At 34.8% G+C, this 72,089-nt stretch overlaps 2 protein-coding genes across 2 annotated transcripts in view; one reads left to right on the top strand and one right to left on the bottom strand.

Annotated features, from left to right (window-relative positions):
* Window positions 1-2,562, bottom strand: part of CEP44 (centrosomal protein 44) — a gene marked incomplete at both ends in the record, with an annotated part of 14,287 nt that extends 11,725 nt beyond the window's left edge. The window contains 4 exons of the mRNA XM_080709870.1: window positions 1-112; window positions 473-619; window positions 2,085-2,232; window positions 2,474-2,562. The exon at window positions 1-112 is cut by the window's left edge and continues 11 nt beyond it. Coding sequence (XP_080565996.1) covers window positions 1-112; window positions 473-619; window positions 2,085-2,232; window positions 2,474-2,562 — 496 coding nt within the window. The remainder of the gene's footprint in view (window positions 113-472; window positions 620-2,084; window positions 2,233-2,473) is intronic.
* A 30,353-nt stretch (window positions 2,563-32,915) lies between these two features.
* On the top strand, window positions 32,916-54,894 carry FBXO8 (F-box protein 8; the record flags this gene model as incomplete). Its single annotated transcript, XM_080710794.1, has 5 exons — window positions 32,916-33,247; window positions 35,420-35,546; window positions 52,026-52,144; window positions 53,949-54,145; window positions 54,707-54,894. The coding sequence occupies exons 1-5, from the start codon at window positions 32,919-32,921 to the stop codon at window positions 54,892-54,894; spliced, it is 960 nt and encodes a 319-aa protein (XP_080566920.1). The 5' UTR covers window positions 32,916-32,918.
* Between the last annotated feature and the right edge of the window lie 17,195 nt (window positions 54,895-72,089).

Here is a 72,089-nt window from a genome sequence, read left to right as displayed (position 1 = left end):
TCAAAAATCTGCCAGTGATGTCAATGCCAACAGGTTCTGCAGATGCTTTCTCATTGCTTGAACAAGGTTCTGACTTACCAGAAATAATTTTCTTTCTTGGTAATGATGGAGTCTAAAGAAAAAGTATTAGATATAATAACAAATTTTACTTGAAATCATGATATATATTTAACTCATCTAAATATCCATATATGACATATAACTAACAATAAGGTTCTAATGTAAATACATGAAAATTAAAAAGTGATAAAAAGGCATTTTCTTTGAACTGTTAGTTTAGGACTAGTAGTTTCAAATCACAGATGTATAAAACCATGTGACTGCAAACATCAAGCATTAGAAGGTTATTCAGATCTGTGATTAATAAAGTAATTGTACTACTCAATAATTTGCTATCTAGGGTAGTGCTTTTATACATTAAATACTGAGCCATTTAGCATGAATTAGCATTAAAATCTATTCACAAAATTACCTTGTCAAGACCACTTAATTCCTTGTGCTTTTTCATCACACAGTTCAAAATATCACAAATAATTTGGATTTTCCATTCTGCAAACCCACATTGTATAAATTGCTTTTTTGTCAAAATTGGTTTATAATTGAATTGATCACGAAGAAGCTGCAAAGATAAAAGAGACTCATGCAGTAATTAGGAAAAATTATTTTTCATAATCCAAAATGATAAATGGCCACCTGGTCAGGAGATTAATAGCTACCTTTGAGAAGACAAGGAGGATCAAGCCATTAACTAATGGTACTAAAGAGATTTACAGAGCTGGTGTAAGTCATGATTATAGAGGAGAGATGTATCCAAGTAGAAAACAGGTAGCTAGGGTTGTGCCAGAAAGATGGCTGTCCAGAGAGATGGAAAAATACAGTCAATCATCAAGAAGTTCAAATATCCTCATAGGTACTAGAAGAACTCCTTAGTCCATTAGAATATCATACCAGATGTCAGAAAACCATAGTTCTATTTGTTTATAATCCTACCAATGCTTGCAGAGAAGTCAGTGGGTTTCTTAATCTCATGTTCTTATTTGTATATCATAGACCAGTAGTTCGTATGGTTCTACTGTGTGGAACCTGGATTTGTAAGTGACACTTAGGCTTCTAGGGAGGCTTTCTGGGATTAGAGGCAAAGACAGGAATATCGAACAGACTCTACATATAATAAAAGCTCCCATTTCATAAAAATCAATTCCACTTCTTTTTTTAGATATTGGGCTTAAAAGTAGGCATTACCATAAAAAAGTTTAAAAAAGCATTACTTGAGCAAAAATTAATGATGAGAACTTTTTAAAAGTCAAACACGAGTAAATTCAACACACATATAGAAATGCAGATATAACAGAAGCGCGCAGGCCTTAAAGAACAATTATATCCGTTTCAGTCCTTCTAACAGCTCTTAATTCTATGAACTACAACTTTTACTAAATATAGTTACATTTTTAAGTTCTTCTAATATACCAAATTTTCCTAAAATTGACTAAAAAAGAACAAATAAAAACCAATTACAAAGGTTTGTCAGTGGTCATAATTTGTTACAAAAGGAAATAATCACAAATCGAACATGAATTTCATCTTAATTTTAATAAGGCCTGCATTTTAACAAGATAAATGCATATGAAAATATCCTCTCAACTATATATGTTGTACATACAATCATGTGCTGCATAACATTTTGGTCTCTGATGTACCATACTTATGACAGTGGTCCCAGAAGATTAGAATGGAAGCAATAAAGGCCTATTGCCTAAATTTTTACCATGCCTTTTTTATGCTTAGGTTATGGTTATATATACAACTACTTATGTTGTAAAAATAATTGCCTACAATATAGTAATGTGTCATATATATTTATAGCCTAGGAACTAGGCTATATGTATGTAGCCTAGATAAGTAGTAGGCTATGCCATCTGGGTTTGAGTAAGTATACTCTATGATGCTTACACAATGACTAAATCACCTAATGACACATTCGTTAGGTAACATGTGACAGTACTTAGGGAGTTATGACAACAATACTAATTTTTAAAAATCATCCAATAACTTCTAAAATAATTAGTTTCATAAACACATACTACCTTATAGACAGTATCTATAAAGCGCAAATCATTCTTTGCTATTAGCTCTACATTGGATTCCATCAGAAGCTCTGCTACAAAAGGTGAGTATGAAGTAAGAGAATAGCTGATGATGGGCAAAGATGCTGCCGTATCTCCCTTTATCAAACTGTCAGGAGAAAAAGAAAAAGACTTTTAATGAGGATAATTCCAAAAGTTGGATAACCAAGAAAGAAATGCTGTCAATAACTTATTACTTAACACTATAGCCATATAAATTAGGTGATTCATGACCCTCCAGATCCCTACTTTAAACCACTCTAGACAAAATAAACTTACATAGCTCTCTAGTACCAGCAGTCTACTTACTACAGAAAAAGAATAAAAATAAACTTTCTATTATAGCTTACCCTACACAATCCACATCTTTAGGATAATTTAGCAAGCGAAGCACTTGTTCTAGGTTCCGTAAACTTCTTTTTAAATCACCTGTTGCCATTATTTAACGTTAGATTCAGCTCCAACTCTTAAAATAATGCAATTTTTCACCTAAGAATAGAAATCCAAGAAATACTGGTTAAGTCTTTGTATGTTTTGAAGCTTCTCTATTATCCTATGTACACATCTCTTAAGGGCACTTGCCATTTACTTTATCCTAGCTCTGTAAGTTCTTCTAACTTATCTTCCCTACCAGTTTAGTACTTACTGCCTTGTATTTAATATATATTCTTGAATAGAAGATGAGCTTCTTCCCTACTACCCAATATTTTTTTCTTGTGAAAATTTGCTTTGCATTCATGTTTTATTTTTATGTGTATCATATTGAAAATTGCATACATTCAGACTGTGCTTGGTGTCCTCTCTCACCTCCTACTTCCCTCACCAACAATGAGTGTCCAGGTTGACCATGCTACATTCATACTTTTACACATATTCAAATGTAGCACCTCCATTAATCAACCTCAGCCTTCTTCCTCTCCTACCCTTCCATTATAGCATTGCTGAGGTTTCCCCTCCATTATCTGGAGTCCCTCTGGTATCCCTAATACTCCATAGTTTGGGCATATTAGAGAAAACATATGTCCCTTCTCTTTCTGTGCTTGACTAATCTCACTTAACATAATATTCTCCACCTTGTACACAGTCAACTCAGAATTGATCAAAGATCTAAGTATAAAGCCAGAAACTTCAAGAACAGAAAAAAAAAAAGGAAGAAATAGGGGCAAAACTTCAACATATAGGTAAAGGCAACAACTTTCTGAATAAGACTCCAACAGTCAAGAGATAAAAGCAAGAATCAAAAAATGGAACTGTATCAAATTAAAAACTGTATAGCAAGGAAAAAGTTAGCATGAAGAGACAGCCTACAGAATGGGAGAAAATCTTTGCCAGAAACTCTTCCAACAGAGGATTAATATCCAGAATATATTAAAAATTTTAAAAAACTCAACATAAAAAGTGCAATGAAGAGACAAATGAACTGAACATATATTTCTCAAAGGAAATAGAAATGGCCAACAATTATATGAAAATTAAAGATTTACATCAAGAAAATCTTTAACCATCAAGTAAATATAAATCAAAACTACATTAGGGACTGGGCTGTAGCTCAGTGGTAGAGCATTTGCCTAGCATGTGCCAGGCTCTGGGTTTGATACCCATACCAAAAAAAAAAAAAAAAAAACAAACAAACAAACAAACAAAATAAAAGGATAGACTGCAAAAAAAAAAAAAAAGACAATTCCCTGAAAAAAAAAAAAAAAGACTACTGTAAGAGTCCATCTCACTCTAATCAGAAAAAAAAATGTACTACCACACGATCCCAATATATGACTCCTTGGTATTTATCCCCCCATATTAAAATCAACACAATAGAGAAATATATGCATACCCATGTTTAGAGAGCACATTTCATAATAGCCAAACTATGGAATCAGCCTAGCTATCACCAGATGAATAGAAAAAGATAATATAGTATCAGAATTAACTTGTATCTGTGTGTGTGTGTGTGTGTGTGTGTGTGTATGTGTGTGTGTGTGTGTATTTATACAGTGGAGTGTTATTGAGCCATAAAGAAGAATGAAATTATATTATTTGTAGGAAAATGGATGGAACTGGAGATCACTGTGTTAAGGAAAACAAGCCAGATACAGAAAAACAAACAAAAGGGTAAGAAGTATGAAGGGGTAGTATTGACCAAATTATGTTATATGCACATAGCATATACCTCAATGAAAACCTGTGTTAGGTGTAATTAACATGCACCAATAAAATTTTAAAATAATTATATAATATAAAAATGTTAAGCATAACATGTCATTAGGTAACTGCAAATTAAAAAGAAAAACAGAAAACAATGTGCTACTACTACACACCTATTAAAACTGCTAGAATCTCCCCCCCAAAAAACCTCAACATGATACTAAATGTTCATAAGGATATCAAGAAACAGAAACTCCTTTGTATTTCTGGTAAGACTGCAAAATGGTACAGCCATTTTGGAAGACAATTTGGCAGTTTCTTCTACAACTAAATATAGTCTTACCATACAATCATCGGTTGTACTCTTAATGATTTTCATTAATTTATGAAAATTTATGAAACTTATGTTCACATAAAATCCTGCATAATGAATATTTATAGCAGCTTTATTTATTAGTACCTCAAATTAGAAGCAACCAAGATATTCTCAGGTACATGGATTTAAAAGTATTATTGTACAATATATCCATCTCTAGATGTACAAGCTACAAACGGATATGGTAGACTTAAAACATATTGCTAAATGAAAGAAGCAAGTCTAAAAAGGCTACAAACTACTATTTCAATGAGATAACATTCTGCAAAAGGCAAAACTTCAGGCATAATTCAAAAAAGCACCTAGAAATCAGTGACTGTCAGAGATTCGGAGAGATGGAACAATCAGTATGATACCGTATTGGTGGAAAAATGATAAGCTTTTGTCAAACTCCATAAAACTGTACTGCACAAAGAGTGAACGTTAATGTATATAAACTTTTTAAAAAATCATTTAGGAAGCTGTTAAATCCCAGGAAGAACTACAGACTGACTAGAGAATCTAATTAAATTACCAACATATGAAACGACCTCATTGAAGGAGATGGATAGAAATGAATAGTTTTTGAGACTAAAGGCAAAAAACCACTGTACATACACACAGTACTCTGATTCATAAGTTTTTCCACATGCATATGAGATAATTTCTATATGAAGTACATACAAACTGTAATTAAACAATTATATAAATTAATGGCTACTAAGGAAGAGCCAGGGTTTTTACTGCAGGAGTGGAAATTTACAGATAACCAAGTGAAGAATGTTAGAATAAGACCTCTACCCTAACCCTGATTACAGTTAGAGTATCAGGATGAAAAGGTTTTGTTTACTATCAATATAGATGATTTTAAATGGAAATATACATATTTTAGCAACCCTAAACCCAATACCTGAAATCTAAAATGCTCCAAGATCTAAAACCTTTCAGCGTCATGTTCATACTCAAAAAGTTTCAGCCACTCTCCAAAAGTCAAGAGTCCTGTTTTCTCACATGTGAGAGCTAGAAAGAAACAGAAAACACAAGAGATTTTGGATAATTGAGAAGAAGAGAGACCAGCTGACCAGTGAAAAGGAATCAGGGAGAGAAGAGGGGAGGGGAAAAAGGAGACTTGATGAAGGAAACAGTCCAAATAATGTTATGTTTATATATGAAGGTATCACTACCAATCCCACTAAATTGTACTGGAGGTGGAGAGGAGGAGGGAGTAGAATGAGATTTGGAGGAAAACACATCAAGTGCTGGGTTCATGTATGTTTGTATCACTTTGAACCTCACTAGGCTGTATAATTATAATATACCAATAAAATATATATAAATGTTTCAGACTCTGAGCATTTCAGATTCCAAATTCTTAGATTAGGGATGTTTGGCCAGGAATATATGCAAATACCTCAAAATATAAAAAATTGCAAAATATGAAACACTTGTTCTCAAGCATTTCAGGTAAGAGATACCCAACCTTTATAGAGCTCAGTACATACACATATATTTTGTTTCTTTGTCAGGTGAAAGGAACTAAAAGTAACAGCAGCATATAGTAGTATAGTAGCATGCAGATCTTGGTGTCTAAAGCAAAAGGAATCAAGGCTCCTGGGAGAAATGGTCCATTCTAAAACTAGGGCAAGAAACAGACAAGATGAATGCAAACCATTACATAGTTTCCAGAAAACAAGAAAGCATTCAACAAGAAACAAACATGTGGAAGGGTTTATGTCAAAGGGATGAAGGAACCAACTGAAAGTCTCCCAATGATTATAGCTGAAACAAAATTAATAACAATTTCAGATTATAACCCATGCATAAAACAAAACAAAATCCATCAATATGATTCAATACATTAAAGAAATAAAGAAAATCTTATTATTTCAATATGATAAAAACAGGCATATGATAAAATCCAACATTCATTCATGATATAATTCTTACAACATCAGCAATAGAGGAAAGCTACCTGCATCTGATGAAGGATATCTACAAAAAAAAAAAAAAAAAACTACTACAGCCGGACATGGTGGCGCACGCTTATGATCCCAGCATTCTTGAGGCTGAGACCAGTGGATCGCGGTTTGCAGACAGCCTCAGCTACTTAGTGAGGCCCTCTGCAACTCAGTGAGACCCAATTTCAAAATAAAGAACAAAAAATAGGGCAGGGGCTGTAGCTTGGAGGTCGAATGCCCTTGGGTTCCATCCCCAGACCTGAAAATAAAAAAAAAATTTACTGCAAACACCTTACTCAATGATGAAATATTAAAAGTTTTCTGAGATAGGGTATAAAGTAAGTATATCTCCTACAGCATTTTCTTTTGAACATGTTACTGGAACTCTGAAGCAATACAAAAAAAGGTAAAGAGTAAATATTAAAAAGGAAGAAATGCAAATGCCTTTATTGTACAATATCACAATGTATGACTGCATATAGCAAAATCCAAAAGAAATACTTAAATTTAACAAAGTTGCTGAATACATGGCCAATCTACAAAAATAAGTTGTATTTTTCTGTATCTCCCTAAATAACTAGAAAATATATTTTTTTAATAACATAACTATGTGGCGAGGGAAGTGAGGGGAGGAGGCTGATGTATGCATGAATGTTTTTAATACACAGAACCTCACTGTGATGTATAATTGTGATGCACCAATAAAATTATTTTTTAGAAATAAGATAAATAATTCCCTATAGTCAACAAATATTGTAAACATATGAATAAATCTAGAAAATATTTTAGACCTCAAAACATCAAAGTATAAAAGTTTATTAAGATACATTAAAGAAGAAGCATACACCTTCTTCCAGAATAATTGAATGGAAGATGATATTGGCCAAATATACATACATATATATATATATATATATATATATATATATATATCCAACAAAAATGTTCATATGCAGAATATGTAAAGAGCCTCCTACAAAGCAATAAGAAAAAGAAAAATGCAAAAAAAAATGGGCAAGAAACCTCACTAAGAACTAAAAGAGTTAACATGCAAACAGATACTCAATCTCATTAGTCTTTAGGAAATCACCATCAGGCTAAAATGTGAGGGTGTAGTGCATGTAAGATTCTCATATACTGCAGGGCAAAGGTAAACTGGTACAATTACTTTATAAAATTTATTGATACCCACTAAAGCTGACATGTAGAGTCTATTAAAGAGAAGTGACTCTGAGGGGGCCCGGGTCGCAGGACTCTGGGCCCCAGGCTGGACCTCACCGAGCACACCAGACCCCTGGAGAAACCGGGGCCCAGTCGTAAGACCCTGGGCCCTTGGGCAGGGGTCAGGCGGAGCACACTGGATCCCCTGAGAAACCGGGGCCGGGTCGCAGGACCCTGGGCCCTGGGCAGGATCTCGCAGAGCACACCAGACCCCTGGAGAAACCAGGGCCCAGTCGCAAGGCCCTGGGCCCTGGGTGGGGCACGCCGGACCCCTGGAAGAGCCAGGGCTCATGTCGCAGGACCCTGGGCCCCAGGCTGAGTCGTGCGGAACACGCTGGTCCCCTGGGGAAACTAGGCCCAGGTCACAGTGCTACTGAGTGTCTGACCCCACAACCTCCTCAAATCACACATACTGTCTTCTCTAATTAAAAAAAAAAAAGAAAAAGAAAAAGATAAAAGAAAAATATCAGAGAGGGGTCAAGAAGGCCGTGGCGGATGCTAGGATACTGGAGATGCAGACAAAACTTATCCAAATGAACTGGAACTTTTGGAAAAATTCCCCACGAAGGAGGACTGCTTCTTCTCTACATTATTAAGAATCCTGGACATCACCTGTAAGGAGAGAATTTAGCGGAGACCTAGGAGAAAGGTGGTGGTGAAAGCAGTCTCCGCCATGGCGGTGGAGACTTGTATTCAGGAGAAGCAGAAATCAGATCCTACCAATCTTATTTTTTGGAGAAATTACACCAAATGTTGAATGCTACCATATGCTTAGGAACACTGGACAACATTCAGAGTGGAAAAAGAGCTTGGGAAAGATTTGAAATGGTGGAAGCAGTGGCAATGGCAGTGGCCAGTACTCGAGGAGGCAGAGATCTGATGCATTACACCTGGAACCTTTGAAATAATAACCCCAGAGGCAGAATGCTACCACCACACACCAGCAAGAACGTGGGACAAATGGCTGGGCGAAGAGGATGCTAGGATTGGAGTCTGCCGAGGGGTGAGGCCAGCGTCGGACACAGAAAAGCTGGGATTGGAGCCTGCTGTGAGGTTAGGCCGGTGCCGGGGCCAGTGAGTCCAGGATCAGAGCCTGTTGTGAGGCAAGGCCGGTGCTGGGGCCTCTGAGGCCAGGATTGGAGCCTGCCGAGGGGTTAGGCTGGTGCCGGGGCCAGCAGCCGGAATCGGAGCCTGCCTTGAGGCTAGGCCGGTGCTGGGGCCTCCGAGGCCGGGATCGGAGCCAGCCGAGGGCTTAGGCTGGTGTTGGGGCCAGCGAGACCAGAATCGGGGCCTCCCATGAGGCAAGGCCGCTGCTTGAGCCAGCGAGGTCTGGATCAGTCCACCGGGTAGCCAGGCCACTACTGGGGCCGTCAAGAGTGGGATTGGTACTTGTAACACAGCATACACAGAGAAATATCGCAGAAAATAAAAACCAGATGCTTCCCCTAATCAGCAATAACTAGGAGGGAAGGGGCAACAGGAAGAAGTCGAGCTATAGAAAGGGCCCTATAGTGAAGCAATTAAGGTGACCAATCAGAGGGTATGGAATAGGGGAGGATGGAGCCTCTTTAAAACACAGGAGGTACATAAACAAATGTATCAAAGTTAATCACCAAACATGGGATTGAGGGAGGGGGAGGGAATGGGATGGGGACTGGATGAGGGCTAATTGAATGATGTGTGCTTGTATATCCTCTCAAGTCTTGTATTCCAATGTGATATATGATTACAATGCACCAATAGAAATAAATTTAAAAAAATTTTTTTTAAATAATAATAAAGAGAGGTGACTCTGAAAAATGTATAAAACAGGAACACCCTCAAACCAAAACACATGGTATTTTTAAATAAAATGTTCATTTTTTGGAAAATCCTCCTTAAGAAAATACCATGAATTTATTTCTAAATTGTTGATTTTACTGTGTGGCATATAATTTTTCAAAGAAAGTTATTTCCAAAGGAAGTTCATAGAAAGATAGTCAACCTTTGCTAGGAGATAAGTGGATTTGGAACTCTAAGTTTAGTCAATTAATAAGGCAAAACTCATTAACACACTTAAAACTATCTACTGCAACCATTCACAGACACTTCATAGAAGGAAAATACTGTATAATACCTTGAGTAATGAATCCTCAAAGGATGGAGTTTCTTTAAAATGAAGTCACTGACATTAAAAACAAAATAAAATAGAATTAACAAACAAATCAATCACCAAGCCAAGCATGGGAAGGAGGGAGGAGGAGGTAATGGGGTGGAAAATGGATAAGGACTAATTGGGTGATGTATGCATGTATGTCTCTACCAACTTTTATCCCATTAAGATGCATGACTGCAATGTACCAATAAAAATAAATAAATAAAATCAGGTGAAGTAGTTGATGTGATCCCCCCACCATCTGCATTTCAGCAGCTATCCAGGACACAAATCATCCCCTCTCATACCTCTGTCAATCTATACTTAACAAGAAATAATAAAAATAGCAAATTACAAAACCCTCAAATTAGTAAGCATACTATGTTAAGTCCCTTGCTACCATTTCTGTAGCGGCCATTTCCTCAGGGTAGGGCAACTGCCGTGAGGCAAGGCCACTACTGAAGCCTCCGAGGCCGGGATAGGAGCCTGCCTTGAGGCTAGTTTGATTTAGGAACGCTGCCCATCTGTTCCTAGGCTGCTCTTCATTATCAATGTGGTAAGGAGCAAGTCGTTGAATATATTTGTATATACTCCTGCATGGCATTTAGTCATTATTTTTCAGCCAATCAGTTGTACCACCTACAGTTTACATTTTTAGGCAGAGGGAAAATGGAATCTGAGATCAAGTTATAGGAAATATTGGTCAAGGGGGTAAGCTTTAACATTTTTGAAGAGGAGTAGTGGTACATGGACACATAGAAGCAGTAAAAGAGATTTCCCAAGACCAGCCTTTACTTTCCTTGGAAAGAGGAAATAGAGACTAATCTGGCCATAACTGCAAAGAATCTATTCCTGGGTTTTACCATTAGCCAATATTATACGTCTGAACTGGTTTTCAAGTTCCAGTCAAAATAACACAAGTCTTCTTGGCTGCCTTCTTCCCAAAAGGCATTCCATAATTTTAATGTAAAGTATCTCTTCCCACAGACTTCCTTTAGTCCTTCCAGATATATATTTCATCTTCCCAGTATATGCAGTTTTGTGGTATCTTTCCTTTTTCTGATGTCCTGGAACACACTGCAGTATCTCTTACATTATTTCTACCTCTGGTAATGGAATTTCTGAAAACAAAGTATATCCCTGGAACACATCCTCTGCATCACCAGTAGAATAAGTATTCTGAAGTGAGATACAAGTAGCTTGGATCTGTAGGTGAAGGAGATAAGTCATAAGACAGGACAGAAAAAAAAAAAAAAGAGATAAAATTTGAATTTTCACGAAGGGCTTTACTAGAAAAAATTGAAAGACACTAAATGAAGATATTAAAAGAAGTCAATCTATTACTTAGGCATATATATTTTTCTTTTTTTATGGTACTGAGGATTGAACCCAAGGTATTCTACTTTTGATCTACATCCTCAGACTTTTTATTTTGTTTTAAAACGGGACTTGCTAGGTTACTGAACATCTCACTCACTGTAATGCTGAGGCTGTCCTTGAACTTGGGATCCTCCAGTCTCAGCCTCACAAATATTCGTATTGCAGGTTTGCACCTCCCCTCCTGGCTCCCTTAGGCATATTTTAAACATAGTACTTTTGGAGATGAAAAATAACGTTATTTAAAAATTATGAACATTTTACTTTATTATCAGTATGAAATGAAATTAAAAGAAAGCAGAGATTCAATCATTAAGAAAGTCTCAATATTGCTGCCTAGTTTCCCTCAGAATTCTGTCTACAAGTCAGGTGGTCCAAATGAATTTACAGAAGAGGCATGAAACTGCTATAATCTAGCAGTTTAAGATTTTTAACCTCATTCAATCCCGTTGCTACTAGAGGTCTTTAAAACATTCCCAATTGGATGTCAATGAACTCGAAATAAGTTTTTTGGTTCAGAATGAAGCAACTATGTTGACTGTAATAATAAAGGCGTATGTCTAGGATTCTGTGACACAGTTCATAAAGGCGTGGTGGCTCACGCTTGTAATCCCAGCATTCGGAGGCTGAGACCAGAGGATCACGGTTCAAGGACAGCCTCAGCTACTTAGGCCCTTTGCAACTCAGTGAGACCTGGTTTTAAAATAAAGAATAAAAAAATAGGGCACGGGGTGTAACAGCTCAGAGGTCAAATGCCCCTGGGTTCAGTCCCCAAACCCGCAAAAAAAAAAAAAAAAAGAGAGAGAAGTAAAAATTAACTGTATGAAACTTTTCACAATTGATATTAGAGAAGTACTGTTCCAAGAGATATAAGGAAATGTGTGAGGAAGGGAAAGCATTGAGAAAACCGGGAGTAAAAGAACAGAACAAAGCTCAGAGGCATTGCTGTGGCTACAAATAAAACAAAAGGGCTGCGAGTAATTCTGGAAACCCATTCTATGATACCTTTCATTTAGGAATAAAAATAATTAAAATTTCGAGATTGAGCCTGGCGTAATGGCGCACGCTTGTAATCCCAGCATTTGGGAGGCTGGGACTGGAGGATCCGGGTTCTCAGCCAGCCTCAGCTACTACTTAGGCCCTTTGCAACTCGGTGACACCCTGCTTTAAAATAAAGAATAAAAAAAAAATTGGGGCTGGGGTTGTAGCTCGGAGGTAGAATGCCCCTGGGTTCGACCCCCAGTATCGAATAATAATAATAATAATAATAATAATAATAATAATAAATTTTCCAGATTGATTTTTTTGGAGGGGGTGAAAAAACAAAAACCCTGAAATGGATAAATATTTGAAAACGCGAGCAAGGAAAAAGGGGGTAAAGGAACTACCTTTCAATTCTTCCTCCTAGCCAGCACTCTGGAGGAGCCCGATGGATCCTCGGTTCAGTGGATCTATCAGCCATCAAACTATAACTCCCCAAGCCTAAGAAAACACGTAAATGCTAGAGGATGAGCTTCCACGACCCTAATAAGTCGTTTCCAAAAGCAAACACCAGCCGGGTCTACAGGCAAGGCGTGCCTAGGATTCGCCTCCCGCCACTTAATTTAAAAGGATGAAAAGGCAGCCCCGGTCTTTCGCCCCACCCCGGCTTCGGGAAGGACAGCGGAGAGGGGGCCTGGATCGGATCTAGAGCTCACCCGGCAGCCTCCGGCAGAGCTCAGCGCGCAGAGAGGCCCCGGCGCCGGTACCCAGAGGCTGTCACCCGAGCCAGCCTCCTCCCGCGATCCCGGGCGGCGCCTGCGCCCAGCGCTTCTCGCGCCGACCGTTTGTATTTGGAAGCCGAGTCCCAGCCCGCCACGCACCGCGGCAGGACCTTCAGAGCGGCGGACTCCGCAGCGCTCTGTGATTCCTCGCCGCGGATTCCATACTCTGTTCGTCCAGACCCAGGGCAGATTGATCCTGCAGGAAGCCTCTCCAAGGACCAACTTAATGTTAAGTCGCAAATGATCATGGCAGTATAATTTTATTCGTCAAAAAAGCTCAGAATGCGGAGCGAGAAACCAGGAATCTGTAGCGAATCGTCGACGCCGGAACCTAAATGCTTCTTCCTTAAGGGTTAGAACCCGAACGTCACTTCCGGCAACAATAGGAAACGTCAAAACGGGGACCGTCGGCAGCACAGGCTCCTGCAGCCTAAGGTGATCTGAGTTCGCCGGGGTCTAGACCTGTTTCTGATACTTTCACCAGCGGCATCTTCATCGGCGTGGACAAGTAAAGTTTGGAGAGGCTTCTCCATGGCCTGGGCACCAGTTCCCGGCTGAGCCATTTTCTTTTTGGCTCAAAGCCCCCGCCCAGAGGACGATTCGTCGCGGCGGCGGTGGAGATCACAGGTCGCTCAGGTACAAGAGTCAGCCTAGATGTTTCAAATCTCTTACCTTTTTTTTTTTTTTTTCGTACTCTCACTTTTCTCAGGAATAAAGACAGCCGGTGCTTGCCAGTTGGTAGAAACTGGCCGACCAGTGAGAGTTTGGGACCAATGACTGTGTAACGCACGTGGAATGACAGCAGTCATGGCTTATTACATTGAAGACTCAGTGTCAGGAGGCGGGGATGGGCGTTCCCTCTGTTTCTAGGCCATTGGGGTATAGGTCGATTTGGGACCCCGGGTAGAGACCTGGAGACATTCTGAAATAAAGCGGAGAAACAAGAAGGTTTACTTTCTTCAAACCCAAGTGTCGCTCTTCAGGTAGTTAGAATGTTATTTGGGTGCCTAGCTGCAGTTTTGGGTTCTTTACTATTTTCCAGTAATATAAATGAAAACACAGGGTCACATAGAGCGCAGGTTGCCACTGCAAACACGTTGTGGTTATACAACTTAAGTCTTTAATTTGTTTTTCGATGACTTGGCTCTAATCGTTCACATAAGTGCTTAATAAATATTATTTATTGGATAAAATTACAGAAATAAATCCCAATTCTCAGTCATTTGATTTTTTTTAGTTTTATTTTTAGGCTATATTTCTAAGACCTCTCCCCACCCTTCAGTGCCCCAGCTATGAAAATGGTTCACAAGGTAGTGCTCATCTCAGAATACAGAATAAAGAAATCTTGTTACATTTTTCAAGTTGATTGATAAACTTCATTTTCATTCCGTTGACAATTTGGCTGACGAGGTAATTTTTTAGTTATCTATAGCTTTGCTACAAATTATCCCTCAGTTTACTCCAGTTTAAAAGAGTGCACATCTCTTATCTCAGTTTCCTTTTTTTAATAACAGTTTCTGTAGGTTAGAAAGCAAGGCCCAGATTAAAGAGCCTCTGGCTCAGATTCTTTAATGAGATTGCAGTCCAGCTGTAGTTGCAAATTGATCTTATATGAGGACTCCACTGAAGTCAATGAGAATCTACTTTCAAGTCCTCTCATATGGTTCTTGGCAGGCCAAGGGTTCCCTACCTCATGAATTTCTTCACAGTGTGGTCACTAGTTTTCCCAAAATAGGAGCTATGATCTTTTATAACCTAATATAAGAAGTGATATCCCATTACTACTGCCAGATTGTGTTTGTTAGGAAGAAATCATTCATTACAACCTTAATGAAGAAGGAAGGGATAATACAAGGGTGTGAGTCCCAGGAGGCAGAGATCACTGGAGACCATTTTTGAGCCTTTCTCTTTTTTTGGTGGTACTGGAGTTCCTGGAAACCCTTCTACCTACTGGCTACACTCCCAGGCCTATATTATATTTTTATTTGGAAACAGGGTCTCTTAAGCCAACACAGCTGGCTTCGAATCTGCGATCCTCCTGTCTCTGCCTCCCAAGTGTGGGGATTACAAGCGTGCACCACCATGCCCGCTATTTTTGAGCCTTTCTAACACAGATATGATGGCTGATAACTTTGGGGAGTTAAATAATAAGAATAACTGAGCAAAAATATGTCTGACAGAAAGACAGGCAAGGAAACTGCCAAATTGTAAGGAAGTAAAAAGGTAAATTTGTATTATCATTATCTCTCTTGGAAAGAAGGTTTTGTTTATTTACCTGCTAATTAGCTTAATTAATAATTTCATATTTTTCCTGGAATGATGTTTGTGAGAGGAATTTTTGTGTTTTTAGGCTCTACATGAGCAGAGCATATCACAACTGGAAGATTGTGTGTTTCTTATACACTGCCCTTTTTAAATGGTTGAAATTGGGTCAAAATAAACATGAGTGAAGATATCTTTTAAGGAAGAAAAAAACTAGGAAAGGGCTAGGGATAGATAGATAGATAGATAGATAGATGTCAGGTAGCCTTTATATTGGGAGAGGTGTATCATAAAAATTTATTTTGGTCAGGTGCAGCAGTATACTACTAAATCCCAGGTATTTTGGAAGCTTAGGTAGGAGGATTGCAAGTTTAAGACCAGTGTGGGAAACTTCAAATTTAAGCAACTGGCTGGACGTGGTGGCGCATGCTTCATAATCCCAGCATTTGGGAGGCTGAGACTGGAGGTTTGTGATTTGCGGACAGCCTCAACTACTTAGTGAGGCCCTTTGTAACTCAGTGAGACCCTGTTTAAAAATAAAGAATAAAAAATAGGGCTGGGGTTTCACTTGGAGGTAGAATGCTCCTGGGTTCCATCCCTAGTACCGCAACAAAAAAAAAAAATAAATAAATAAATAAATAAATTAGGCAACGGTTTAGGGAATTTAGTTCTGTAATGATTTATATATTCATCAGAAATAGAATGCATAGGATTTCTTAAACTATTTGAATGAAGAACTTTAGAAAGTAAACCAAGTTTGGAGAACTTGGACCTGATCATACTGAGTGGTGATTTGTCAAAGTCATGAAGATGAGGGGAAAGAGATAGGAAAAATGGATGCTAGGTATACATACATATATACCCATGCCCATACACATCACCTCTTTATTTTATATATTTGGAGGGTTCTTATTATTTTATTTTCATAGAATCATAGAATTCTCTCTTGGTTTATTCAAATTGTAGTTAAAAATCCACATAACAAAATTTGCCCTCTTAGCTATTTTTAAGAATACAGTTCATTAGTATTAAATGCATTCATAGTTCTGTGCCTCCATCCCCACCATCCATCTCTGTAATTTTTTTTATCTTGTAAAGCTAAAAATGTAATAACCAATATATAAAATATAAAATATTATGTAAAACCTATAACCATTGAATACCCCATCCCCACCCACAAGTGCCTGGTGTTCTACTTTCTGTCTGTATGATTTTAACTACTATCACATAAGCAGGATCATACATTATTTGTCTTTCTGTGATCCTCTTGTTTCACTTTTTTAATGCAGTATTAGCATCATAACAATATTGAGTCTTCCAAACCATGAACATGGGTGAGTCTTAATTATGCCTTCTTTCATTTTTTCAGCAATATTTTCTATTTTTCATTATAGAAGTCTTTCATCTGTTAGGTTAATTCCTAAGTATCATATTCTTTTTTGTTGCTACTATAAAAAAAAAAGAAAATGTGGCATATATATACACAAGTTTTACTCAGCCATACAGAACAAATTTTGTTATTTGTTGGAAAATGGATGAAACTAGATAACATTATGCTAAGTGAAATCAGCCAGTCTCAGAAAGTCAAGGATCCTGAAGTTTTCTCTCAGATATGGAAGTTAGAAAATAGGAAAGAAATGGGTTTATTTCCTTTTCGTTGTTGATGCATAGAAATACAACTGATTATTGTGTGTTGACTCTGTATCTGCTACTTTGCTGGATTAATTTATTAGTGCTAAGAGTTTTCCCCTATAATATTTAGAGTAATATGCATAAACATTGTATCATCTATAAAGAGATAATTTTGCTTCTTTCTTTCCAATTTGGATGTCTTTTATCTCTTTTTATGGCCTAATTGCTCTTGGAACCATAGAATTTTATTGCTGAAGGAGACTTTGGGGATCATCAAGTTTAAAACCCTTATTTACATGTGGGGAAACTGTGACTTCAAAATTTAAAGGATTTGCCCAATGTTCACACCTAGTTAAAGGAGTCTGAATCAAATCCTTGTTTTCTGTTTTCTCCTCTTCCTCTGACTTTTCTTCTGTTGTAGGATACTCTCAGTTTTTTGTTTGTTTGTTTGTTTGTTTGTTTCAATTCCTTGTTTTTTATTTAAAAGCATTTCAATGCAAGTTATTTTTTATTTTGTCTTTTTTTTTAATTTCACAATGTTCAGAAGAATAGCCATTGTAGTTAGTAGGCATAATCGTGAGATGTACCCTGAGGGAAATGCGTTAGAATATGTTGTCATGGCTGCTACAGATTACAAAAATGCTGAGTAACTAATAGGGCGATTAAGTAAGAACCACACCAGTATCATTAAAATATTACTGGTGAGAAGGACTATAGAGTTATTTTATTTATAAGTTAAAATAGACAATAGAACATTTCTTTCAAAACTAACTGAAGAAACTAAATAGGCCAAATATGCTTAGATTTTTGGTTAGGCTTAAATATACATCTTAATTTTTATATCTGTTTAGATATGATTTTGAAATACTCACTATAGAATGAAATTAAAGAACAGGTAGAAAATCTTCAGAAAACAAAATAATATTGTAAATCTTTTTGAATTAAAAAAACTACAAATGGTATGCCTTTTGTAAGAAAAAACTGCTCTTCCAGATCTTTAAATTTAATGAGTGAGGGTCTTTTTATGTGTTTAATGTACCTTGTGACCTCTTAGTACTTAGCTATTTCCCTTTTTCCTTAGAAAGACCTCCTTGTGGACTTATCCTTCTTATTTCTCTGCAGTTGTTGCCCTTAAATTTTAGGAGTGTGATTGGTTATCAGGGTTTTTTTTTTTTCTTTTTAAAATTTCTCTACCTACTTTATTCTCAACTACTTTGGTGGTCTGCTTTTTGGGGGGAATTAGAGAAATAAGTACTAGGGTGCCAGTTAGAAGTTAGATTTTAAATGTCTCATAGAAAATATTTTCTCACAAACACTCTCTTTGCATGCCAGTGAATAATATCACATACCATTTAAAGATTTTTAAAACCTAAAGTAACCAAAAATCAAATTGTAATACATCAACGTATGTTTTTATCACTTTGAATCTCATTATGATGTTTAATTATACCAATAAAAGTATAACTAAAATTATTACTTCCTACTTGGAAAATATTGAAAAGGTAAATGAATTTTCCTTACCTCTAAAACTTAATAGAATTTTTATTTTAGATACAACTCTTTTGTACACATTTTAAACTTTTATCTGAGGTGAAACATTTATTTGAATTCCTAACAAATATTAAAGAAAACTAACCATTTGTAATGTGTATTTGTTTGTTGTGTGGTTCTAGGGATTGAACTCAGAAGCATTCTATCTCTGTGCTACAATCCCAGCCCTGTTTTTTTATTCTTGTTGTTGTTGTTGTTGTTGTTGTTGTTGTTGTTGTTGTTGATCTGGGGATGGACCCAGGGCCATTCAACCTCTGACCTACACCCCCTGCCCTATTTTTTATTCTTTATTTTGAAACAGGGTCTCACTAAGTTGCAGAGGGCCTCGCCAAGTAGCTGAGGCTGGCCACAAACTTGAAATCCTCCTGCCTCAGCATCCCAAGTACTGGGATTGCCAGCCTGTGCCACTATGCCAGGCTACAATGTTTATTTAAATGAGGCTAGTCATATATCTGTCAATCGTTGCATATAAATGGTATAACATTCTCAGAAGAAGCTTTATGGAACTAGTTTGCCTCAAATAAAAGGATATAAGGAGAGTGCTTGTTTGTGACCTTCAAATCCTTCTCTTCTCATCCTCCATGCTGTAGTACGATTTTATATACCTCAGTGGTATATAAACCATTGTTCATTGCATGCAGTTGTCTTCATAGCATGTACTATTTGAATGCATAGTACCATAAAATGACTAAAATATCTAGTATAGTTACCCTTTCCTTAAATGAATAATACTTTTAGGTGTTTAACTTGTTACATAGAAATGTTTCGATTAAACCTGCTTAATGTTTTCTAGACAGGCTTTATGTTAGATATACAGCAACAATTAATAAAATAATTTCTATTTTATTTTTTGTAAAATTTACTCTTGAAAAAAAGAACAAAACCCCATGATATAACCAAATATACCACATCTTTTAGAAATATAGCCATCTATTGGGAGTAAATATAGAAAACTATTATTGCTGCTATGAATTTAATAAATTACTAATAGTAATTAACCTTTAGTTCATACTTTCTACATGGAAGTTCTTTTTTCTTGTATTACAACAGATTTTAGACTAAACTGTAATTATTTTTAATGGAAAAAACTAAATCCAAAGTCATATCAGACCAATATAGCAGTTTCTAATTTTTGCATTAAATAAAAAGAAAGTTGAATATTAGAGAATTTCCCTCTTCTCTACCCCCCATCCCCTCAGGTCGCCTTATTTGCTTATCTATACTATCTCCTTCATCTAGAGTTCCTCCTATGACCTATTTTCTCACTCGCTTTTGATTATTAGGGAGAGCATCCAATTTCTTATTTTTTGTGACTGACTAATCTCACTTAGCATAATGTTCTCCAGTTCCATCCGTTTCTCTGTAAATGATGTAATTGTGCTTTTCTTTATGGCTGAGTAAAATTCCATTGTATACATATCCCATAGTTTTGTAATCCATTCAACTATTGATGAACATATCAAAGTCAATTACTAAGTCAAACATGAGAAAGAAGGAGGGAGGGGAAAGGAATGGGTCGGGAATTGGGGAAGCATTAATTGGGTGATGTGTGTATGTATGCCTCCACCATCTTGTACTCCATCAAGATGTACAACTACAGTGCACCAATAAAATGTTTAAAAAAAAGTTGAAATGGGAACTGCATCCTGCTTTACCAATTAAAAGATGATTTTATTTGCATTACTCTAGTTAAGGCTTACAGCAACCCTGTAAAATAGATAGGAGGGATATTCCTCGTTTTTTAGCAAACAGAAGCTCATAACCTTGTTTGAAATACCTAAGGTAACACAGCAAGTTAGAGCATACTTGTAACTTTAGTAGCAGTGCCAAGAAAACCTTCATAATTTTCTCTAATGCAAACATATAGCTACATTTTTTTCATTTTGACATAATGAAATTAGAAATGCATTCGAAGAAAACCCAAAAACCCTAAGTATTTTAATTTAGATTTTTTTAAATTGCATCATTTATGCCGGGCGTGGTGGCGCACGCTTGTAATCCCCGCTCTCGGGAGGCAGAGACAGGAGGATCGTGCAGGTTCGAAGCCAGCAGCGCACCCTGGCTTAGGAGACCCTGTTTCCAAAATGAAAATGTAAAAAATAGGTCTGGGAGTGTAGCCCGGAGGTAGAAGGACTTCCAGGAACCCCAGTACCACCACCAAAAAAAAAAAAAAAAAAAAAAAAATTGCATCATTTAGCCATTGTGTAATAAAACTATTTCTATTAATATTGTTATTGTTACTTTAGTAAAAACAAAGGTATTTAAGAATATAAGTGATTTAAATAAAACTTATTTTAAAATGATAATTGAAATCATTATTTTCTCATATATTTGAGACAGTATTGAAGGAATCTTTAACTCATTAGTTTATATACTTATTAAATTAGCAACTATACCAATTTTCTTTTGCATTTATATTGTGTGTGTGAGAGAGAGGGAAGGAAGAGAGAGAGAGAGAGAGAGAGAGAGAGAGAGAGAGAGTGTGTGTGTGTGTGTGTTGTTGGGAAGTGAACCTAAGTAAGGCCTTACATGTGCTAGCCAAGTGCTCTACCACTGAGCTACTTTCTCAGCCATACGTTGTCTTTTTTATGGACGAAGTAAAAGTCAAAACATCATTACAGAATTTGTATTCCTTGATTGTGTCTTCTGATTTTTACAGTAATTTTAATGAAGTCAAGAATGACTCAGACCATACATATTTAGCAATTAGCTTAAATTCCTAAAATCTAAAATAGTTACAATTTTTTAAATCATGCCAAATTAGCTGTGTCCTTGGTCAGCCTTTTTAGAACATTCATTAGAGTTACTAGTTCTCATTGAAAATCAGTTTTGTTCCCCTATCTCTTCCTCTCCTTGACCCCCCCCCATACATACACACTCACACACAAATTGGAGATACACATGCAGTTAGAAAAAAATATACAGAGATCACTGGTACTCTACCTGGTTTCCCTGATAGCATTAGCATTCTGCAAGACCTATCATGTACTATCACAGCCAGTAAATTGACCTTGATGGTATTCACTGGACGAATTAGTATTTCCCTAGTTATACTTCTATTCAAGATGGATATATGTGTATATGAAGTTCTATGCAGGCTCATATAAACCAACTCCACAGTCAAGATACTGTACAGTTGTGACTCCATAGGAGTCTCTCATGCCACCCTTTTATAGCTGTGTCCATCTCCTTAGCTAACAATGTTGAACAGATTCTTAAGTGCTTATTTGTCATTTGTATATGCTCTTTGGTTAAATAGCTGTCCATGTATTTTGCCCATTTTTAATTGGATTGTTTATTTTGTTACTGCTGAGCTTTAGAAATTGTATATTTATTCTAGACACTGGTCTTTTGTCAGATAAGTGGTTTGTGAATATGTCATGTCAGTCTGTACATTACGTTTTTTGTCTTCTAAATATGAACTTTTAAAGAACATAGTTTAATTTATTAATTTTTACTTTTATAGATTATGATTTGATTCCAAGTCTAAGAACTTTTTGCCTAGTCTTAGATTCTGAAGATTACCTTCTGTGTACTTTTCTAAAAATTTTATAATTTTTATGTTTTACATTTATGCTGATGACAAGTTAACTTTTGTAAAGATATGAGGTTTAGGTCACTGTTGATGTAATTCAGCTTTTTGTCAGTGGTTATCATTCATTCAGTCAAGGAAAGTTTAGCAAGTACTTTAACAAGCACTGGGTTTGATGCTGTATTTATCCACAAAGCCTATTGTGTGAAATCAACTTCTCATCTTAGCACTTACAGTTATCCTCATTTTATATGTTACCATGTTAACTAAACTAGTGTGTTGGAACTGTGGTCTTTTGTGCAGTCCTATGGTAATTATTCACAAGTAACACAGAACTGTACAAAGCATGGACTACATATAAATATATGATTTTTTTATATTTTACACATGTATTTTATGGCATATATTTAAATTTTATTACTTTCAATAAACTGTATAGTAGAATTATTGTATAAGTGATAGGTGGTTTCCAAAATTATCTTTATAGACATGTTTGAATAAATTTATATTATAATCAAATTTTACATTACAATCAAGATATATAACTAAAAATACTGATTTAAGTAATTGACACATAGATTTGAAAAATCTGAGTAGTTCACATGTGCTCCACAAAATATTTTATAATTCAAATTATTGAGAGATGAAGATGTTACTGAGAACTGAAATAGAAATTTTTTCTTATTAATCACTAAATTGATGTATTTCTTGGTACTTCTGAAAGCACTTTTTCACTTGTTGAGTCTTTCAATGAACTCTTAGAGTTTTCTCTAGGAACACCTTGGCAGTGATTAAGATGATAATAGTAAGCGGGCGTGGTAGTGCATGCTTGTAATCCCAGTATTTGGGAGGCTGAGACAGGAGGATTGCAGGTTTGTGGCAGCCTCAGCTACTTAGTGAGGTGCTCTGTAACCTAGTGAGATTCCGTTTCAAAATAAAAATAATAAAAATAGGACCAACGGCGTAGCTCGGTGGTAGAATGCTTCTGGGTTCAACCCCTAGTATCTGGGTTCAACCCCTAGTACCATATACATACCAAAAAAGACAATGATAGTACTAACTTCCAAAGAGGTGTCTGTTAATCACTGACTGATGATTAAATAATTGATTTATTTTTGAGACTCTTTTTATATATAGTATATCAATCTAAGCAAAGTTAGCTTCAATTTACTTTATTTTTATTTATTTTATTTACAAATACTTTTATTCATGCATTGTAGCCTCACATCATAATGGAATTCAGAGTGATAGTAACATGCACACAGCACTTGGTATATTACTAGCTGTTATTTTTTTATCCTAGCAAAAGTTAATAGCATTTCTCCAAATTTCACAGATTCTAGATTAATGAAACAGGATTACGGAAGTGTACTCTGAAAAGGAAAGATAAACATAAAAGTTATCATTAAAGGAGTTAGAAGGAATGAATACAAAACTACCTTTTATTGTAAATTACCTACTCTGGGTTAGGTTCTGTGAGATAAGAATTATTATCTATTGTTATACTAATGAAAAAATTGAGGACCAGAGATGATAGGCCTATGAGATTCTGTTAGAGTTTGATCCAGGTCTTTTTTCATATCACAGCCTGCACTCCTTCTCCGCGTACAGTAGCCTGAAAGAGCAGCTGTAGCTGAAAGCGACAATTAAGTTACATAAAGAGCAGTGACAGAAGTCAAGGAGATGGGAACCAGTGATGAAAGTCAGATGGCGTTTGGCCTCGCCTTCTATGGGCAGGCTGCTATTCCAGCAACTAGGGGAACATGGTCTACTGGTTGGAAATAAAAGCTTTGGACTCAGACTTGAGTTCGAATTCTAAATCTTCCATTTGCCAGCCATATCATCTTGGGCAAATTTGACTTCTCTGGGTTAAAATAACAATTCCTACCTCTTAAGGTTTTTATGGTGGTTAAAATAAGATACTATATATAGAAATTTAAAAGTATTGGTACAGAGTAAGCATTAAATAAATGGTTATAAAATAAAATATTATTGGAACACAGGAATTATAAGGATTAAATCTCTATACACACACACACACACACACACACACACACACACACACACACACACATAAGTCAAGGGCATTTTTTCTATTTAAAAGAATTGTTCTCTTTAGCCAGGCGTGGTGGCACACACTTGTAATCCCAGCATTTGGGAGGCTGAGACCTGGAGGATCGCAGCGGACAGCCTCAGCTTCTTAGTGAGGTCGTCTGCAACTCAGTGAGACCTGGTTTCAAAATAAAGAATAAAAAAAAAAATAGGGCAGGGGGTGTAGCTTGGAGGTAGAATGTCCCTGGGTTCCATCCCCAGACCCGCAAAAAATAAAAATAAAAATTTTAAAAAAGATTTTTTCTCTTTAAAATCAAAAGTTATCAAAAATAATTATTTAGAGTTTTCCTTTCAGGGTTTCATACTACTCTTATGCTATTCCTTTCCTTTGTAATGGGTTTCTTGGCCTGAGTGCAGAAGGGCATGGTTCAAATTCATATGCCTAGATTCTATAACCAGGATGTTTGTGGTTACAAAAAAGTTATAAGATTTATTAAAATAACTCTTATATACATTTTACTCAGATTCACCAATTTTTACATTTTGCTGCTTCACTTTATTATTTTTCTTTATATAGATATAGACACCACTGCCTTTCTGAACCATTTTAGAGTAGGTTGCATAAATCATGCAGTGTTTATGTCCTGAGAACAAGAATATATTCTATATATCCACTGTAAAGTTATCAAATTCGGGAAATTTAACATTGATATGATATTTTTATTCAGTCTTCAACCTAAATTTCTAGTTTCTCAATTATACAGGTAATGTGCTGTAGAGCCATTTTTCTATTACAGGATCCTTTCCACTTATTGCATAGATGTCATGCTTTTAGTCTTCTTTAATCTGGTACTGTTGCTCAGCCTTTCTTTGGATTGCATAGCATTGGCATTTTATATTCTTTTATAGACTGCATTTGTGTTTCTCTGATATTTCTCATGTTTAAATCCTATTTAATTAGGTTGAGGTTTTGGTTAGAATACTGTGTAATTGATGTGGTTCGTCTCTGGGTATCACATGTAGAGGACATGATGTCTGCTTACCTTTTATTAATAAATGCTCAATTTCATCATTGAGTATTAAGGTATTGTCTGATTTCTTCATTTCTTTTTGCAATTAATGAGTGATGTTTGGGGAGACTTTGAAATTTCACAAGTACTCTATTCTTTATTAGACTGTTTATCGTCCATTGATAATTCTTGCCTAAATTATTTTTTTCACTCAAGATTGTAAAATGATGATTTTTTTCTAGCTCCATTATTCTTTCTACCTTTATGTGTTTGTTAATAACGAGCCTCCCTTCTCCTTTATTTCTGGACTTATTTGGACTTATTTGGATGGACTTACTGTTCATCCATGTAGACTCAGAGATCCTTATTATGTTATATAACTCAGTACTGCCATTTTTGTTTTGAGGCACACATTGTCCCAAGTTTAGCCCATTTGTGCTAACTTCATTAGTTTCAAATGTCATTTGGTACTTATCTCATTGCTTTTGTTTTGTTTTGATTTGCTTTTAGCTCACTAGACATTTATAATCCACATTTAAGATTATATATATTGCCTTCAGAGTTTCTTGCTAGCCCTTGAAACTGTAAAGGTGAAAGTTGGGAGGAAGATGCACCTTCCCCTTTATTTCTGTGTAGTACCACTTCGGTGGGTGCATACTTATAGGCAACCCCCAAAATATGTAATATGTAGAGTATAAAGTTTTTAGAATTATATTTCTTAAATTAAGATTAAAATTAATTTAAGATTGAAATTATCTTTTACTGAGAGTCTGGATAAAATCAGTAAGAGATAAAGTAATTGCTGAACAAATGTTTCAGCCCTACTTTGATGACTGATGATTGGGTTTGAAGGCAGTAAAAAAGTTGATTTATAGATGCATGGGCCCCCACAGAGCAGGTGAACTTTGCTTAAGGGTGATATGCTCAGCCGCTTACAAATGTTAAGAAGGGCATGGGAAGGAGTTTTTTCCCTATGGTCATTCAGTTATTTATTTCTTTAAGTAAATAAAAAATAATGAAATATTTTCTTATACTTTATTTTTCTTGAATAAGGAATAAGTAAATTGACTAAACATCCTAGAAGTGTTATATATATATGTGTTTGGAGGAGAAATTGGAGTCTTTTGTTCCATATATACATATATACATGTAATTTAATTCTCACAAAAATAATAAACGAGAGATATTTTTATCTATATAGTACAGGTAAGGACAGTGACCCAGAGATGTTAAACCTCTGATTTTATTACTCATCTCACTGAAATTTCCCCTCCTTGTCCTGTGTTTTGGAGTGCCAACCCTCTTAGAGCTTTTGCAAGGTATATAAGCTTCTGCTTTCTCCTCTGCACTATTCCACACTGTCATCCTTCCCCCCCCATAACCTGACTTCATTAGTAACGCCTCCTCCTACTTTTTACATTACAGAAATATGTTGGAAAATTTTTTCATGGCAGTGACTCACTCTAAAAAGGGAACCTTAGTTATTAAAAAGCTCTATGCAGTTTTATAGGTAAAATATTTTCAAAGGCTTTATTTTTTAATAATTCTAGAATATTGATACTTTGTAATTACGTCATCCTTACTACTGTGCCATAGCAGAATAGGACTTTAGGAACACAAAGTTACGTTTGAAATATAAGACATGGTGCTAAAAAAACAAAATATAAAATTTGTATACATGCGGTTGAATTAATACAATAGCTATGGTTCAGTTCATGTGATGCATTCCAGGTGTTCAAGCTTGCTCACTTTGGCTGCTAGTCACCACTCAGTAGCCACTGGTATAAGGCGTTAGTGTCCTGTCCACTTCTGTGCTACGTGAGTGCCTTTAGGGCCGGTGCAGAACTGAACATGAGTATTTTATCCTAAAACAAAAACAGTATATAATGATTCAAAGCCAAAGGAGCATAAAAGTAAAATATAGCACATTCATTTTCATGCTTTATAACAACCTAACTCTGTATCATCCACAGGAAGAATGGTTTAATATTCACTAATTCAGTGTTGGTGGCAACTTTATGGGACACAGCTACCGAAGATAATAAGCAACTATATTTCATATTTGTACATGAAATAGACAAATTATGCTTTTAGAAGAGTAAATATTTTTCTCAAAAAAAAAACATTATCCATGTTCTTCAACCTATTTTGAGTGAACAAATAAATTACCAGAAGTAGTTTCACCACTAAACTACATAGTTACACTAAAACTTGTGGTTTCAAGTATAGAAACTCTTCTGATATTTTAAGTTTGAAATTCTTTGCATATTCAGTGATTCTACTAAGCAGCTAACTTTTTAACCACATAATTGCCTTAAGTGATAATATCCTTTTATATTAATGTTTCAGTGTTAAGAATATACCAAGATTTTATTAAAACTTTAAAACAAATCTGAAAGTGTCATGCTTGAAATCAAATTTTCATTGTTTCAGTCTAAACAAATTCTTGCTTCCAAGAATTTGAAATCATGTAAGAGTTGCAAATGTGAAAGTGCATCTTATTTTAGATCTCCTTTAGAGCCTAGTGATGACATTACCAATGATAACACAAGGACCTATTTCAGGATATGCTATTGGCCTTATTTTCAGGCATGTAATTTTTATTTTTTTTGTATGTGTGTGAAACATAATGGGCTTTTGGGTTTCTTGTTTTTTAGGAGTTTGGGGAGAATATTAGTCATTGATACAAAATAATTGCATTTTCAAAAAAAATTCTGGTCAAAATAGGAGGATAATTGAAGGAGAGGACGAATTGTACATATATCCTAAAGCTATACTTGTATCAGTATAAACAGATAAGTTTATGCAGACTGGTTGAAGTTTATCATTAATGAATGTGTTAGTCATTTTCACTTGATGAAAATCATTTTGTCAAAACTAAGTAATACCTAACGTGTATTGATTATTTGCCTGAAATGAACTTTGACTCCATCATCTCTAAAATAGCAGCATTTACCCAGGCTTGGTGGCACACGCTTGTAATCCCAGGATTCGGGAGCGGAGATCAGAGGATCACAGTTCGTGGACAGCCTCAGCTACTTAGTGAGGCCCTTTGTAACTCAGTGAGAGTTTAAAAAATTAAAAGACTAAAAAATAGGACCGGGGGTGTAGCTTGGAGGTAGAATGCCCCTGGGTTCCATCCCCAGTACCGCAAAAAGAAAAAAGAAAAAAAAATAGCAGCCCTTGAGCTATAGGTATCCTAATTTTTCCACATTACATATGTAAAAATCAAAACTTAGAGTAAGTAGTTAGTAAACTCCTCCAAGGTCCTATAAAAAATAACTAATGGATTCGGGATTCAAACTAAGGTCTATCTGATTTCAAAGCCACACCATTATGTTCCCTCCCTGACTTGTTTTACAACTTACTCAGTGGATGCCATGTATTTCTAAAGGTTTTATCACTTTTCCAAGTTACTATAATATACATCTATTTTACCTTGAGGAATATTGGGAGTGGGGTTGGAACAGTACAGATACCCTTTCCTTTCTCCAAATGCTAACGTTAGGATATTAATCTTTCTAGTAGCTTATCATACTGTATTTTTATCCAGTAACAAGAATGACTTTAAATAGAAAAGAAGGTCCCAAAGCATTGTTTAAAGGGGAAGAATGGAAAATGAGGTATAATCTTGCAGGGTTTTTTTTTTTTTTTTTTTTTTTTTTTTTTTTTTTTGTCTGAACTACGTATCTGTAAACTGACACCCTCCATCCTCCTGATTTTTTTTTTTTTTTTAAAGAACCAGCAGCTGGTTCTTTACCTCCTTCTACCTGCTGGATGCTTTCTGAATCACATTGTGCAGTGTTCAATTTAAGTGATCCTCATTAAAGTCCAGAGCCTAGGGAAATCACCCTGATTTTTTGTTCCCTAGCAACTGCTCTAAGAGTAACAACAGCTGCTTAACCATATGCCACTAGAAAGATGCTCTAGGGGAAATACATAGGAATTGCTATTGAATGCCTTAAATCTTGAGACTTCATGCACCATATTTACCCTGTTTGATTATACCTTTGGTGGTACAAAAGTAAAAGAGAAAAAATAATTATTTAAAATGATAACAGATACTCTAGATGAAACCAGCAAGCAATGTGATTTCTAGATTTTTTTTGATAAGTTAAACAAAGAAATAGGCATAACGAAACTAAAATACCTTTCCTTGTTATTAGGAGTCTTAAAATGTTACATTTTGGTGAAAATTAAGTATGCTTATTTTGTAATGTGACATGGCATATTTAAACATTAAGTAAATTTAATATAAATTTCTGTTGACCTTTGTATTTTTTTGCTAATATTTTTACTCTCTCAGAAGTTTTGCTTTCTCCAGAATGTCATATAATTGCACTCACATCTTCAGATAGACTTCTTTCACTTAGTAATATGCATTTACATTTCCTCTGTGACTTTTCATGGCTTTATAGCCCCTGCCTCTCTCCCTTCCTTCCTTTCTTGATAGCTCATTTCTTTTTAGCACTAAGTGATATTTTGTTGTATAGATGTGCCATAGTTTATGTATTCACATACTTAAGCACATCTTGGTTGCCTATAAGTTTTGGCAATTGTGAATAAAGCTACTATAAAATTAATGGGCGGGTTTGTTTGGTTTTTCTTTTTTGTTTTGTTTATTGCGGTACAGGGGATGGAACGCAGGGGCACTGTACCTCCGAGCTACACCCCCAGCCCTATTTTTTAGACTTTTTAAAATTTTTGAAACAGGGTCTCACTGAGTTGTAAAAGGGCCTTGCTAAGTAGCTGAGGCTGTTCACAAACCACAATCCTCCGGTCTCCGCCTCCTGAATGCTGGGATTACAAGTGTACGCTACCACGCCCAGCCTTCATGGGCAGGTTGTCATATGGTCATAGTTTTCAGTTTATTTAGGTAAATACCAAGAAGTGTGAATACTGGATCATATGATAAAAATATGTTTTATTTTGCAAGAAGTTGCCTTCCAAAGCGGCTGCATCATTTTGCACTTCTACATCCTCACCAACATTTGATATTATCAGTGTCTCGAATATACCATTCTAACAGTTGTGTAGTGGTGTCTCGTATTTCAATTCACAATTCCCTAGTGAAATATTATATTAAACATCTTTCCATATGCTTATTTTCCATTTGCATATCCTGTTTGGTGAGACATCTATTAAGAGCTTTTTTTTCTAATAAAAAGAACACAAAAATTATTCATGCCTAAGATTTAACAGTATTAAACTTCCTACTAAAATCTTTGCCTGTCTTTTAAATGGGCTGTTGTCTTGTTGAGTCTTAAGAGTTCCTTGCATATTTTGGATACCAGTCCCTTATTATATATGTATTTTTGCAAATATTTTCTTCCGGTCTGTGGTGTGTCTTTTCATTTTATTAATATGTATTTTTAAGAATTAAATTTTTAAAGCTCAATTATTAATTGAAGAACTAATACCATTATTGTGGTAGGGAAAGAAAGGTTATCTTTTGAGCAACAATATATTTTCCAACATTTTAAATAATTAATATATTTCTTTTCTTTGAGCCCTCACACAGGTGCTCGCGCTCTCTCTCTCTCTCTCTCTCTCTCTCTCTCTCTCTCTCTCTCTCTCTCTGTCTCTCTAACACACACACACACACACACACACACACTCACCACTCTAGCTTAAGCTACTGGAATTTCAAGCAGTTCAATGTAAGGAGGAGTTAAAGATTATTCTGGACTATATTTTTCTGACTCCTTGAAAATATTTTACTGATAATTTTATATTGATTTCATACTGGTTACATTTTGGATTAAGCAAAAAATATGCTAATAAAATCAATTTGACTTTTTGAAAAGTTTGAAATATGATTACTAGCAAATTTAAGATTACACAGGAAGCTCACTGTGTGTCTGAAGGAGGCTTTCTTCCTAGGGAAGGAGTACCTTGCTAATTTTTTCTCTTTTGACCAAGTAACCTAATATAATAGTCAAGTATCCAGTTAATAGCCCATAATCTACAGGTCGATCAGTTCTTTTTGCTTTTTAGAGCATATTATGGCCTGCATTTGCCTCTGCTTCCTTACGGTAACATTTATCACTTATACCACAAAATGTATTTTTGAGTTGGATGTTGTCAGTTTTCTATGTATTTTATGCATTTATTTTTACACAGTAATTATGTGTCGTAGTAAGTTTCAAAGTACTGCATACAAACATAGGGCACTTGGTGTGGTTCCCTCCAGATCCCACCCTGCAGCCTGCCCTCCCCCTCCTCGTGCATGAGTGAGGTTGGTATGACGCCTTCATATATGGACATAGCTGTATTTGAACTCGTCCCTTCCTCGGCTGGCTCTCCTTCCCCCTTCCTCCTCTCCCTCCTCTATTCCACTGGTCTATTCATGCATCTAAAGTCCATTCTATGTCCTATCTTCTCTCTAGCTTCCCATATGATAGAAAACATATGACCCTTGCCTTTCTGCCACTGGCTGGTCTGACTTAGCATTATCTTCTCTAGATCCATCCATTTTCCTTAAAATTATGTGTTCTTCTTGATGGCTGAGTAAAATTCCATTGTGTGTATATACCACCTGGTGGCTTTGACATTCTTTGAAGTGCTACTCAATTTTCAAGTTATTCTTAAATACTTTCAAAATTTGTGGTCACCAGTGTTGGGGTTTTTGTTTGTTTCATCTTTCTGTCCCCTCTTTTTCTTTCCTTTTTGTTTAAATTTAAACAAAACCCTATTTTAAGTTCAGGTCATACTACGAAAGATATTTGAGTCTCCTAATGATTCTTTTGTGAATACCAGTATTTTTTACGATTTTGAAACACACACACAAATACTTGTAGTCAACTTAGGTTAATAAAATGAGAATATTTTATTTAAAATAGATAACATAAAAGTAATTATTTGTATTAGCTAAAATTTTTTCCTGATTTGGTTTTTCTCAGTTTATTTGCTCAGGAAAAACTAATTAATTTAAAGCTAAAACAAAATAAGTCTAGGCCAGTCGTTCTCTGAGTATTTGTAAACAAGTAGGTCCAATATATGGTACAAATAAATGTGGCGTTGCTGTGATGGCAGATGAAATGGAGGTGCGGGAACTGGAGTGCTCCGTGCACCTTTTCCCAGATGCCTCAGAGAGATCCATAGGGCTGTGTGGAGAAGAACTAGAAAAGTAGCCTAAATTATGATTCCTAATTTAAAGCAACAACAAAACCAAGCAGTCAGGTATTACTGAACTATTTATAATGGAGTTCTAGGTGTCTAATTTATAAGGTTTCTGAATTAGACTTCAGGGCCTATGTTACATTTTATTACAGTCTACAGCATAAGTGTAGACTGGCAAGAATTAAACTAAAAGCCTGTTTCACAGCTGTTATGCATCTGGGAGTTTGGTTAAAAGGGGCTAGCTTAGCTTAGCCTGAATTGTGATAAAAAGCAGGGTCTGGAGGCCTTTTAACTAAAGTCTTATGCTCTGATCAGAGCTGTATTTAATACTGGCCCATAAGTCCACATAATTATAATTTGTAAGAGTCTTTAGGACATCAGTAACTTTTAAATCTTACCACGTGAAAAATGATTATGTCACCTGTGGATTTTAAAAGTAGTTAGCAAGCTGGGATGAAGGTGATGATCAGACCAAATATTTCTGAACCCTTTTCTAGCCAAGTGTTGCACTTAAAACATTCCATCTATTCTTTGCAATATGCTACTGGTTTTACCAGGCTTTAATGAGGAATTTTAATTCTGATAAATGAATGCTTCATGTCAAATTTGTTATACCACTGGGAAAGGCGGTTTACATCTTTAATGATTTGCTTATTACATTCTGGCTTTCTCTCAGGCTTGCAGATGGGTCAAGGGCTGTGGAGAGTGGCCAGAAACCAGCAGCTTCAACAGGAAGGCTATAGTGAGCCGGGCTACCTCACCAGAGAGCAGAGCCGGAGAATGGCTGCAAGCAACATTTCTAACACCAATCAGCGTAAACAAGTCCAAGGGGGCATTGATATATATCATCTTTTGAAGGCAAGGAAATCCAAAGAACAAGAAGGATTCATTAATTTGGAAATGCTGCCTCCTGAACTAAGCTTTACCATCTTGTCCTACCTGAATGCTACTGACCTGTGCTTGGCTTCATGTGTTTGGCAGGACCTTGCTAATGATGAACTTCTCTGGCAAGGGTAAGTTAAACTTTCAGATCTTTCTAAACATAATCTAAACTTTCAGATCTTTCTAAACATAATCGGGCTTGACGTTCTTTGTGTAATATATATGTATCATTAAATAATTTCTTTTTAACTTGGGCTTGTACTTTGATTATCTTTTATAAGTTACTTTTTATCAAAAATGCTTCCTAGCATAAGCTCTAACTGGTAAAAATTTTAAGTACTTTTTATTTTTTCTAACCACCATTTCAATTCACCATTTTATCATTAGGCAAATATTAAAAAGCAAGGGAACAAAATCTATTTGCCAAACTTAAATAATAGAAATTTTAACAAATATTATGATACCAGTTTAAGGTAAATTACAAATTTAAGAATATTTGGTAGAATAGAATCAGTTTATTTGAACCTTATTTCTTAAATAGCACTTCATATTTATGAAAAAAATCATAGTGTATGGTTTTTGTTTCTTTTGAGTCCTGAAAATGTTACCTTACCTGGAAAACTCATTGGATCTCAGATGTTCTAGCATGAACAAAGTTTATTTAAATCTGATTGTTTTAAAACGGGACTTTATCATTATAAAGAGCGTATCTACAAAGTCTTTACTGAAATTGAATCGGAAGAATTAGTAGATCAATCTAAATTGCTAGACTTTAGTGGAAATGTATTTCTAGTAGTGACATTTCAAATTTAGATTTTCTAACATCACAGAAATTATAGTATAAAATTATAGAAGTCATTTCTCAATTTCTAGATAGATAAAAATCATTACTATGTTATATTCTTTCAGTGCCTCATGATGGCGAAGGTTCTGTGTGAGAGGAAATTCTACTAATTAGTGCTTGAAATAAATAAGTTATATTTTAATCATTATATAAGACAAAATTAAAATACTTTAAAACTGGCTCATTCTTCTTTCCTACACGTAGCATTCTGAAATTTAATTTGTGTTCTTATATTTGAACTTTAAAAAAGTTCATTTCTAAGCTTACTCAAACTCAGTCAGAGTGTATTTTTCTTTTGTGGACTAATTGTGGATTGTTCATCTCTGAAAGAAATGCTTCCTTTGTTGTTTGCCTTGTAATTATGCCTGTGACATTTGGATCTTAACGATGAATTGCCTTTATTTGAAAGTTAATACTGAGTTTTTATTTTAACTTTGATTATGTTGAGTATGTGTTGATGTTGGGAGAGTCTATTGCTCTCAGATAACTTAATAATACTCAAAAGCTATGATACTAAAGAGACGGCTAAATTGATACTTTTCTGAACAATTTATTATACCTACAGTTTTAAAAATCAGAGATTTCTTTTGGTTAGTGAAAAATGCAAGGCTATATATTAAGAGGATAGTGTTGACTTAGATAATTTACCCACTTATCCTCAGAACTTATAAATTGAGATAACTTTTTCTGTCTTTCCTGTGCTGGTGTGTGTGTGTGTGTGTGTGTGTGTGTGTGTGTGTGTGGTAAGAGATAAGAATGTTTGAGGCAAAAATTAATAGTGGATATAAGAGAGTAAAGCTATTTTGTTTTTCTGAAGTAGTAGCAGATATTTTTAACATATACACAAAAATTTCCAAAATTTTATGTAGGCTCTTATATCAAAATGTAGTTTCAGTGTTCTTTATAATCTCTAGATTTAAGTTCATATAGCTTGTATCCAAATTTCCAGACCTTGTAAAATAAAATGTTAGCTTGTAAATAATAACCAGTATCTATTAACTCTGTTGGAAGCCATTGTCCTAGTCAGCAGAAAATAACGTATTTTGAAATATGAACAGTCTTTTGACTTTGTGGAATTTTTAAATGATCATGTATCATTGTAATGGTAAACAACCATTGTATTTGGAACAGTATCTTTTATAAACCCAGTGCTTAACATCAGTGTTTGATGTATGTATTGAAGCTATAAAATTATCATTTCTATATTTAATTTTTCTGTTGGTAATATTTGTAATATTCTTAATTTCTGTAACTCAGACTTTTAGGCATCATCAAAATTGGGAAAAATAAGGCATTTGTCCTATCTAGGAAACAAAAAGAAGTAAAAATTTAAAAATGTAAACTTTAGAACTATAAAATCCAATCTGCTTTAATGCTGCTATTTTATCATGACCATTCATGTTTAACTTGGAACATTAAATACAATAAATTTTGGGCTCGTTTTCTCTTATTTTTACAGGTTGTGCAAATCCACTTGGGGTCACTGTTCCATTTACAATAAGAACCCACCTCTAGGATTTTCTTTTAGAAAATTGTATATGCAGCTGGATGAAGGCAGCCTCACCTTTAATGCCAACCCAGATGAGGTAAGTGAAATGTGAATATTTGTATCAGAGGAACTTTATCTTTCTGCAGCTTTCTAATAGAATAAGCTTGCAGGTAAAATAACAAGTCATGAACCTGTCTTTTCAATCACTGGGAAGCGCACTATTTTAAGTTATGTCTATATGACATAGTCATTTTTCTTTGCCTTACCACATGTCGTTTTCATCTTTCTGCCTGCTCACTTTATCTGGCGACATCCATGATATATATACAGTCCTCTACTGGTCTGATAGAGATTCGTATTCATGAAGCATAAAATTTTGATAATAAGAACACAGAATATGTTCATCAGATTTTACCTACTGCATTTTCTTCTTGATTACCGTTTCTCTTTAGTGGTAACATACTTTTATCAAAGATAATGACAGAGAATATCATTCTAGTTTCCAACATCAAAATGTTATCTTTAAGTGATACCTTTAATAATTTCAATATAATTGACATAAAAATACATATACATTCTGTTATAAAAGTGAATAATTATATTATTTATTAACATAATATGCAAGAATAGTCAGAGTGAAGAAATTTTTTTCTATTTTTAATGTATCCTGGGAAAGTTCAGATTTTCAGAAATGTTTAAATACATACTAGACTTATTTTCTGAAATCTAAGAGGAAATTATACAATACTCAGAACTACTACTTCTATTATTTTCTCTGGAAAAATTTACTAGCAGGATTTTTTAAATTTAATTTTCAAAACCTAACTTTTTTTCATTTATCATAAAAGTGATAAAGACTGAGGGTGTAGCAAAGTGGTAGAGTGCCTAGCTAGCATGTATGAGGCCCTAGATTTAATCCCTAATAACACAAGGGAGAAAGAAAAGACTGTTTACTTTAAATCATGCAACCAAATATTTTCATTAGTTATCTTAACTTTTGGTATAATTAGGGAAGGAAAATGTTTCTCCCATTAAGATTTTGTAATCTTAAACAGAAGTACTGATTTTATAAATATGCATATAATAATACCAATGACATGTTCTTAAATAAATTGACTTTCACTTATTACTAAAATTCTTTGTTAATTGTCTGTATATATTTCAAAAATCAAAAAAGTCATTGTAAGGGTTTACTGTTGCATATACATCTTATCATTAGAATCGTTTACTCACAGATTTAATAAAGCATATATTATGAAATTGGTATAATAATGAAATTCAGATATTTGTTCTTTTCTTCTCACCACTATTTAAAGAGCAGAGTAGAAAACAGATACTCTTACTGAAAATAGAATGATCTTATTAGAAGTTAAAGTTCAGCCAGACAAGTTAGCACAGGCCTGTAATCCCAGGACTTGCATGGCTGAGAGGACAGCAGCTTCAAGGCCAGCCTCTGCCATTTAGTGAGACCCCTAGCAATTGAGTAAGACCCTGTTTCAAAACTAAAAATAAGCCGGGCATGGTGGCGCACGCTTGTAATCCCCACGCTTGGGAGGCAGAGACAGGAGGATAGCACAGGTTCGAAGCCAGCAGCACTGGCTTAAGAGACCCTGTTTCCCAAAATAAAAATAGGTCTGGGAGTGTAGCCTGGAGGTATAAGGGCTTCCAGGAACTCCAGTACCACCTAAAATAAATAAATAAATAAATAAATAAATAAATAAATAAATAAAAATAAAGTTGACTGCAGGTGTAGCTCAGAAGTGGAATGTCCCTGCGTTCAATCCCAGTACCAAAAAAAGATTAAATTCAAAGTATACATTTGAAACCAATATAATAGTTGTTTTTAGAATATAATAAACATTTAAAGGCAAATGAACAGATCAATTACTTATCACAAATTAGGTATTATAATTTTTCTGACACCCTTTATTATAAAATACTCTTGGATTTACTTTGTTTTGGGCCAAATCTCAGTTATCTTTCTTATAGACATATAGTAATATAGCATGTCACCTTTTTGATCTGACACTGTACCATACCTCTTCTGTACAAAAGTCTGATATACTTACACATTCAGAGAATGGCATGGTTTCAAAGACTTCACTACTTGTAATTCTTTGTTAAAGTTAGACATTACTTGTTGATGATTAAACCAGTTCATATGGCGAACTTTTAAGAAGTATGTTTTGCATCAGTCTGTTGAAGTAATTGATTATTGGAAAAGAACTGAGGCAGAATAATACAGTGTTTTACTCTAGAATACATAAGAATCAGGAGAGGCAACTCAGGAGAGTCCCAGTCTTATTGTGCCCAATTTATTGAATTATACTGGCTCCCATCACAACTTACACTGATTTTGAATAAAACTTCCATCTTTGATTATTATTAATTACAAACGTTAAGTTCTAAGGAAGCTAACTTGACAAGTTGTGTATTTACAAAGTCAGAAAAATTGTATGTAACTATTATGCTATTATGGTAAGAAATCATTCCTTGCTAAAAAAAATTTTAAAAACATATATATTTAGGTCCTCATATATTAGAATATGGATTAGTTTCACATACATAAATTGGGAAAGGTAGAGGTAAAAATATGTTTTTATCTTTGCAGCTACAAGTACCAGACTATAGCATTCTTATCAGTACCTCCCCTCCAGCATACAGAGGGATGGCAGAGGAAAGAGGTCAAATTCAAGTCCTTTAAAAAACACTCAGATAATAGGTTTTAAATTTTAAATAAAATGTTTGCTAAAAGAATTGATTGGAAATTACTAATTAAAATGAGATTTTATATAATCAGATTTTACTTATCCAACCTACCTTCCATTGTTTATTGAGAGTTGGCTGTATTTACCTTTTCTTCACTTCCTGGCCTGGTTTTAAAGATACCACCTAGTTGACCATTTGGAAAGGGCCAGATAGTGCTGCCAACAAGCATAGAGATGAACCATTCAAAATGTCTTGTTCCAGAATTCTGATTCTATGGTTTTATGAATATCAGTAATGTAGCAGGTGTTACCTAATAACAAAATAGAATTGTTTTTACCTGAATGCCCTTACGATACAAATAAGCAAAACAGGACATTAAACTGCATTTAAAATGTTCATAGAAGCTGGGCGTGGTGGTGCACGCTTGTAATCCCAGTACTTTGGAGGCTGAGACAGGAGAATTGCACAGGTTTGAAGCCAACCTCAGCTACTTAATGAAGTTCTCAACAAGTTAGTGAGACCCTGTTTCCAAATAAAATATAAAATAGATCTGGGAATGTGGCTTGGAGGTAGAAAGCCCCTGGATTCCATCCCCAGTACCACACAAAAAAAAATCCATAGAAATTAGGGGGAGTATTTTAATAACTATATTCTACACTTTCATTGCTAATATAAGTAATATCAATTTTGCTACTTGTTTACCAAGTCAAGTCTTCAAAATTGAAAAGCAAAAGTTATCCAAAAAGGTGTTTTTATCTGTATGGACCATATGTTATCCAGGTCACTAGAATGACTCTTGTCAAGGTTTTTGGGTGCTAGAAAACAAAGTACGTTTTTGAGATTGGTTTTTTCCCCCCACTCACTGGAGCACTGTCATCAGACATACTATTTTCACTTCACTTAACTCTGACCAGTAAATTACGTTTGGTGATATGTTCAAATGTATGTGATATTTATTGCAGGTGCCTAAGATAAAATGTATATAATCATTCTGTATTATAAACATTTTACATAATTTTTAGTTTTACTTAACATTTTAATATCAAGTATCATTAAAATATTATAAAAATAAGAATACTTACAGCCACAGGGAACAAGATTCTCCAAAGGACACCGTTCATGTCACGGATATGGGTAACCAAACTCCACAGCAACTGCTGGCAGTGGCTCATGGGGTGGGGGAGAACATCTGCACAATTTTTGGTACGATTCTCTAGCACGCTGTTGTTATTTGCATGACCTGTGATCTCAGCTGTATGTTATGTCTTGATCTTGTGCATGAGCTTGTGTACTTGTGGCACATGACCACATTCTAGTGAAGGAATGTGTTGAGACCTGTTGGTTGACATTAAGTTGTATTTCCCCTGCATGTACAAGTTGTGTGTGTCAATTCTATTCCACTAGCAATATTATAATAAAGTAATTTTACTTCCCAGCAAGTAAGCTATATTTCTTGTGTTCCATTTTGTATTCAAACATTTTCTTGAAACAGTTATTTTGAATTTAGAGTCTGAAAATCCAGTAATGAACATGGTTTAACTTTAATATGGGTTTATTTTTATTTCTGTAAACATGTTTTAAACAGTTTTTTTATATCCTTTTTGAGGCCAGGTAAAAATATCTTTTTGTTAATCATGTAAACACATTTTTTGTATTTATACAGAAAAATCCACATGCATACAGTTTTACACATTTTCTAGATTGGTCTTAGAATCTACTGTGAAAATATTTATGGTTGATTGTATATGAATATGCAGTTTGCTTTTAAGATAGTGTATTCTTTTTGATGTTGGGCCAGCTAAAGTATAAACAGGAAATTTGAAAGAATTCTGCACTATTGAAAGGATCTCAGGAGTTTATATTTAATTGCTACTGGTATTAAATCTTCCTGGCTGTTTGCTCCGATATACAGCAACAAAATGATCATTAAATTACTGCATGGCACAGTTAAGTAGTTAAAGTTCTTTAATTTTTATTCCTAGGGATAGAAAACCCAGACTGGCATTAATTATGCACACAAGCATTTCTCGGATGCACTCTTTGAAAATACTTAGTTTAAAAGAAGTTCCCAAGTCTAATAAATTTGAATTGATATATTATGAATAGTTGGCTTATTTACAGAATAACTTTTCAAAGATTTTAATATATTGATGCACATTATAACTATTTAACAGGGAGATGTATGTGGGATTATGCAAGTTTATTTGACATAATATGTAATAATAAAAGAACATTATAGGGAACACATTGAAATGCACTAGTATAGATTATCTGCAGTCTTACTCTGTATATATAAATTATTCACATTGAGCTCTCTGATGTAATTTCTCATGAAAGTTTGTGGATCTGTAATTGCTTATTTTTTAACTTTCCTGTAATATCTTATAAAAGTCTATACATCTATAATTGCTTTTTTTAAAAATTTTACTTGTATTCTTTTCTTTTATGAAACTCTGTGGATCTACATTTTTTTTTTACAACTGGTAGTACTTATTATTAAAAAAAAAACTAAAAGTCTACTATTTACAGACCAAGATTATTTTTCATAGTCTGTATGTTACCTATTGTTAAGGGAAGTGTTATTTTGGAAAATAAGTAGGACAATAAGCCTAAAAGCAATATTTAATTCAATTAACAATCTGTAGACCTTAGTATAAATGTCCATGTCAAATCATTTGTAACTAATTTATCATTAAATCCTCAAAATCTTATTCTCTTAACTCTATTAAATCTAAGCACAAGGGTTTTGCCAGTGGAGACCAAAAGGCCACCAAGATGCTTCTTATTTGGGAAAATGTAGTGCCTTTTGAGATTTTATTCTTAATTCTATAGGTCTTCATCATTCTACTGAAAGTAGATTAGTCTCTCTCTCATGAATACACATATAGGAGTAGAATGTGAACCAGGTTAACAGTAAGATGCGTATGCTTTGAGCAATGACTTGTAGTATGGAGAAAGAAACTCAGATTCCTGGCTATGGTATTTATCTGTCTGTGAACAATTGAGTCCTCAGTGCCCTTCCCTGTGCTTCACTTAGCCAGGTCCACACTTTATGATCTGCAGCTTGCAGTACCTGCTTCTGTCTGAATGGATTCACTAGGAAGTTTGGGCCTGTGAAGAACAGAGAACCTAAGCTAATAGTGACTTAAACCATATGCATTTGTTTACTTCAGAGAAGTCCTAGAGGTGATTACTTTAGAGTGGTACAGTGATCTCATTGTTGACTTTTACCCTCTCTTGATAGCAAGATGGCTACCACAGCTCAAAATATCATCACATCCTCACATGACAGTGTTCTCAGCACAAAGAAGGAGGCAGAAAAAGACACCCTCTCCTCACATTCCTTAAACTTATTGGGTTAGGAAAATCTGTTTAAGAAGCCTTCAGTATTCTTCTACTCATTCCCCACTGAAAAGAACTTAATCACAATCATATGAATACTCCTAGAACAATAGGGACAAGAATAGAAGGATTTCATGATTGGCGTAAACTTATAATTAATAAGCAAGTGATACTAAGATGCTAAAAGTGATGAAAAGAAGGAAATGGCCCCTCAGTGACATCCAAGCATCCATAACACCAATAAACGACCACTTGTACAATAGGTGATCCTATCTCCCTTATATCTAGTCTCAGCTGGGTGAGAGGCCTTTGTATCCAAAAGAGAAAAATTGAGAGCTGGGGTGTAGCTTGGAGGTAAAATCTCCCCTGCGTTCCATCCCCAGTACTGCAAAAAAAAAAAAAAAAAAAATTATAATAGGCCTCTATGCTCCCATCAATTTGACTCCTCAGTAGAGAAAGCACCTCAACTAGCTGAATGGCAGGCTCAAGAGTCCAATGCAGATTATTCTGTGCTTGTCAAATTTATCCCATTTCCTTCGGCTTCTGTGGCATCCATGTAATCCAATTCTGACTCATGAGATTGGAGATGTGCAAAGAAAACTTTTCTGTTTTAAAAAGAAACAAAGGGAAGTAGTACTGGTTGTGTGTGTACATGTGTATGGATGCACAGGTGCCATGCATGACTCTGGACACTGGTGTATGAGAGTGTCATGATAGGCTCACCAGCAGCCATCTTGCAGCAATGGAAGGGTATTAGAAATACACTGAGAATAGCAGATGGGAATGGAAAACTTGTATCTATATTGGCACTTCGGGTTATAAAAGATAATTTTGTTGTTGTTGTTGTTGTTGTTTTGGTTGTACTGGGGATGGAACCCTTCTGCCTCCGGACTACACTCCAAGACCTATTTTATATTTATTGTTTGGAAACAGGATCTCTTAAACCAGCGCGGCTGGCTTCGAACCTGCGCGATCCTCCCTCCGCCTCCCAAGCATGGGGATTACAAGTGTGTGCCACCAAGCCCGGCCACAGAGATTTGAGGATTCAAAGTAAACCTTTTAGAAGCTTCAAAAAAAATAAATTTCCCATAATTTATTCACTGGTCAAATCACCTGCTGCATTTTGCTCTTTTTCCCTCAATATGCTACTAGAGATGCCAGTTTGCAGTCTCATTGAATTATCAGGAGTAAAAGTTAACTGGTACTAATAGTGTATTAGTGAACAATGTATTGACTGCTGAAATGGGTAATATTTTTCTCATTTGAATTACACTTTTGTAATTTGTAATTACATACTTTGTAATGTAATGTATTTAAAATGCTTAGATAAATATTTTATACACATTTCAAAGCAAATCTGTTTTCCTTTTATTTCTTTGTCATACCCTACCTGACTACCTTGAGGCTCCCAAATGACTCCCCTTGTGTACTGCAGCTTCAGCAAAACTTGATGTCTATTTCTAGATTTAATTTTTAAGGTAGTAGTCGTCTCTCTTGCATGTCTTCCCAGAATTTAGTAGTTGCTGCTAACAATGTAACAGTAGATATCACTGTGCAAAGTATGAATGCTCCACTAGAAATGTAAAGGACAGGATCCCTCAATTTTTACATGTCAAGTATAAGAGATCCATCAACTTTATTGTATCTTTTGAAATGTACAAGTTCACTGGGGTTTTATCTGCCCTTTATATTTGGTCCAACCCATAGATTTAGGGGAAGGCAGTTTTTGTATTATTTATTTTCTCATCAAATTATATAATCCTTAAAAGTTTCCAGCTTCTTGAAAGTCTCACCTTGCAGCTTTGTATACATAGATTCAAATATTCATTCAACAAATATTTATTGGATATCTCAAGCACATACTAGTTATGTGAATTTGATTTGGGATGTATTATTCAAACTTTCTGTGCTTTAGTTTTTGTCATCTGTAAAATGGGACAATAAGAGCACCAAAACATGGTACTGTTGTGAAGATGATGAAGTAATATATGTTAAAGCCTTAGTGTTTCTGTTCATCAGAATATATCTATATGTTTATACTACAGGAACAACGACCATTTAGAATTTCAACAAGCCAGGCATAGTGGCACACATTTAAAATCCTCGTACTTGGGAGGCTGAGAAATGAGGCTCACCGGTTCACAGCCAGCCTCAGTAACTTAGGACCTCCACAATTTAGTAAGACCCTGTTTCAAAATAAAAAAATTAAAAAAATAGAGGTGTGAGTGTAGCTCAGAGGTAGAATGCCCCTGAATTCAGTCCCAGTACTACCAAAAAAAAAAAAAAAAAACCAGAGCTGTCAGGTACTGTTTCAGGTTTGGGAATTCTTCTAAAACTTTTAGAGTCTAGTGATAACTATTTAACACCTAAGTACTGCCCTTCATAGAGTGAGTATGGGTCATGCAAACATCTGCAAACTTGGGGATTCCTTCTGTCTTTAGTTTTATTTCCTGACATGTGATGAAAACTCTTTTGTATATACAATAAACGTCTTGTTTCAACGATGCAGCCTAGTTTGATCTTATTGAAGATATTTTAATTAGGGGCCCAAAATTATGTTTGAATTAAAACATGTGTCTTGATTCAATGGAGGTACCATGAAAATACACTTTCATTATATGAATAAATATACACTTGCTGGCAGTGAAACTACCATTTAAATCCCAGCTTACTTCTCCACTTGCCTGCTATTAAAACTTTTTTTAAAAAAATTATTGTTTAAATATCATGTATTCTTTTATATGGGGAAGCTAAAGGAGAAAAGGGATCTCATGAAATAAAAGGCCATTAGGGTAGAGGAAGGGAACAGGAGAAGAGGAGGATCTCAGGAGTACAACTGGACAAATAGTGTTATGTATATATTATGAATAGAACACAATGAAACCCACTATTCTGTGTAATAAATATGCAACAATAAAATATTTTTAAAATAGTTTTCTATTTCACAATTGCTTCAGAGGTGTTAGAATATATAAGTATACACATTAAAATCAAGGTAATTTGATAAAATTGATTTTATTTATTAGAGTTAGTCAAATAGCTATATATATGTATATATATTCACATTACAAATTAAATATTTATGTGTAATTTTTATAGGACAAGAATTTATAATTAGCTAACATCAGTGTTTTAATGTTATTTTGTCATTAGTTCAAATAATTGTGCCATAATAGACTTTTATCTCTATATTTTAATTGTAATGCTTTCTTTTTTCCACTTTAGAGACAGTTTAAAGCATGAAGGAGCTTTTCCAGGATTCTTAACTCAGCTAGTAGCAAATTTCTCAGTCATAATTACAATAATGGTTGTTAAATTCAATTCTTAGTGGTAATTTATCATCTGTGAAGTACCTTCGTGTCTGTCGTCGTACTGATGCATCCCAGTCCCAGGTGTGGCTCTTATAGGGACTATAAGAACTTCCAGATGTGGGTCATTTTCTGTTTGCAGCTATTAGAACTATTAATATGGTTTTATTTTTATTTAAAACTTTACATAAAGAGGGTCATATTAATTCATTTGTCATTGCTTGCTAGCTCTCACTCATTCTCTCTCTAGCTCTTGAAAAATCAACAGAAACTTTTGTTCTATACCTGGCTTCTATTTTCCTAGACTCTATTGGAGGTAATTCCCAGTTTTACTTAGATTTTTCTTTAACTATTCTTCTTTTTTGTGAGATTTACTTTTGATATCTTATAGTTACAAGAAACTTCATGTGTATGTGACTGTACCTAGCAGTTTTTCAGCATTCTGCACTTCAAACTCCTTCATAAATAGTTCTGGGAAACTAAAATCCTTACTGATTTAAACAGCATTCATAAATAAACTGATTGCTTCCTATATTCTAAACTCAAGTCATCATAATAGGAATCTTCGTTATCTTCCAGATGAAATGTGATGTTAAGATCAAAATGAACTAGCTACAGGATATCAAAACCTTTTCTTTTCACAACTGTCAAGACAGTACGTGTTCTTTGTTCTTTCTAGAGAAAAGTAAACTGAGGTCTTTAGTTCAGAGTTCAAATTGATATCAAAATTTTCCTCATAATTTTCTCCAATTTTTATTGCTCTCTTGGGTTTTTGTAGCACAGAGTCTTTTAGGGGGTAGCTTTGTTTTGGGTACATAAGAGGAAAATGTATTTTTATTATAATGGAATCCTACCTAGGAAAACTTTAAAAACCTGGATGTATTACCAGACCCAATTCCATCTGCTCACCACTCAAGAGCCAGTACTCAGGAGATGAGAGGAAATCAGGTTTATTCAAGGTCTGGAACCCTGAGAAGATGGGGAGAGCTGGGCCCCCAGAAAAGGTCATTTGGAGGAACACAGGTACCAAAGAGGCTCTTATAATGACACAGGGACACAAAAGCCACATGTGAGCATGGACTTCAGTCCTCCAGGACATGTATCTTTTTATTTGACTGGAACTCCACCTTAACTTCCTGCAGCTACTTTCTGTAATTCTTTAGATAAGCACATCACTTTTCTGCAAGTTAAGTATCAAATATATAGCTATAATCTGAAGGCTACCAGATGTTTTGGGTTCTATAAATCAAAAGAAAGATTATTTACCAGTTAACATGTTAACATCTTAAGTATGGTTAATCTGTATGTGGAAGCTAATATGTAAGTTCTCATAGCAGAAAAATTAGGAATCTGGGTTTAACAATTTTTATAAGCCTTTATTGCCAAAAAGTATATTGTTACTTTTGTCTTCGAATATATAATTAAATACAGTGTCCAGTTTGTTTTCTATTATATAATGTTTTTGGTTTATTATCATGGTACTAGACTTTACATTGCATAGGATAAATCTGAACAAAACTAGCTTAATAAGTTTTCCCCTTAATTTCTTTACTAAGCTGTTTCTCAGGAAAACAAATGAGGAATATGTTTTTCAAGCCAGGCATGGTGGCTCACGCTTGTAATCCAAGTACTTGGGAGGCTGAGACAGGAGGACTGGGGTTTGCAGCCAGCCTCAGCAACTTGTGAGGCCCTCTGCTACTTAGTGATACCCTGTTTCAAAGTAAATAATGAAATAGGGTTGGTGGTGTATCTCAGAGGTAGAATTCAATCCCCAGTGCCACAACAAAAAGAATATTTTCTTCATATATGATATTTTTGTTATATATTTGTTATATTTCTTTAGCTGTTCATGTTCTGAGGCAGGCCTCTGTGACAGTGGCCAATATGTACTATGCCAGTAGACAATACTTTTTCATTTGGCTTAGCATGCCTACTATTTTAAAATTCACTCTGTCTCCAAATATTTACCTGGTCTGAACATGTATGTGTTAGACCTTGTTTAATCCTAACTTGAGACAGGACCAGTTCTGATTGGTAGTCCTCCAGCTTCTTTTTAGCAGTTTCCCTTTCAGCCTGCACCATTGCTAATAGAAATCTTCACTGGTTTGCTCAAGGATCCAGTTCACCTCTCTTTTCCATTTCTTTCTAAATGGGTAGTTCTCTCTAAGAAGGAAACCAACATGGGCTCTGTTTTCTGGTTTCCACTTTCTTACTATTCCTGTACTACCCTGTGCTCCAAGCTTAAGAAGCATCATAAACTCCAGCCGTATTGTTCAGTCTTTTCCCTTGCTCCCTTTTTATCTGCTTGCTGTTATTGTTGTTGTTGTTGTTGTTGCTCCTGCTAAGAAATCTTTTTTTCCTGCACATCGGTTTTTTTTTCTTTCACCATTGACTTTCATCTTCTGATATAGTCAAAATTATCTTGAAAAACATTTTATCTTTTTGTTCATTAATTGTACCATTTATCTTTTTCCCTTTTGTACTGGTAATTTTTTAAGTGAGTGGGCTATCCTCAATTTCAATAACCTGAGCTTATTCTTTAGCTTTCTACCTAGACTTGAGCCTCCATGACTCTGTAGAGACCCCCCGAAAGTCACCAAATCCAGTGACCTCTTCCCATTTTAGTCTCTTAGAGCTACCTAAAGGAATAAAGAAGCTAGCTATAATCCTTTTGCTAGGCACCTTAATATCTTCACAATAATAAAAGTTGAGTAAATTGTTTATATTGACATCATCATTTAGTAGCAGAGCCATGGTTTGGGCTGTCCTCTGAAAATTATGCTGTTTCAGCTGTACTATGTAAATTGTACTATATTCCCTTCTTTAAATCTTAGAGACTCTCATCCTCTGGGACATTTTCTACACCTCTCTTAGCATCTCCCCTACTGGTCCTTTGCATTAAAGATTTTTAATATCTACTAGCAACCTTCACTTTGTTTCCTGTATCCTGTTATGCTGCTAACTGCCTGCTATGCCTTTGTGGTTATATCTATCATCACCTCAAGTCCAACATCTGTAAGACCTAACTTATCACCATTTCCTTCAAATCAACACCTTCTATAACTTGTTTTTTCCTCCATCAGTCATTTTTTGTCAGTCATTTTCTTTTCATCAGGCTAGAAACATTATTTACCTCTCATTTTTTATCATACTTTGACCTGATTGATAGCCAGCACATTTGTCAAGTATAGTCACTTTTTAACTTTCATTGATATAGCATAAGAGATTTCTAATATATATTTTTTAAAAGTATTGTTTTCTTTCCCCTTCTGTATGTTTGAACATGTAGAAAATCAGTAGTCCCTCTTTATCCACAAGGGATACATTTCACAATCCCTAGTAGATGCCTGGAACTGTGAATAGTGTTTAACCTATGGATGATATGTTTTTCTCCAATGTATACATACTTATTACAAAATTTAGTTTATAAATTATGCACAGTAATATATTAGTAATAAAATAGAACAATTATAATAATGTTTTGTAATAGAAGGTATGTGAATGTGCTGTATGTCTCAAAATCTCTTATTGTACATATACATTTTCACTTAAGGAATCACTTTATGCTTCTCTTTGGTATGTTCAAATTGCTAGTATTACTACCCCTGTGCTTTGGGCTATTTGAGCACAAGCACTGTTATATCATGACAGTAGACCAGATATCCAGGATGGCTACTAAGTGATTAATGGGCTTGTAATGTATTCAATGGGAATATGTATCAGGTAGGATGGAGCTAGACAGCAAAAGATTTTAATATGCCACTTACAGTGGCACATAACTTAAAACTTATGAATTATTTCTGGAATTTTCATGTAATATTTCCAGCCCACAGTTGACTATGGGTAACTGAATGGAGAGAAAGCAAAACCACTAATAAGGAAGGACTATGGTACCATGAAGTTCATATCGCAGGCCATTGCTTCCGGTTAAAAATCCTTCAGAGGCTTCCAGTTATATACAAACAGAAGATAAAAATCTTACCACAAAATTCAGCCCTGTTTCTACATCAGCCTATTTCCAGAGTTAATCTCAAACCCAAGATATTTCCCTGTCTTTCCTGAAAATAGCCCTATTTCCAGGCTTTCTGTCAAACTCAAAAGTGTTTCCCCTCTTTCCTGAAAATAGCTCTAGTTTCGTCTCGTATTGCTTTTGCTCACCTAATACAGTGTTAACTGAAATATCCTTCTCTCTAGTGTTTCCCCTTGTTCAGAGCTATGGAGTCCTACTGTTCCTTCAAACCTTATCTAAATGCCATGTCTCTTAGTTGCTTTTTGCTTTAATTGAAGTGTTGAGACTCCCTTCATATTTATTCATTTAGGACTTACTCAGCTGCCCTGTATCATTGATTTGTCACATGTGTATGCTCTAGTTATTTATGTGCCTGTCCCATTGCTACAGGAAATCTTTAAATTTTCCTAAGGTAGAACTTTGTCTTATACTACTCAGTATCTATCTGACATAGAGTACCAATGTTTAATACGTGTTTTAAATGAAGATGTAGACAATATTAATATATTGATTTTGATTTGTTTTAGAGACACCTTTTGGTGCTAACTATGTCCTGATTTTCTCTAACTAGCAAAGTTCTACTTTGCCAATATACCTCCAAAATGTGGCTTTCAAAACTGAACACTTTTATACTGAATCATGGAATCATATATTCTGTGACCTCCCTTTTATTGGAAACTTAATTTAGATTAATAGAGACTGATATCAATGCTCATAATTTATCTTGCCTGTGAGGCAGCACATAGACAAATGTGTGTGAATGCACACAAACACACACACTGCTCAGAGTTCTAATCACGAGTGTGCTATGTGGTCCAGAGATCTCTCTGTCCCAGTCTTCTAAAATTTTGTTAGAAACTAAAAATGCTTAAACCACATATTTTAAAAATGTAGTCCTTCAACAGATCTCATGCTGTGGTATAATTCTGTATTTCATTGTTACATAAAAGCATAGGAATTCAAATGATTTCCAGTTTGCATATTCCAATGAATATAATCTAGTTCCCTGCCTCTTTTGTTTGTCCTTCTTTACAATTCACTTTGATGGTAGCCCTTTTGAAGTTGTCTTTCTCTCCAGACAAATCTCAGGTTTGAAATTGGTGTCTCCTTTCCTCATAAAATCAACAGAGTTGGCTTATTTCAGGGTATTTTCCCAGTTTTCAAAATTGGGTTTAAAACTCTTTGTGTATGCATATGTGTATTTTGGAGGACTCCGGTTAGGTTAGGTATTTAATTCTCAAAACATTTGTTCCATTAAAAAGCGATGACCAACAGTATATTTTTATGATGATTACATGAGACAAATACTAATGTTACTATATAAGTAAAATCAAATGATATTAAAATGTCATATATTATGTACTTAGAGAATTATATCCTATTTAATAGGTTTACTAGTGGGTTATTTATTTTGTGTAATTTCTTTAAGTATTAGAATTGATTTTATATTTTTAAGTAGTGATTTAAGTATGAATCCATAATCTATTAAATAATACTTAATAGACTTGTCTTTAAATCACTTCAATTAAAATTAAACACTGGAAATAACTCTAAAATATTGTTATTCTATTATACTGAAGAATTGGGGAACAAATCTGACTCAGCTTTTACTAAGCAGATCAGTTAAGCATACAGTCAACCCTCTGTTATTCAAACTAATGGAGGACTGGATGGAACAAGGATTTTTCTCTAGTTACCCCCCCCCCAGCAATTGCTGAGAGCCTCATTCCAAACACATTTTTTTGGCTTTCTGTCTTGCTCATGTCATATTACATTTTCTAGCCCTGTGTCGAGTCCTCGGGGCAATATAGCTTACAATTGAGTTGACAAGAAAGTTTCATGTTATCACACTATGCTATTTATATACATTTTAAAAAATCAGTGCCTTTGTACTGATTTTGCATTGCCTTTATACTCTTAAAATTCACATGAAAAGTTGATGAGATTGCTATGAAGATATTATTCAAATGGCTAATAAAATTTCTTTTATATAAAAAGTCCTATCTTTGAATTATAATTTACAAATAATTATAACCTTTCAAAAGCATTACCTCATGGCACCAAATTGCTTTTTAAAAAATTTAATATAAAAATTTTATGAGAAAGCTTTTATCTTTAAGAGTCTTTTATAGAAATTCTTTCAACTTTTTCAATTCTAATGTGTGCATTATTTCTGAGTACTATGTTCGTAAAATGAAGAAATACTGAAGGAATTTATGTGTGAAAGCAGTATGTTGCGTGTATATAATACATCATCTTCTCTACCAATTAGGTGCACACATTGTACTAGTATCCAGACATAAGCATTCATGAAAATGCCTGGATCTGGATAACTCCAAGTTGAAATAAACTCGCCTTTCTTTTATTTCAATACTGCACATTCAAATCCACCTAAGACATTTATTTGAATGTGACTTCCATATATGTGAAAGAATTTCAACATTTGGATCTTTTGTTGTTGTTGCTGTTTTGTTGTTGATTTAAATCTGAAGTACCTACAAACTTATGGTCAGTGCTTCTCCAGAAAACTTTGCATGCAGAGAAAAGGAAATTCAAAGATAAATCCTATTTTTAAAAACCTTGAAATCATTTTGTCTTGTTATATTTTGCCTCATTGTATATTGCCTATTGTAGCTAGATTCTTGTAAAATATAGTGATGCTTACAGTCAAAGTAGTAGAACCTATGAATTAACCTAGAGCTTGGCCTACTTTAAGTAAATAATCTTTTTTTTGCAGATAAAATTGTTAATCTTTCATTTGAAGAATACTATTTTTTTTCAAGAAGCTGTTTTTTTAAAAAAATAACTGTACTAAAATATGTATCTGGAGCTTTTAGAAATCATGTTTTCTATTAAGCAGGGGAAGTGTTTGTTACAAGTCTTATTTTATAGTCTATATTGTGGTTTCTTCCATATTCTCTCCCAAATTAGGCTATATTTCTATAGAGTTCGTTTTACCTGACATGAGCCAGAAATTAAGATTTCTTTAGGAATCTTAACTTTGAATTTCCTACTTTTCATTGCATGTAAACTATCAACCACAAATAATGGTTTCAGTTCAGGTTCTAGCTTGTATTTGCATGATAAAGCTATAAAAAGTCTAGTAATGTTGGAAAGAATTTATAGCTATGGTTCTGCTCTCGCCTAATTGTTAAATTTTATAAATAAAGGCTGAGTTTATTTATCTAAATGTGCCTTTCTGCCTTAGGGAGTGAACTACTTTATGTCCAAGGGCATCCTAGATGATTCTCCAAAGGAAATAGCAAAGTTTATCTTCTGTACAAGAACACTGAACTGGAAAAAACTGAGAATCTATCTTGATGAGAGGTAAAAAGCAGCAACACTTTTATGTTTTCATCAGAAATGAGTAAAGTAATACTTTTGATTGGTTATGTTTGACTTCTATGTTTATGTAGTTGCAAAATTAAATAAAGACAGTAAAAATATTACTGAATCATAACTATCATTTATTATGTGAGTTTTAACTTTTTGATGAAGAATATACTATTATAAAAGTAAAAAGTAAATACAAAAATGATGGCCCAATATCTTTGTAATAGCAAACCTAAAACAAATATTTTGGTGAAAGGTATAGCCCTGACTTATTCTTAGTAATTAGTTCAACTCTAAGTAATTGGGTAGTGAAAAGACCTAAACTCTGAAATTATTTATTAAAATATATTATGAAAATTATTGCAGCCAGAAATGCACAAAACTTACATGCAAAAGTATATAGTTTTATTATAGTCTTATATATACAGACGTATCATGTACATGTTTGAAAATTATGAAAACATGATTTTAGTAGTGTGTCTTACACACATGGAGATTATGGCTGCTATACTGGTGTGAGTTAAAAGATTTCTGAACAACAATTTGCAAATGTTCACTTTGTTGCAGAAACTTTGCTAGAGGGTCAGGCTACACAGAAGACAAAAATGCAGTTTATGGCCTAGAATAGTAGTCATTGAAAGAACTATCTTTGTAGAAATGCTATCATGGATCCTTTTTGTCTTTAAATTCTAGGTACTTATGGATTGGCAGTTTTTCTGTAATGAAACATTTTTCTGTAAATATTTTGGTCTTTGCTGGCCATACAATCTCTGTCACAGCTATTATAAGTCTGCCATTGTGTCGTGAAGGCACACGTAGACAGTTTGTAAGCAAATTAGTGTGGTTGTATTCTAATAGATTATTTATCATCATAGGCATTGGGTCATATTTTGCCTACAAGCTGTAGTTTGCCTATCATTTCCATGAGCCATGGGTAAAAATTGAAGATTATGATTATATAATCATGGTTAAGTTCAATAAGTATTAAAGAATATTATAACAGTATGACCAACTATTAAAATTGTATTGATTAAAAATTTAGAATACATATATACATGTACAAATATTTATATAATTGTAAAATGCAATAGTACTGTTAAATCTATAAAATGGGATACTATTTAGCCACTAAAAATAATGAGATGAATCTATATGTGAAGATAAAGAAAACTATTCGTAATAAACTATGTACAAAAAAAGAAAATATGTAGCAGCATTTTAAGGTCTACATAAATAGTTTTGTTTTGTTTTTGTTTTTGTTTTTGTTTTTGGTGGTACTGAGGTTCTTGGAAGCCCTTCTACCTCCGGGCTACACTCCCAGACCTATTTTATACTTTTTTTATTTGGAAACAGGGTCTCTTAAGCCAGCGTGGTTGGCTTCAAACCTGCGCGATCCTCCTGTCTCCACCTCCCAAGCGCAGGGATTACAAGAATGCGCCACCATGCCCAGCTAAATAGTTATTATTTTAAAAAATAATTTCTGATGCCATTTGGACTTAGCCAAGAAGACTCTTAAAAAGAAGTAGCCCTTTTTAATACTATAAAATTCTCTTCGTAAGGATACTCATTGTACTTTGTTTTGTTGTAATCTAGTCATGAACAAAGTTCAAAATTGCTTAATTTCTTATATAATCACATGTCTTTTAAGGTTTAAAAATAATATACAGTACATTTTTATAGGATTAGACAATCTTGATTATAATCAAGTATTTTTATCCAGAAGATGACAAATTATAATTTTCTTATCATTTTAAGAGATAAAAGTTAACTAAAACCATATATTTTTTTCTTTCTATAGGAGAGATGTCTTGGATGACCTTGTAACATTGCATAACTTTAGAAATCAATTCTTACCTAATGCACTGAGAGAATTTTTCCGTCATATCCATGCCCCTGAAGAGCGTGGAGAGTATCTCGAAACTCTTATAACAAAGTTCTCACACAGGTTCTGTGCTTGTAATCCTGACTTAATGCGAGAACTTGGCCTTAGTCCAGGTAAGAATATTTAGACAAAACTAATGTACTGTCTACATACACACATACACACACATGCATATATATATATATATATATATACACACATATACATATATGTATATATATTTATTTATTTGTAAAAGCACTATATATAAATATATTGCTTTTTATTGGGGAGGAAAATATGCTGATAGTACAATTTACTCAATGGATATTTGCATGTAAATATAACATTTGAGAGCAAAAATTAAAGGACATTCTAAAATTTTTCATCAAGAATGAGTTTTTACTACAAACTTCTGTACCATTCTAAAATTCTTTTGAAGAAAAATGCTTGTTGATTTGGGTCAGACTGGATGATAACTGACCTTTGTGCCCAGTCCTGAGGAGTTGTCCAGAACACAGGACTTTTGCTAAACTGGAAAAAGTTCTATGCAAACTGGAAGAGATGATCCCTCTGTTTAATTATGAGCTGATCTTGATCTTTTGAAATTATAAACATTTTTGCCTCATATCATGCCTTCAGGATAATGTTTCTTTAGCTAGCTAGTAATTGGAAGTGCTTCTTTTTCCTTCCAGATGCTGTCTATGTACTGTGCTACTCTCTGATCCTACTTTCCATTGACCTCACTAGCCCTCATGTGAAGAATAAGATGTCAAAAAGAGAATTTATTCGAAATACCCGTCGTGCTGCTCAGAACATTAGTGAAGATTTTGTAGGGCACCTTTATGACAACATCTACCTTATTGGCCACGTGGCTGCATAAAAGCACAATTACTAGGACTTTGACTTTCTACTGCAGACTAAAGCTACCCCAGGATTTATTTAGCAGATATGGGGGTTACATCAGTGCTGCAATTCTAGCCTCTATATACAATCAAGCCTGAGTGTACAACCTCTTCTTTCACTCTTTTCTTTTGTAGTAATTTCCTTGGGGGACTAAGTAATTTTGCAGAATTTTTCTTAATTTTGCGTATCATGTTTTGCACAAAGCAGAGCCATTGTCTGACACAGCTGTTAAAAGGATGTTAAACTGACACACGTTATACTCTATACGATGGTGTATTTGTGCATTAGATTTGCCTGAAGAACTTTATCCATTTACATTCTTTTTTAAAATTCCATGTAATGTGTACATATTTACCTAAAGAGATTTATAATCATAATTATTTTATTGTAAAGATTTTAACTAAAGTTTTTCCTTTTCTCTCAAACTGAGTTCTGAAATTTATTTGATTCTGATCTGAGAATATTGTTGTGTTTGTTGGATCTGACGTGAGATAGAAACCAATACCAGCTTCCTTTTGTTTGACGAGTATTGATTGTTACTATATCACTATGCAAAACTGGCACTTCTTTGTATAATATAATTATCATTTGATTCATTTTTAAAACTTTTGGATTAGCCAATGCTCAATAAGTCATTAAACCACTTGGGTTTTTTAAAATGTGTCATAATGTGACGTTTACATTTAAAAGAACAGAATAAAATGTTATTAGAACTCTGATAAATCTTTGCTTGCTTATATCTAAATTAGTGAAGCCTTACTGTTTTCCTAATCTTCATGATATCTGTTCAGAACCTATTGAGAAAGGGATATGATGAATGCCGTTTAAGCTCTGTTCATTCAACAAATATTTATCAAGGGAGTTCCATGTGCTAAGCACTGAGCTAGATTCTAGTGATAGCTACACATGAGCTCTGCATCCTGGTGTTACATGATTGGGTAATAAGAGGAGAAATACTGCTAAATGGAGTGCAAATAAATGTACAAGTATACCTCAGCAATTATTTAGTGACCAATATTACAGTATTGCATGGATAGAGAATCATCTACGTTAAATGGTAAGCTAAAAGTTACCTCTAAGCAAAAATCAAAAGCTTTGGAGTGATAGCGTTTGTGATGAGCAGAGCTGCTAGCTTAGGGAAGGAGAGTTGGAGTAGAGACTCCTTATGATAACTAATAGAGGTTACTGATATTGCAACTGTAGTAATGTACTACAGATTTTTCTAGGGTAAATCATAAGGCAATTAAGTAACTTTTGAATATCAGATCACCTTTAAACTGGTAAACAATTCTAGATTCTGAAGCAAATATCTGAGTAATTTTCACATTATGCATGTGAAATAACTTAAAGAAAAGTTCAAGAATTTTACATAAAATTCCTGAATAGGCACAAGCTAGATTCTGTAATTAAAATTTCATTGTATTTGCTTTAGCTCATATTTGTCCATCCCTCTATCCATCAATCAACCCATCTTATTGGTTTCATACAGGTTAAAATAAGTTTCAAATACCAAATATTTTATTTCTAAAGACTTAAACATGCATATTATTTATTAGATGTTGATTTTTTAAAACTTTTTTCTTTCTTTGAGGTAAACTTTACGTTCAATGAAATTCAAAAATCTTGGCTGGGCGTGGTGGCATGTGCTTGTAATCCTAGTCACTTGGGAGGCTGAGACAGGAGGATCTGGGTTCACGGACAGCCTCAGCTACTTAGTGAGGACATCCACAACTTAGTGAGACCCTGTTTTAAAAATAAAGAATAAAAAATTGGGCTGGGATATAGCTTGGAGGTAGAATGCCCCTGGTTTTTATCCTCAGCACCAAAAAAAAAAAAAAAACTTATGTGTACTAATAAGTGAATCTCCACAAATGTGTATACATATGCAAAACAAATCCATAGAATGATATAGACCCATTTATGCTATCTTCTCATCCACTGTCTTATAGTTGGTTAGCATATATATATTAATCATATATACTTATATATTATATACTCTACAATATAATGTTATAATTTGCTTTAAACAAGCACAAACACTTTAGATAAATTGAGAAAAATACTCTTTTATATTTACCCAGATTATTATTTCTGATACGTATTCTTTTGTGAAGATTTAAGTTTTTTGCAATATCTTTCAAAATAAAAAACTTTCATTAATTACAGTTCACATCTGCAAGAAGTACAGTTTTATAAGAATGTCTATTTTGTTTTCTTTTCTGAAGACATTTTTGTTGAATATGTAATTTAGAGTTGACATTTTACCCATTACCATTCCACTATTTTCTGACTCTTGTTTCTGATGGTGAGAAGGGAGTAATATTCAAATTGTTTCCCCTCATACATAATGCCATTCTCCCCTGAATGTTTTATTTCATCAAAAAAATTACTTAGAGCCGCATTTTTTGGTTCTCTTCTTCTGGAGCTTTATATAACACGTTTGCCAGACCATTTGATATTTTCCCAAGTTTTTGAGGCTCTGTTGATTTTTTCAGTCTTTTTTTTCCCCCTCTTTTTTCTTCACTTGGGTTTTTCTCTTGATCTGTATTTGAGTTCACAGTCGTCATCCTTCCTGTAAGCGCCCAATGATCTTCTATTCTCTTTCTCTAAATTACATAACACTTTTTTTTTTTAAGTTCTAGAAATGCCCGTCTGGTTTTTTTATCATTTACATTCCTGTGTTGAAATCTTCTCTTCTCATGCATTATGATCACATTTTCCCTAACATTCTTGAGCATAGTTAGGAAAGCTGTCCTAAAGTACTTACCTGCTCGTTCCAGTACTGTAGATCATGTCGGTATCAGTCTTCTCTGGGTTTCCTTTATTTGAGGACAGCTGCATTTTCCTATTTCTTTATATGTTGAATAGTTTAGGTTGTGTGCTGGGCGTGGTGAATAAAATGTTGTAGAAGCCCTGTATTCTGCTTCCAGAGAGTTAACTTGGCTAATCTTCCAGCTGCGAGCTCTGGCTGCCCTGTGGTTGGTGGCAGGTCAGATTTTAGTTCAGTTCTTAGGCTGCTCATTTAGAATCTGTTCTATAAACGCATGCTTCCAGGCCCAGTCAGAATTGGGGGCAAAGTTCATACCCAGGACCTGAGGCTCTTTTACTGGTTTTCTTGCCATGATTTCCCTCTGCATTTTCCAAAAGCTACTATTACCCCAAACTCTATGACTCTTTGTGCCAATAAAACTATAGGCTCTACAGGATTTAGAGTGGTAGCTGCCCTCAAACTAAGTTATTTTTGTTTGTTTACTGTAGTGCGGATTGAACCCAAGGGCATTCTACCTCTGAGCTATACCCCCAGCCTGATTTTTTATTTATATTTTGAAATTCTCATCACTAGGTTGATGAGAATCTCGCTACTTGCTGAGGCTGTCCTCGAAACTGTGATCCTCCTGTCTCAGCCTCCCAAGTACCGGGATTACAAAGTACGCACCACTATGCCCAGCTGGTCTGGTCTTTCTATGCCTCTTATAATGTTTCTTTCTTTCTCTGATATCCTTTTGTCTCCTCTACCTGGAGTTCCTCTATGCATCATGGGAGAGTTAGCAGGAGTGTAACTTATTTACCACCGCTTTCACTAATATACACAACACTTGCATTCATTGTTTCTTCCTCTGTAAAGGGGTGGCATTTGTTACATATGTTTTTTATAATACAATTTTCTGCATGTCCAAGTTTTCATAAAATGTGACCATTTTAAGTTCAGACTGTTCTAGCGTCAGGTTCTGTTTCAAGACCTCTACTTGGGAAGTAGCTGAGGGTAGAGAGAAGAGAAACGAAACTTTTAAAGCCTGGAAATTGATAGGATTTGAGGATTTGGGGAAAAGTTTCTAGGAAAAGCTGCTGGTGGAATGAAATAGGAAAGATAATTCCAATTTCTGCACATTTTGAACTTGAAAGAATTAAGACAGCATTCTCTGAGTGCAGCTGGAGGTAGCACTAATCCTAAAAATAAGTAGGAGCTGGATATGTAAGTTGAGGTCATTAGCATTTGATTTATCCTAAGTGACATATGAGGAAAGGTCATTCCTGGAGAGAGAATGTAGAATAAAAAATAACTGGGAAAAACGGCAATTTAGGTTTGGGTATATAAAAAGGCGTCAGAAGAAGAGGGGTCATCAAAGCTTTCAAAGCCCTAGAGAAGAATGGGTTCCCAATAACCAAGGAAGGAGAGTTCAAGAGGGGTTCTGAGCTTTGCATTAACTGCAGTAAGATCTTTGTCATGTCTACTCACCTGGGATTGAGTCTTTGAGGCTAGAAAATTACAGTACTGCTAATGGCTTTTATATTGTCATTAGACAAATATTCCCTTTCCCGGTGTGTAATCTGAGCTCTGGTGAAACCCACAAGAGTGCTTAGACCTGTCTACACCTTCCTTCACCAATAAGGGCTGTGTTGTTTCAAGTTCAGAATACACCACACCAAGTGCGTACTCTTCACGAATCCTTTTTATACACAGTCACCAGAATGTTCTAAGATACAGGCCATATTTTAAAGTAGAAACAAAGAGAAAAAGAGAAAGTGAAGGAAAGAAGGAAGGTGTCCCAGCACACACCTGTAATCCTAGTATTTGAGACGCTGAGACAGGATGATCTTGGATTTGAGACCAGCCTCTAGCAATCTAGTGAGGCCCTCAGCTATTTAGTGAGACCCTGTTTCCAAATAAAAAATAAAATGGGACTGGGTTATAGCTCAGAGGTAAAATGCCCCTGGGTTCAATCCTCAGTACAAGAAAAACAAAATTATAATTGACTTTTTTTTTTTTTTTTTTTTTTTGCAGTACTGGGGATTGAACCCAGGGGCATTCTACCTCTGAGCTACACCCCCAGCCCTATTTTTTATTCTTTATTTTGAAACAGGGTCTCACTAAATTGCAGAGGGCCATACTACCCATACACCCCAACACACACACACGCGCACGTGCGTGTGTGTGTGTGTGTGTGTGTGTGTGTGTGTGTGTGTGTTATTTTGGGGGGATAGGGTCTCACTAAGTTGCCCAGGCTGGCCTCGAACATGCAATCCTTCCACCTCATCCTCTCAAGTCACTACAATTCCAGGCATGTGCCATAGTGCCCAACAGGATAATATATTTTAGGTAGAATAAAATAAATTCATTAAACTATGAAGAAAATAAAGACAAATGATGTTTCAAATTTACCTGGTATAATTTCCCCTCAGAATGTTTTCATGAATTTTTATTCAAACTATGTTTTATTTTTAAAAAGACACTTGGTTGATCTATTAAATTATATCTGGACAAATGTTTTGTTTTCAAGCTTAAAAAAGTGAATTGTTTTATTTTATTTTTGTCTAATCAAATTAAAGGCCAACAAGAGAAAGATAACCAAATCTTTACTGAGGAAATTTTCATTCGTTCAGAAAAAAAGAAAGTCTTTCTTCTTGGCATAGTTGGACAGGAAGGTTGGATTTAATTTAAAATGATTAATGGGATTTCGTCAGGCTCCTTGACTTTACCACCACTGCAGTTTGTCAGTGCAACAACCTGGGCAGCCCGGACGCCACTCTGTCGCCCAAAAGCACTCTCCAGGGAAAAAATTAACCAGAGGGACCAGTGCCAGGTACACGTCAATGGCATTGTCTCTCAGGTATTGACAGTTTAAAAGTCTAAATCAGAAATATGTATGTTTGGGGCACACATACCTAAGATATTGTTTCCAGTCCCTTTGCTCGTAGTTAATCACTTTTTAAATGTTTAAGTTGCTGACATTTTCCAAAGGAAACTATTTGAAGACAAAATCTTTACTAATGTCCCTTCCTCTTTCCTAATTTGTTTTAAAAATTAAACAAACAAGGCATTTTAGAATCTCTGGTTACTTTCTTTCTTCTTCTCTTTTAAACAAAAAAATTGGAGCACTTGAAAAGTAAAATCATTTTTCCCTTTTAAAAACACTTGTTTAAATGTAAACATGACCTAATTTTCTAGTCAAGTTTTTTAAATTAAGCTAGAAAGCTGCAATCTGACCCGATACACCCCTTTTACTTACTCGTGAACTTAAGTTTAAAAATAATGACATGATTAGCTAAAACCAAATTGCTGAATATGGCTAGTTATTAGGTAGTAAAATGCAATAAAAATTTTTGCTCTGGTATTTGTATTATATTCGGCTCTGGACAAATAATTATATTCGGTTTTCGTATTTAACCAAGAGTTAATTAAATGTACCAATTCCAATTCTCACCCAATACAAAATACAATATCAGTCAAATTACAATCACATTGTTCAAATTATTTTTTTATTTGTACCAATCATCAGTACAATATTAACACTTGACATTTTATTTAAAAATCTGTCCAAAGTAGTTCAGGCAAAAGGAATTTCTTCCAACAAAAGCATCATAGAAAAGATCCGAACGAAAGATGTGCTAGACAACCAAGGACTAATGTTATACACAACTCACATCATGCATGTCGGCCAGCTTTTATCAAAACGAAAATTGAACAGTGTTTTTGAGCCATTTTGGAGTAGTTGTGTCTTCTGAGTTGTATGAATGTATGTTCCCTAAGGAGACTTTCTTCCAGCACCACCAGACTTCCAGTGAAAATCCAGTGCAGTGGCCCAGAAAGTTTGTCAAGGCTGCTGGGCTTATTGAGAGGCAATAAAAGGAGCAGAGTAAAGTACTTGCGCATGTGTATATGAGGACATCTGTCACCTATCACATGGCCTGCAGTTTCTTCCAAAGCAAAGATCATTTTTAATCCTTGGGTCAACAGGTAGTCTAATGCATTTCTAAAATTCTCAAAAAATATATTTCCACTATATGTGAGCTTTAGCTGCTGCAATTGTAATTTAGTTGCTGCATTACATATTTTAATCATTGAAAACCAGACTGAACAATCTAAGGTAGGCAACATGTTTTACAAGGGGATTCATAATTATTCATTTAATCTTCCTTCAATACTACAGAAATTGAAAAACTATGCATTTCTCTGTTCATCTTGGACCAAGGAAAATGCATAGAATTTCCTAGAATGTGCCATCCAAAGACAAGTATGGCCTTAGCTAATAATAAGCCCAGAGAAATAAAGAAAAAATCTTTGAATGGAGCCCAGCTCATATTGGATTAGGCGAAATTCAATGCCTTTTAACAGCTGTCCCACAGGGGCATTTATTACCAGGATGGATTTGTGTTGATGTGGGTCTGGTTCTTGGCCTCAGAAATCTGGTTTTGTCAACACATCCAAAGAAATTGTATTTTTCATGGCATTGATTTTAAACCCAGAACAAAAGGAAATGTTACATTGATAACCTACTGATCAGTACCGTCTTTCTTTACCAGCCTACTATGGAAAATGGATGGGTGATCATGGGATCAGAGCAAGGAGAATTCCCGTAACCAAATGCTTCATGTTTGTGTCAGACTACAATGGCCAAATGCGTTTCACAATACAGATGTGTTTGTGTATTTGATCATTAAAAATCACTTCCTACTAGGTACTGCCTGTCTTTTTATTTTATATTGTTGAGGGGAATAGTGTTTTGCCAGAATGGTTTTAATACTTTCACTTATCATCTTAATTTAGACTTAATATAACCAATCACATTATATAGAATACCTAAAGCCATTCTGCTGTATTTCATGCTTTGATTTTTTTCACTATTTAAGAGAAAATTTATTTTTCACATACTCAAGTTCTAATATATAATAGTCAAGGTCACTTCGGCCACCAGAACCTATAACATGACGATAAATTTAGGGCACTCTTTTATATAACAGTGAAATTTTAATTTAAGTATTCAAATAAGCATCTAAAGATGACCTGCTGTGTGCAAGGAGAGAATTTACTAGTTGCATGAAAGAGGCAAAAGCAAAATAAAAAAGGAAAGTATCCCAACTGAGAGTTTAACTTAAGGAACAGCAGAATAAAACGTGTCATTTAAGTAGGTGCATTTCTGGTCGTGAAAACAGATGAACAGGCGAATGGAAAGGAGCGTTCATGAGTTGGGAGTTGGAATGGAAGGTGTGAGCAGCAATTCAGTGAAAGATAAGATTAGAAATATATAAGTAGAAGAGAGAGTAAGCTGAAACAGAATGTTTTAATTAATGCTTTAATTAAATTTAATGCTTTAATTTAGTGCTTTCATTTTGTAGATGATTGAAGATTTTCAAGAAGAAATTTGTCATTTCTGATCTGTAAGACTTTCCTAATGCCAATCTAAACTATAAAGTAGAGTTGGGTGTGGGCACGCTTGTAATTCCAGCATTTGGGAGGCTGAGACCGGAGGATTACGGTTCGCAGACAGCCTCGGCTACTTAGCGAGGCCCTTCACAACACACTGGGAACCTGTTTCAAAACTAAAAAGACTGGAAAGTAGGACTGGGGGTGTAGCTTGGAGGTACAATGCCTCTGGGTTCTTTCCCCAGTACCACAAAAAAAAAAAAAAAGTATAAATGCAACAGGAGTTAGTTGAAGGAAACTAAAAAAAAAGTATAAATGCAACAGGAGTTAGTTGAAGGAAACTAATAAATATTTGTAATTATGCACTTGTAATTATGCATGTGAAATTGGATGGAAATCTGAACTTAAGGACTGCCATTGGAGACACCATAATAGAAGAAAAAATTGAGGGATGCTTTTGTAGGAAACTATTGATGCCCTGCCAGGTGTTGGACTTTAAGGCAAAGTGTGAACAATTACTCCAGATAGTCTGAAGAGGTAGCTACCATGCAGGGGAACACCAGTGAAAGCCACGTTTGCTTACATTTTGAGGAAGATGGAGATGAGAGGGTGAATATGAGCAGCAGAGACTGAGTTCAGTTGAGTGCAGACAGGAAACAGTTGTGTGATGGTATTGAGCAATACATTTGCAAATGTACAAACATTACCAAGAAGGAAGATAAAGGCTGAGATGACATTTGGAAATCATCTTCAACATAGACACTGTAGAAGAAACATCAGGAATAGATGCATATACTGACATCATCAGAAGCACTTTGCACCATGCATGCCAAATAATAGCGTCTAAATAAGTATTTGTTGAACAAACAAATTAATTTTAACAAATGTGCTAAAGCCAAACATCCCAACTATCAAAGTACTTTAAGTAAGATGCCTTGGATATAAAAAAAATCATCCTGTCTTGACTTAAAGAACCTATCACAATAAAATTTTAAAACTAAATGTCCAAGTTACTTTGTTGAGAAAAGTTTCCTCTTGTCAGCCTATGTCTTTGCCATGGCATGAGATGTTCTACTTACCAAATATTCTTTTTTACTATTGCACAGTAGCGTAACTGTAGATGATGATAATGTTCTGTATATTTCAAAAAGCCAGAAGAAAGGATTTTGGATGTTTTGCCATAAAGAAATGATTAATGTTTGAGGAGATAAATATTCTCCCCCTCCCCAGCTTAAATATTACACAGTGTATATTTGTTTTGAAACATCACATGGTACCCCTTTAACATACATAATTTTATGTTTGTATGTATCAGTATTCTTTTTAATTGGGCTGGGAGTATAGCTCAGTATTAGTTTGTATTTAGCATGTGAGAGGCTCTGTTCAATCCCAGGACTAAAATCAAATTTAATTTTAAAAAAACAGGCAAAAAATGCCCTTTGTTTTTGGTTAAGAGACCGTAACTGACCCTGTAATTGGAATACTCAAAACTGAAATTATACTAAACCAAATTAAATCTTACACTGATAACTAAGTTACATGCAAATCCAGCCTTACCTCCTGACTCACCCCTGGGCCCTGAATATTTCTGAGAGGCTTAGAAATTCTGGGTCAGTTGTTTTCATACCTCCTTGAGGTTTAGGGGGGCTATCCATCTTCTGGGGTGTGTTTCTTTACCCTTGATACCTTCATTAGGGGACTGTGTTTCAATACATGTACAGCCATAGCCCTAGAAAAACCCAAATGGTGCCATTTTCTGAAACTTTCAAAACTTTAAAATATTCCGTGTTCTTGGCAGAGAAATGGGAAGAGAAACCTTTTCCCAACCAGGCTTGGTCAGTGTTTGAGACCTTCCTAACTATTCTCCCCTGTGTCTGCTTTTAGCCTCAGAGCCTAGGTTTCTTCTCACAGCCTGCATTTGCAGGCAACTCAGCCAGGAATCTCCTGGTCATCAGCATCACCCATTTGTCAGCTAGGCCCACACTCAATCGAGGACCACCCCAGTGCTCCTCAGCCTCTCCAGCCAGGCACCTGCCTCGTAATTGGGGAACTACAGGGTTTATTATCTAAACCAGGACACTTTCTGAGAGTGCTAAAATGCTAAACCAGATGGCACTTCAGGACAACAGGCATAAACTAGGGAGGTATGGTCACCCCACTCAGGACTGTAATACAATGTGATAAATGCAATAATAAAAATTTAAACACTTCGTAGCGGAGACATTGTGAATGTAATGCATGCACCAAAGGGTCAAAATTTGTTTCCAATCAAGAAGTCTCTAAATTATTTTCCAGTTGGAGCCACGATAAAACGATAAAACCATCGTGTTGGGCTGGGAATGTTTGTATCTTGCAGCCCCCATAGCAGAACCCTGGCTTTGGGAAGAAATACTGTTTAAGTATCTTGGAAATATATTTTGTAACCCAGGTTTCCCGTAGCGGAGCTTATTTTGCAGTTTGGTTAATAATATAAAGATCTGAGTCTCAGAAATCTCTGAAAACAATGTAGAAATATTTAATTGAAAATAATGAGGGCAAAATCAAAATTCTAGGTAACATGTATCTTACTCTTATATTACACTTGCTATGCTTAGGTAATATGTATCTTACTTATATTACACTTGCTATGCTTAGGGCTTTTAGCTCTTAACTCATTCAGCCTTCACAAATATACTCTCAGGAAAGAAATGTGATTTTATTGCCGTGAAAGACTTGGTGATCAACCGCTAGCCCTTCTCAGGACCCAGATGACACCACTTTCCGACTCTGTGAGCTAAGGACAAGTTACTTATTTTCTCATAAATGAATGTCTCCATGGTGATGTTTCCATGAGCATTTGGCCTGTTGTAGTATTAGTTATAGTGGCAGTATTGAGAATAAGAAATAATTAATCAGAAAATAATTGAAGCACCAAAACTTAACAGGTTTTGTGTTTAAAATAGCATATGGCACAGTATTACCATGCTTGTTTGCAAAGCTACTTAAATGGACTATACTTTGACTATATATCATGATTCACATGATTATGATTATTACTAATATTTAAAATCCTGGGAATAGAACTCAGGACATCCTAGAAGCTAAGCAGGTCCTCAACAACTGAGCTGTAGCTCCTTCCCTCTTACGATTACTACTATTTGTCTTTTTAGTGTTGTCTTCCACAATATCACACATTTGTACTGCATTTGCTTGTTGTGTTGCTGAATTTTGGGGCTCTTTATATTCTGCAAAAAGTTAACTGGAATACTCAAGATAGTTGTGAAGATATGGTGTCTTGTTTTACACACTCCTTAAAATATATGTTGAGCTGGACATGGTGGCACCTGCCTTTCGTCCCAGTATTTGGGAGGCTGAGACAAGAGAATCACAGGCTCCAGGCCAGTCTCAACAGAGTAGCAAGACTCAGTAACCTAGAAAGACCCTCTCTCAAAATAAGAGATAAAATAGGGTTTAGAGGATAGCCCTATTTGGGAGCATCTCAATCCCAGTACTAATAAAGTGTGTGTGTGTGTGTGTGTGTGTGTGTGTGTGTGTGTGTTGGTTTAGTGTTTTCTGGTAAATAAGAAAAACACGGAACCTTCAAATATTCTCTACTTTAAAAATTGTAGGTAAAGGGCTCGATATATAGCTCAGTGGTAGAGTGCCTAGCATAAAAGAGGCTCATATAATAATAATAATAATAATAATAATAATAATAATAATAAATTGATAATAATAATGTGAATGAAGACCTATCTTCCATAAAGTTGTTCCCATTTTGTTGGCTAAAGTTTTTTTTTAATATTCTGTGATGTATTTACTAAGAACAACTGCTGTTTTGTGTCTATAGTAACTGTGATTTGTAATAAAGAATGTTTGCATAGTGTCCTCTTGCTGAGTTATTGTCTTTGGGGTCATTTAAATACCTTCAGATGAAGTTGTACCAACATCAACAACATTATATATGGCTCTACAGCCTGAAAATTCTCTATTAAACATAACCTAAAGGTTGTGCTGTAGGTTGAAGCAAGCTAAAAGCCCATCCTTAACTAGAAATTATGTTCAAAAGCAAAAACAAAGAAACTCAAGAGGAGATTCTATGAGTGCCAATCCATTCCATTACTTATAATCTTTGTTTCTTTAAATTTGCCTTTTTTTCTTTTAAAATGTCTTTAATTCTCTTAAATCCTTAAGTTTTAAAGACCTCTTTGAGTTCTTTTCTTGTTTTGTCATCAGTGAAAACAGATAGTAGCTGGTTATCTTCTTCAGTTTAGGAGTACTTCATATACTTGAACACTTTTGAATTGTCTCTTCTTTTGTTTTTTGCCTATATACTAACTAAAAGTAAAATTTGGTTTTTTTTTTCTTTTTCCCCCATTGGGGATGGAGCTCAGGTTCTGGTACATGCTAAGCAAATGCTCTACTAAGGAGCTACACCCTCAGCCCTAAAATCCTTCTACAATTAAAACCATATTAAGATGAATTTTCACTAGTAATAATATACCACCCACTTTTCTTCACTATATTAATATCTACAAGTAAATTTTATGTAAATGCTTTCTCTGTGAAGTAAATCATAGTTATTAATAAAATTATGCATGTGAGCTCTGACCTAAGCAGATATAAATTGATATAAATTTGGTTCTTAATCATATCTTGAGGATAATTGAGCTTCCCATAGTTGTTTTTAACTTTCCTTCAAACAATAGGTACCCTAGAATTTGGATAACTCTAAAACAATCCCACCTATCAAAAAATGTGACCTACATTTCCAGCTGTTTATATAAAAATAAACTCCTTTACTAATTCTCAACTGTTATCACAACTCATGACCAAACATAAACTATGACCCACACATTTCAAATGTTTTGAGAATTATCACTGCTAAAGTGCATATGTAAAGATAAAAATTTCAGCTACATATATCCAAGTGCTAAGATCCTACTAACCATGTCTTTAGAAAAAGAACACATGAACTTGGGGGTAGCGTCTTCACCCAGAGCAGTGTTAATCCCTAACATCTCATTTTTAGTTCTAGAGAATACTCATTTGAAAACTAAGATCCTGACTTCATATGATAAACATGCACAGGAAAACCTCTAGATTCTGCATTTAAATGATTCTACAAGCATTTCTACTACATATATATATATATTTACAGGAATTTTTTTTAAAAAAAAACCTCTCTTTGGGAAAAGTAAAAATGACTAAAAGCACAATTTCATTTGGGAAACAGCTCAATTATGTTCCAAAAAAAAGCCAGATTAAGGGAAGTAACTTTAGTTTTTCAGTTTAAGGGTAAGCTCTCAATTAAGAGGTCCCAGAAATAAAAATTTACACATGAAGGCATATATGTAGCTCTTGGTGTGTGTTTGGCTACTTGTTCACTTGGCTGTTATTCTAAGATGTTCGTGTTTTGGACCCTAACCCCATCAAATTAACAAACCAAAGCGTGGGGCTGAAATTTATCTAGTTTGACTTGAATAAAATTAAACCAAAGCTTTGAGGCCCCGTGCAAAGCCAGATGTTCAGACCCTTAGGTGGATTTCTATAATCTGCACATCTGGGGGGCACAGAGAAATATGAGACGGAAATGAGGGAAATTTCTTAAGATAAGCTTGGGGATACTGTAGATAGGCCTCTGAGGAATACAGCTGGCTCTCTTCTTTCCTAGGCGAGAGTCTCTGACAAAGAGTGCTTTGTAAAAACTGAATACAAAATGTATTCTGACCACTCACTGTTAACTGAGTGTTAGCACTCAAAAATAGACATTTGCAACAAAATAGGTTGGAAACGTTCATAGAAAGCCATTGTTCTTTGCACCAATTTTTGCGCCACATTACACAGTCCATTTTGCACACTTTGCCACCTAGCGGATAACCTGAGAACTACATAATTTTCTCTCTTTTAGGATTAATTTCCAGACTCTCCAGAAAATGTTGCCCTAACTCCAAAAAGGAAAGGTATTTTGTTTGATTTCGGACTGTAAAATAGTGTCTGAAAGTTATCAGACAGACAATAAGCAGTTGTATGAATGTCGAGAACTCACTGGAGATGTACTATATCAGTGTATACTCACTGCAAGTATACTACTGCTGTGGGAGATGCCATCAAAAATATAGTCTCAGAATCATGTAGGCGAGTGTGTTACCTAACTGAAAGTTCTGAATTATTTCAAATTGAAATGGCGTAGTCTACATTCTCAAGTGATAGGTGTGCCTACACATCCCCTTAGGGAGAGGAGATGCTATTACTACTCCATGTAGATAGTTCATCCAAATAATTTATTTTTTAGTTTTTCTTGCGGTACTGGGGGTGGGACCCAGGAACATTCTACCTCCGAGCGACACCCCCAGCCCTATTTTCTTATTCTTTATTTTGACACAGGGTGTCACTGAGTTGCAAAGGGCCTCACTAAGTCGCTGAGGCTGTCTGTGTACCAGGATCCTCCTGTCTCAGCCTCCTAAATGCTGAGATTACAAGAGTGCACCACCACACCCAGCTTAAAATAATTTAATTTAGATAGTAAGAGCCTACCTATCTATTATCCAACTATCCTAAGTAAAATGAAATCTACCCTGTAATATGTCCCTTCTCCTTTGTCTGAAAACCATCACTAGCTTTATTCTTGCTTTGGGCTGTGATGTTTGCTGGTTCTTTTTTCTGCTGCTCAAAATTAGGAAACCCTTCTCTCATTTTAAAAAGAAAAGATATGCATATGTATGAAAATATATATTTTTTTCTTTTGCAGAATAACATTCATGCTTCTACTTAAAACGAGCCTAAGGTGTGAATGACTCTTAAATACATTTTTTCTGGCATAAAGATCATATCTATTTATTATATACAACTTAATAATATTGCCAAGAATTCAAACTCTTTTCAGAGCTCCTAGTTCTGAACGACATGCTTACACTTCCAAATAAATTTTAAAATCCAAAGGACTCAAATGACTTCATTTTGAGTGAATGAAAATGCAAACATATTATTATATAAAACTTATTATTTATTTATAGTAGCTTATTGTTTTTATAATTATTCTAAAATATTTTATAATAATGTATTCATCTACTGTTATATAAAATGCATCAATGTTGCTGAGAATTCAAACTTTTTGCAGATCTCATAATTTTAAACAAAATGCATAGACTTCAAAATAAAATTTAAATCCAACGCATACAGTGGCTTTATTTTGAATAAATGGAAAATGTAAACTTACATCAGAAATTTTTTCAATGCCAACTATAAAAAAGCCAAAAAAATTAAGAATGATCCGGAAGACAGGGGGCTGGTGTGGGGCTGGGAGTATCTCAATGGGAGAGGACGTACCAAGACTTTTGAGGCCCTGTGTTCAATTCCTTAGCAACACCAAAAGTTGAGAGAGAACTAATTTAAATATCCAGTCTTTGGAGACTTTGAAAGTTGCAACACAATTACTTTCTAAAGCATTTTTTTTTTGTCCTCTGAAACAAGACAAAGTTTATATAACATTTTCATAAGTACAATAATTCTATGTAGCTTTGTATAACATTAATATGCACATAGAAAATAACATACATGCAAAACCAAAAGTTTAGTATAACATTTTAATTATGTTTTAGCATATGTGAAATACTTTGGTTTGTTTTTTCCAACTATATCCCCAGGTCAGGGTCTACAGCCTTTATTTGAACCAGCTACATATCTCATTTTCATAAGGGTCCCCGGAGGCAAGAGTCATATATTATTACTTCAGCTTTCACAAAACCAATACAGTACAGAGCCTGGACTGTAATAGACAACACAGACCAGTCACAATTTCAGTTCCAGTTACACTGACAAGCCTCCTTCAGGTAAGAGATTAAAACATGCCTTTCTTTTTATAAGGTTAGCAACCATCATAATGGAATAAGAGGATTATTCCTGCTACACTGGGGATAGGAAGCTTGGGGTGTGAATGTGTGGGGTGGGTATCTTTACTCCTTTACTGTGTTTTTTTTTCTCCAGAAGTGCTCTTTATTTAGAATAAAGCTGCTTCTATAATCCCAATGCTAATATTTATTATAAAAACTATTGAGAACATACATTATGTAGACAATCTAATCAGAGTTCACTACACTTTTTTAAATTTTAAGCAAGAAACAGTAGTTAGGTGTTCTTCACAGGCTCAAAGGTCCTGCCTTTCACTATCAACAATAGGATTTATATTTTCTCTATTATTGTGATTACAACACAACATTTAGTTTAGTGATCTTACAGTACGTTTCACTTCAAAAATAAAAATGATTTCAAAATTAATTTCTCTTACCTAATATTTTAGATTTACAAAGGAAAAATGGTGAGGGGCACCCAAACATTAACACATGTAAATTATGGAAATAAGAAAGACAACTCAACAAATTTACTCTCTAAAGTTTCAGAAAGACTCTCAAACAGGTAATTTCTTATTTAAAAATTCAATATCTGCTTTTTAAACAAAAAGAGCAGATTCTCATTCTCACATTTGGGGAGCTTTTAAAAGAAAAAATGACATGAATTGAGGTAAGTTATATCATTTTTCAATTTTTGATATAAAATATCTGTCATATGTGAATTATATTTCATAAAAGTGCAATACTAACGAGTGACGGTTTCATGTAGCTATATATGAAACATTGTGCTGTTTAATGTTTCCTCACAAGTATTTATTACTCTTCACTTCTTGTCTGAGAATTAAGAAGAAAAAGTTGTTTAGCCCAGATTTAGAGGTTGTTGTTGTTGTTGTTGTTGTTGTTTAATTGGGGGTGGATTCCTATACCCAGAGGGAAATGATTGTGATAATGTCTAAGATATAACTTTATTTTTGTTGGTCTGGGTATGCTGCCAGGAATCTGAAAACATTTTGTTTCAAAAATAACTGTTTAAAAGGCTGCTTATGGAGTTATAATTTGATAAAGGAGCAGTATTTTCCCTGCAACATAAAACTTAAACCCAAAATGTCATCAATTTGGAAAAAAGCTGTAGAATAACTAAATTTTATTGGAAATGTAATTTCTTAATTGTTTCTGCCCTAATAAAAATTATGGGAGGCT

This window comes from Muscardinus avellanarius (genome assembly GCF_963383645.1).
Source record: "Muscardinus avellanarius genome assembly, chromosome: 14".
In the NCBI taxonomy this organism is placed as follows: Eukaryota; Metazoa; Chordata; class Mammalia; order Rodentia; family Gliridae; genus Muscardinus; species Muscardinus avellanarius.
The sequence above is the reverse complement of the archived record's forward strand: the minus strand, read 5'-3'. Positions and strand labels throughout refer to the sequence as shown.